The 60,948-nt window shown below is 39.8% G+C and overlaps 2 long non-coding RNA genes across 2 annotated transcripts; both read right to left on the reverse strand.

The window, feature by feature from the left end:
• Nucleotides 1-2,732: 2,732 nt before the first annotated feature.
• On the reverse strand, nt 2,733-3,666 carry LOC129735480 (uncharacterized). Its single transcript, XR_008731161.1, has 2 exons — nt 3,584-3,666; nt 2,733-3,030 (listed from the first exon to the last, which is right to left on the reverse strand). It is a non-coding gene; the product is annotated as an uncharacterized LOC129735480 (long non-coding RNA).
• Nucleotides 3,667-39,842: 36,176 nt separating this feature from the next.
• LOC129735748 (uncharacterized) lies at nt 39,843-59,679 on the reverse strand. The gene is made up of 3 exons (XR_008731592.1): nt 59,544-59,679; nt 54,720-54,882; nt 39,843-40,302 (listed from the first exon to the last, which is right to left on the reverse strand). It is a non-coding gene; the product is annotated as an uncharacterized LOC129735748 (long non-coding RNA).
• Between the last annotated feature and the right edge of the window lie 1,269 nt (nt 59,680-60,948).

Genomic DNA, 60,948 nt, shown 5'->3' on the forward strand with positions numbered 1-60,948 from the left:
TATGAAGCCCGCTGTGAATTTTACAATTGAATATATCATTGATGATTGTCTGTAATGAGGCTTGAAGCTTAGAATTTAAAAATTATTAGTATTTTCATTAGGAAAGTTCAAGAGCTCAGATATTGAAGACCAAATCCCAGAGTCCCTAGCAGGCTTGTACTGAAAATTTTTCTGCACTTGTTCAGAATTTTCTCTTTGCTATGAATTATTTAAAATAAAACCTTCCACAGACAGACACAAAATTTCAAGGCCGGAAGAGACCATTGCAATCATTCAACCTGATCTACTTTGTAATGCTGATCACAGCCACCTCTTTATCTTCTCCCTGGTCTTTCCAGTTAGGTCATTGGTATGTCCTAAACTCCTGTCCTCTGCAATGTCTTCTCTGTCCTAATGCTCAGCACATCCTAATGTCTACAGCAATGCCCTGATTTAATGTGTCATCTCAAGTGGGGTGTTTTCTGCCTACATGCTATTTTACCCTTTGTGATATTTTTTCTTGTGATTTCATACTCTTCAATCTTGCTTTGCAACTTTATTTTCCCAATTAGACAAGCTTGTCCATCAATGAAGGACTATGCAGCTGCAGTGAACTAGCAAATAATGTCCTTATTTAACCACTAATAATATTCAATAAATATTCAATGATAAAAGCCCACTAAGGCATTTTACCCAGAGGCAGCTAGTACTGGTTACTCTCAGGCAATGCCACAAACACTGCTGGTAAAGGCTGATCCATGGATTATTTACTGTCTTCCAGCAAAATCCTTGATTACACAGCAAAAAAGGAATGTAAAACTTCATCCTTAGAGAAGAATTTACCTTAATGATCAATTTAGAGAGTGTGCGGCTGCATGATGGGGAAGTGAAGCTATTTTCCAGCTTACTCAGAGTACCAAAAGTTCAGGCTAAGACTGAACCTGTGTCAAGTGTAGTGTGGGAAGTGAACCACTCATTCGTCATGATGCATAGGCACAGTCATGCTGAAATGACTTTCTGTCTTACAGTCAACCTTCTTTGCAATGGAAGTAGAGATGCCAAAATCTGTTTGAATTCTCATATAGTAATCCAGAAAGGTATCCGTTCCTGGCTGGAGCAGAAAGTCTTGCTGTCTGTAAAGTGTGCATATATGTTGTTTTATCCTTATGATATAAATCCACTGTGAACAAAATCAGATTCATTACATTTAGATCTGGAGCTTAAATAACGGTTTTATCCCAGTATATCATGATTCTGTAGAAACTTGATTCCAGACAACTTTTGCTCCTCTTGCACCACTGCTGCCTGCACAGCGAACTGCTCCTTGTGTCCCAAGATGTTTCTGAGAAAGCAATAAAAAGAGGCAATAACTTGCATGCATTTGCTGCATTCCAGCCAAACCTGCTGGTTGTAGGGAGGAGGGAGAGATAGCATCTCTGCCCTAAGAAATGCTTTAAGCTGCAAGAACTTTTCAATTCAGCAACCCCATCAAAACTTGAACTTTCCAGTGCTGGTGAGGAAAATACACCATTTGAAAAGGTTAAGGTCTATACATCTGCCTTCCTTCCATCTTTCAGGACAGTGTCCCCCATAACAGAGCTGTTTGATCCAGATGAATAGAATTTCATTTTTTCATTCATTCATTCATTCAAAATCCAATTGAATATAATTTCAAGCAAGGAATTATGCCTAATTCTCTCACAACCCCTCTCACTGATCCTATTCATAATTCAGTTTTGATATTAAAAGGAATACTTCTAACAGGCAAGACTAGCAACCACCTACAAGAGAGTAACACCATGTCATCAGATACAGTGTGAATGATGCAGGTTCAAGCCCCCTAGTTTAACACAGGCTTAGCAAGGATGCACAAGTCTTGGTCTCCACATCCTAGACATTTACTACCACTACAAAGTGTCTTTGCTGTTGAGGAAGAGTTGGATGTTTTTTCTCTTCCCTCAACCACAATGAAGTAACTCCATCATGGATCTTAAGGAGTTTTTTCCAGAAGAAAATTTTATCAAAGCCTCTATTTATTTTGTTTTGCATTTTTTTCCACCACCATCCCAAACCTCCATATTTTGATGAATCATTGTTTCCAATCAAAAAAAAAAAAAGAAAAAAATAACAAAAGATTTAATTGTTAAAAATTCTTGAGTCTTTCTAGTGATATCCCCTCAGACCTCCAAGTCTAAGGTGGTCCTGGCTAAAGCACAGAGAACAGTAATCTAAATTGAAAAAATTGTAATAACTGTTTCCAGCAGTATGACTTCCATATAGTGCTGCATGTATACTTTTGAACTTTAGAGGTTTAGTCTACCAAGCCCCATCTTTCAACAAATGCAATGAGCACCAAAACTTCTAATATACTTTACCCCTAAAAATTCCAGCAGGTAGAAGAAAAAAAGCAGAGGTTACCACAATTACCTGCCCAATCTTCAGTGAAAGCACTAAAGAATTCACATAAAGTAATATATTTTACCTCAGAAAAGCAGATTAATCATTCTCTCCCCACCCCTTTCAAAACAATGATGATTGGGATGGCCTGAGCCAACAGAATCCAATATCAGGAAGACTTACTGCATTTTCACTTCATCATTCATGTCATCGAGAGATAATTAGAGTATAAATAAGAACATAAGTAAGTTTGGAACTGACAAGTGACTATAAAAGCACCACAGCACTCTTCCTACTTTAACAGTTTGTATTTAAAAAAAAAAAGAAAGAAAGAAAGAAAGACTGAAAAGATAAAGCTGTGTTATTATTGTTTATTATTATTTCTGTAGCGACAGGTATCATAAGGCTCCAGCTGGGAACAGAAGCCTGTTTTGTTAAACAGATGGTAGGAGGTCAGCTCTGTTTTGAAAAGTGTGATGGGAAATGTAGTCTGGCAGGATATTTTGCCCACAAAGCAGAATAAGAACATGAGATCCTAGTGCAGCACAGGATTTTCCAAATGAAAATCCTTCAACTTCAGTTCCATCTCTTCTTAAACGTCACGTTCTGTATCCCCTCCTTTATCTTCACAACAAACCATCACTCCAACATGTGCTGAAAACAGTTGTGAAAGTTTTTTAGAACTTAAAAATCCTTTAAAGACAACTTCAAAGTCTAGGAGCTCTTTCAACAAAGAAAACAAATCAGTCTACAAACTATCCTCAGAAGCTGATGAAGCCAGTCTCCATAGATAGAAATTAGACATGAGTTGGTGCCATCAGCAGAGCTTCATTGAATTTTATCCCCTAGGAATGTAAACTCTTTTGTAGTTCCCTTTCAGTAAGTCTTTCCTGGTAGGTAATTAAGGCAACCCATCCCTCATTTACTGTCATTGACAGAGTTGTTTTAAAATCTGTTTATTATTGAGAGAAATTGTCATTTATATCTTTCTTCTAATTTTGCTCCATGCACAAAAATATCTCCATTTTTCCACTTAGCATGGCACCTGTCATATCCTGATCCCACAAATATTTTTGGAGCTCAGCAAACCATTATTAGAGTATGTTAGGAAACTCTGATTCAAGGACTTATGTCTGTGATTTTGGCATTCCTTTCAGTCCTGTTCTGAACATTCAAAAGATCCTCAAAGGCACAAAAAGTTACTCACTTTCCTCAGGAGACCTGTTTGTGCGTTGCCAAGATGTGTTCTTGGATTTCAGAGGTCTTACACGTGTCTAGTGCACACTTTCCTATAGCAAGCAGGAAGGAAGTTATTAAGGAAACACAATTGACACATTCCACAAAGCTTAAACTCTCCCCAAATTCAAGAGGAAGGTGTGTGTCATTCTCTACATTATTGCAAAGCACTGATACCCTCAAGGCACAACTGTATTAGTAATGAAATGTGCCCAGGACCATTCCCTGGCATTGCACAACTCATCTCCACAATGTTCAACTCTCATCATTTAAAATGAGGTACCCACATTCAAAGTCTTAATTTGGAATGATCTTAGATTTACTGGAATTAGGAATGTACAGATGCAGCCTCCCTGCCCACACTGAATATATTAATCTGCTCGTTCCAAAGAAGAAACCCATTCACAGCACACACAATAATTAGACCTAGGATCAGCTGTGTACAGCACTACAACACAGGTCGTATCAAGTATGGCCATTCTCTTCAAACAGTCCCCCAGCACTTTCCCATCAGGCTTTGTGGCCTCACATGCCCAGGGGACACAGACCTAGGGATCCTCATAGAAAAACACTACCGCTTTGGCTGCAACAATGTACAGCAACAGAAATTGTCTTTCATTGTAGCTGTGTTGCCACAGAGAGCCCAGGGAGGGCCAGGCTAGGTCCTAGGCAATAGACAGATGGGTCAGTCTTCACCAGTTGGCCCAGGAACCATCATATTCCCTCTGGGACAGCCCATACAGACTTTCTAGATATGGCTAAATAAATGGTTTGCTCAATGTGCTGTATGGATTTGCAGCTGCAGACATTTTTCTGAAGCTGGGCACCTAAGGCCATGACTCCTCACATAGCAGGGTGGCAGGGTCATAAACAGAGTGTTGCCAGTGCCTTGTCACCCATGGTTTATAAAGCAGCAGCTGAATACCTGAATAACTTTGAATGGTACCCAAGCCCATGCCACCTTAGTCACCTCTGCACCACACCAGACACTGCAAAGTGACACACTGCATTGGCCAGGTCACTAGGAAGTAAAATGCCAGAATAATAAAAAAGCTTTGTAAAGGGACCAAGAATCAATCCTATATGAGGTATTGCAATATATGAAGAGGCATCCCATTTTTCACTGGAATTTCCTATCTTGAATGAAGGGTTATGAAGTCATTAACTCCTTGGCAGGTGAAAAAGTACCTTCTATGTCACTGCATAGGTAATTATAAGGAGCACATTGGCAACTGTTTATTTCTTTTTATCTTGTGTTATGTTTGAATTCCATTAGGATGCAACTGGCTGTCCTGAAAATAACAAATAATGTCATTAAAGAGGCACTGAGATTCAATCCCTTTCCCTCAGAGAGAAATCAAGCTATTCTCACAGCAGAGGTGGTTTCCTCTGCATTCCCAGATGATTAATATGCATTGAAAAAGCCTCTGGAGATGATCCCTTCTGAGGCATACCAATTAAGGCTGGGAGGAATTAAATAAATAAAAAATGTATCCCAAATAAAGCACCGTGTATACTATCATTATTTTTATAGTCTTGGCACCCAGGTGTCTGTGTCATAGCCCCAATTTAGCTTGAAAGGATGAAAGGCTGCTTGCATAGGAAAATATTTCTTATTCCACTGATACAATGATACCAGTTTACTTGTGTAACTGCCTGACTGGCTTTTTTCACTTTTATATAAAACATTTAGAAAGTAATATAAAGTAAACCAGAGTAAGTACTGTTATTCTTAATTAGGATAAGAGTATCTGAGTGGGAAGGAGTACGAATGGGATTATTCTGCTTACTAATCGCTCCCTACATCAAAACAGCACGATAGTATAGACAGCTTTTTGGATCACTTCAGCCCACCTGCCCAACATGTCACATTTAAGTCAAATTGCAGACCTTTGTTGAATTTTGTCCATTTTACAGTGCAAACTTACCATTGCCAGCAGTTGGAAGTAGTATTTGAGTTGTCAAAGCATGGATGCACCCTTTGTTCTGTTACCTCTGATGGGACAAGCTCAGGATCGAAAGATCTAAAGGTGAGAAAGACATCCAAGGACATCAGAACTTCTAATGGGCAAGAATTTCTAATGGACTTCTAGAGACTTGCAAGACTCAATAAGAGACTGGACAGTCAAAAACAGAACCCAAGAGACTTAGCTGAACCACTGTAACTTTGGCCTGCGGCAGTCCAGGCCTGTGGAATGATTGCTTTTCTATTCTTACAAATAGTCTGGCTTAGCCAGCTGAAATAGCAAATGTAGTTGCTCAAGCACATTTTAAAGCATTTGTGTTGATATGAGTAAAGCTGTTCAGAACTAATTGACTTGCTGTGGGCAGCTATGGATTAGGAGGTAAAGTGTCTGTGGGCCTAATCTTACTCCTCAGAAGTCAATAAAAATAATTCATGTGACATGAAAGACACAGGACTGACCATTTCCTTAATACTGAGGTCTTCGGAGATTGCCCTATCCACATCAATTTCAGCTTTGCCTTTACATGCAAAACATCTTTCATTTTTCAATGGAGAAAGAACTGAAAAAAAATGTTCTTAGTACTGTAGGAATGTCCTGTGTTGCAAGAAAGTCTTGTGTTTACAGTCCTTTACAGATTGAATTATTATCATTGTGGGCAGTCATAAAAGGGTTTCGAAACTCCAGAGGTTTTTTTTTTCAAGATTTGCACACTGCATGTTAAAAAATATCTCACCCACAGCACAGGGCAGGAGGTTGAGTTTTCAGAAAAGAAAAGGTCATGACCAGATGGTGTAGGGAAAATGTTTTAATTTACAAGTTCTATTCATTTCTCTTCAATCCCACTCTTCAAGTCTTAATTTGACAGGTAGTGTAGTGTTGCTAACAGTGAAGTCACCCCGAGTGCACACAGTATAACTGAAATGTGTTAAAGAGAAAAAAGTACTGTTACCCATACCTGTTAAAAATAATGAGATAAATGTGTGAAGTGTAACAGAATCATACTCCAGATGAGAACAACCTTGACTACTGACTTTACAACCTAAATTATGGAGAGAAAGGGAATAGCAGATTCCCTTTATCCATCCCTTTATATAGATGATGAAGGAAATACAGCCATATGATATAGTTTTAATTGGATTTTCTCAGACTGTGCATTCCAGTTAATAATTTTGGTGGGAGGAGAGGAAATCATCTCCCTAATGCTTTCATCGGCATTAATCACAGCTTATTTGTTTCTGCAGAGGCCAAAGACAAAAAAAAAAAACTGTAAAGAAATTAGAAGCACTAGCACCTTCTGGGTTCAGGGAACAAACACCCTGGGGTTCTCCTTGTTCTGCTGAACCTTTCTCCCAGTAGTCTAACAGCCGCAGAAAATGAGAAAGCAGGAAGAGTACGTAACTGCCATGAAGTGGGAATATCCAAAGGAATTTCACCCGTGCTGGCACACCCCAGGACAGTGGTTTATGCTCAACATGAAGATTGGATGGAGAGACCTATCACCGAGTAATGCTATTTCCCAAACTGAAAGCATCTGAAATCCTGAAATTCTCAAAGGTATCTTAGGCTACAATATGGTTGTCAGAAGCAGCATGTTTCCTAAAAAGAGGCAAAAATGAAATGTCATTTACATACTAAGAGAAAACTGCAGCAAAATGAGATAATTCTGTTGTTATCTAATTTCATCAAAGGAATCGGTATACTTAATTTCTGGTATGAGAATTCTATTGTATCATCTGCTATTGTGTGTTAGAGAATACATAACAATTCAGAAAGGTAGGCTCTGTTCACTTCAGAAGCAAAAAAAACCATGCACAGACTTGCACTGTATTCCCTTAGCATCTTCATTCTGCCATTTATGGCTAGGCAGACCTACTCTTTCCCCTGTAGAAGGTCTGCCTGAATAAGGCTGCCCACCAGAAAGAGCTTGTCTACGCTCAGAATCAGTTACCATCTAACCCACTTTATTTCTACCGCAAATATTTCCCCAGCCCAAAGAGTCCCAGTTCTACTCTTCATTTTGAGAAATGCATCCCACACTAATTTCATTGGCAGTTGTGCCTATGTTAGATCACACCACAAACATAGGGTGGATTTTAGGAAACAAAACATAACAAGGTGGCTATTTTGGGGAGTGAATGTCTTTTTTGTGGGAGATCACAAAATGAGTTAGATAAAGATTAATTTATATGGATGAGCTATTGTTGAATAAGCTATAGGTTAAATTTAAATATAATAGCTGTTATGTAGCAGTTTTTCTAATAAATAGTCCTGCACCATGCTGGGAGTTCAGATTCACTCCATCTAGTAGTAGTAATTTACCTAAGCAATGAAATCAAGCATCCATTGACGTGTAGAGGAGAAAACAGCTAAACATCTAAGTCACCTTCTGCAGGAACCTCATTCTCTCTACTGATTTTCAAAGTATCATAGGGCAAATGGGCAACCCCTGAAGATATCTCAGTTAAATGTTATTGTGTCTTTCTCTGCATGTCCATTAGTCTAGGCAGAATAGGGCTGAATATACAAACTCTGAGTCCAGAATATTTTTTTTCCTTGAACATGAAGTTTTGGTTACCTCGAAAACACCCACAACTTCCTCATATTTACAGTAAGAACCTCATCTTCAGGGCCTTCATACAGTTAGCTAATTAACTAATTTCTGTCAATGTACTGTAATAAGTTGATACTATAGATAGGGAAAAGCTTGATTTTAAAATACAGTACAGGATTTGAAAGTATCTGGGAAAAAAGGCAGAATAAAGGGTTCTGATAGGAGGTGAACTCCTTTCTGAAACATGGACAAAGTCATCTTTAGTTTTATGAGGCCATGTGTTGTCTTTGGCCTTTTGACTAGGATGGTCTTTAATTTTGCCTTTGTTTTATCTGGTCTTCCACAAGGCAATTTGGTGTCCAAAACCCTCTTCTGCTTTATATAATCTCATTGTAGTATAGAGATCATAATGTTCCATTATTTATCCATCATTTAGTGTAGCTCAGGTGGTGGTTTGTTGGTTTGTATTTTTTTTTTCTTCTTGCTCCTCTACTTTTAATAACACCCTGAGAGTTTTCTGAGAAATGATACAACCACTTTCAAGTTCTGGGTTTCTTAAATCACTTTTTTTGTGTGCATTTTGTTTCATTTTTGTAATCTGTAGAGTGGAGGTTTTGACTTCCTACCTGATATTTCAAGTCCTCATGCCCTTTGTTGTACCTGTTGCCCAGGTGCAAGACGACAGACCAAGTGACCACTTTATTCTTTCCTGTGAGCCTGTGATAATTGTGAGGGGTCAGTTGGTAAAATAGCCCACACAGAAATGCCGTTTATTTTAAAAAGTGGGTGTCTGCCCCTTTGATAAAAGAAATTGAGCCCACTAAATGACACATTAAATTACATAAGCCAGGAGAAAGGTTTAGAGTATAATACATCTTCTGCTTTTCTGACTCTATGGGGAAAAAAGTGGTGGGCTGAAAGAAATTGTCCTTGTGAGCTACGGAGAGTTTCCCGGTATTTATGAGTCTGTGTGCATCATTAGAAGAACTTTACCTGGTGTTAGATGCATATATCTGCCTGCCAAGAGGCAAAAGGGAGAGCACAAATGAACAGCACAACATGCATCTGCAATGTGTATTGGCTTTGTCTCCTTAATGTATCCATGGGTGCTTCACTTGCAGCATTTTTCATGGAGATTCATAGGTATTTGTGTTTAGGGGTCCTTCTGTCTTTCAGTACCTATGCTGTCTTGCTCCCTCCTTTTGTCCCACCAGCTCTGCAGTAGCAAACGCTAAGACCAGTTTAAACAAAATCTGATAGAGATGCAAATGTTTCAAAGTGACAATGATCCTCTAAGTTTTGTGGAATGATACCGCTGGCCAAAAGGATGTATTAATTACCACACACAAACACACACACACTTTTGGAACCTGATTCATCTGATCTGTTTTATACATCTACCGAGATATTTAAAATCCATGAGATAGGTCTGGCCCTAGAGCATTTATTTCTTGCCAGATAGTACAAAAGGAGACTAGACAATTAGATCACACATAAACAGCTTCACAGAAGATACCTAAATGTAAGTGGCTGAATACCACCCTTTGAGCTCAAGCCATTTTCAGGGTAAAAGTAAGAAAAGGTAGCATAGGCATTCCGGATTTCATAAGGCTTATACCTGCTCTCTCTTCTTCTTTGGCCTACTGGGCTTTGCTGCTTCCAGTTCCAGAATCTACTGGTACTTCATGGTGAGACGAATCATTCCAGATATCCACCGACTGCATTGACTAGATCCCCATTAACTGTAGTGGGAACCAAGATAGCTATATTTATGTGACAATCTTAGACTGAATCATGCCCCTAGGGCTCCAGTTTGTTGCCTAAAAAGAGGCTTTTTAGTGACATTCCATATGTCCTAATGTATCTGAGATACCTGCAGTTGCCGTGCCAGTCTGATGTGATTAAGAGGCTGCAAAGAGACAAGCCCTATTCAAGCAGCAGCTGGAAGGAATCACAAGAAATATTTAGATAAATGACTCTATGAAAAGCAGAAGGAAATCAAACACAAACTATGCCTTCACATGCTTTCCTTTTCCTTTTAGATCCTGTTTCTTCCCTAATGCTTGTCAGCTCACACCAAAATCATCTGGTGGTGAGCGGTTCTCCCTTACTGTTGCTTTATTCTTCTACTTGGCATCAGGAGTAGGTCTCTTGAGGAGAAGCACAAGAGTGCTTTTGGTCTTCTTTTGCTCCACCTATTACAAAATTTACCCATGATTTTGTGAAGGATCCTCAAAAAAGAAAGTACGTGTTTCCTCATCCTATCAGCCTAATTCAAAATAAAATGTTCAAATGACTCATTCACAACCTCCTCCAAACCCCTTTAATTCAGTTTCATACGTCCAGTCAGGAAATCTAAAAAACTACATTTGGCTAAGTTGAACAGTCATGCAGCTGTGCTGAATGTCCAGGAGCAGATGCATATGAAATCAGTGAGCATAAAACATTCATAGAATTCTTCTGGATATAGATATTTTTTAAAAAAATAAAAATCCAAGTGCCTTTTTGAGCATAAATAAAATAAAAAAATAATTAAAAAAATGGAAACCCCAAACAGTTTATTCCGTGTCAAGTGACAGAAACAAGAAACAGCTTTTGAAGTTGGCACAACCACCTTTCTGCATGACAGCATAGAGCAACAGGCCCAGTGAAATCTTGTGAAAAAGGCATCCCACTGATAGTTAGACCTGCATATGTCAGATCTCATTTCTCCTACAGAACAAGGTTTTTCACAGCACTAGCTTGCCAGAATAAGCTCCAGATCTAGCAGGGTAGGTGTCAAGAAGTTTCCCCTGAGACCAGCTAGAAAAGGTCTTCTGTGAAGTGGGAGCAAGGGATTGCTATTGGATTATCAACACTATCACTGGGGAACTCAGTTGTCTGAGCCAACAACTGATGCAGCCCAGTGATGTCTACTACAACTATATATCTGAATATCAGTGGGGAATTATGTTCATGGGCTGGGTCCTCTCACTTGAGTTGTTTTCAGGCAGAATGTAGGTGACAAGACAGAAGCTTCAAAAAACTGACAAAATATCATCTTTTCTGCCTTCTAAGGCATTCAGCCCTCTTTCATCAGGCTACAGAGCAGCTGAAAGGTCTTGTTCAACTACTCAAGGCTAGGGCAGTTCCCCAGTATTAGCTTCCCAAATGCCTTTTGCTTTTAGCTTTCAAATATATTGTTCCCCATCCAACCAAAAAAAAGATTTGGACCATGTGTTTGTAGGCTTCAGGCTGCAACACCCAGATTTACCATATTTGAAGTTGAATTTGAATATGATACAAAGACTCCATCTGGTACCTATTGCAACAGTGCAACGCTCCATGGCTCAGCCTATGCTTCGATCTTGCATTTGGCTTTTCACTGGCTCCTTGTGCCAGTGCAAGGCCTGTGTTCTGATTTTCAAATGATTTAATGATCCATGTCCTGGAGATATCAGAAATTGAATTCTGTGCAGAATTCAAGCAGCAGCTGTGATCCTCTGGGGCAAAATGGATCACTGAGCATAGGGTGTATTCTGAGCATACAGCATCCTTCGTTATCAGAACCAGCTTTGGAGGAATCTTTGAGATCAAGTAATCTGATATTCTTTAGGAGTGCATTTGGCACACTCTAAGAAGCACCCTTAAAACTGTGTCTTCAGAAATTACTTCCCTTCAAAACCAAGGTTTGGACTTCAAGAGTTTTTGTGCCTTATCCTAGTATTTCCTGGCCAAATGGTTATGTAAGCTTTGAAAAACTAAGACATGAGCCTTGAAATTGTCAGTGGAGTCCCCCAGGAAATTTTGTAATTCAGTTCTCTTAAGCAAAAGGATAATCAGCAGCTCAGCCTGTTCTGTTTTGTGCACAGGAGTACTATTCACTCTCCAAGTCATCCTTTCCTTCAGGTTCATCCTCACATTACCACCGCTTTTTTGTTTAAAGAAGATTGCAATGTGTGTATTAAGAAAGGAGGCAGTTTTACTCCTGATGAAGAATTTATTCTCAAGAAAAGCTGGCTATGTCTCTGGGCTTCAACCTCCAGCCAGCTCGGTACCTGCTGGTTATGCCAAAAAAAACCCCGAGAAAATGATCTTAGTAAACTGTATTTGAGCATCTCCTGTGGTAATACTCAGCTGGGGCATCTGCAGCAGCACTTTACCATGTCTCTTGCCAAGTGTCTCCTTATGATAAGGCCAAACATTTTTGTGGTATAATACAAAAGTGCCATCTGCTCCCTGCACAGAGCCTGAGGAAAAAGGAGCACAATTTGATTAAGCAGGAGATAACTGATCCTACATCAAAACAATTGCAGAGCTTCACTGTGATTGACAATTTTCAAGGGAATATGCACTAGAATAAGAAACTGGGTTTTTTTGTTAGTTGCACTAAGTCATGCACTTCAAATGTGAAACCAAAAAGAAATGCTATTCCCCATCTAATGTCCAGCTTCCACGACACAGGTGCCAAAAGTTACCCACACAAGTTTCTGTGATCCCATCAGCACTTGACTTCTGATTGATGTTCATCAGCCTCATCTAGCTCATTTAAAACACTAGTTGTTCAAAGACATTTGAGGGAGGAAAGACTTGATAGGCATTCTCCATCCAGTTGTCTAATGTTGATGGAAAGGTAGCACAGCCTAACAGGTGAAGGACCAGTCCATCAGTGAGCATTTCTGATTTTGACTCTAGATTATATTAACCAGTGAAATTAGCTGCTGACTTCCTCTTTGCTGCTCTTCCCACTGCAACTCCTAGCCTACTTTGTACAAATAAGAGATGGCCTTTGGGACATAGAGAGCTCATTTTGCCTAGTCATGTGCATCCTGCTTAATGCAGTGGTCTACAAAAGACATGACTACTTTACAGAGCTGTCCCTGTCTAGTCATTGGGCCCCACCAGATGTATTGAAACTCATTCATTCTAGATGTAATAAGCTTAAAAATCCCACAAAAACAAAAAACACCCACAGAATGAGCTAAATGTCAAATCTAGCTGGACTATTCAGGCATTCTTCTGAGCCAAATTACAACCAGAAATAGTAATTGATAGAACCAGAGCCCACTCTTTCAGTGTGGGAAAAGGACTTCCAAGCCTCAGAGATTTAGGTGATTAAATATGACATACAAAGGCACAGACCCCAAGTGAGATTCCCCATTGCATAAGTACAGCCAGCTATGTACAATCCTTTATCCACCCAAGTTCTGCCCTGGAATATACCTATGTGCACCAAAGCCCCTTTGCAGCCAGTTCACACTCCACCAGGCCATTTACTCCCTCCATACTCCTCTGAGGAACCCTCTTCTTCCCCAGTACTTAAGCTGTGGGGGGCTTTGGGCAGCCCCTCATTGCAGGCAGGTGTGGCATAATCACTCTGCAAGCTGGCACCTAGGCAATGAACAAAGCCTTTTCTCAGCAAGAGAACTTACAATTAAAACCTCTTGTTTAGGTGATTAAACTGTTTTCATGATCACAGGTAAAATATCTGTCAAATCCCCTGTTCTTCCTCCCCACAAAACCTTCTGCTCTTGATGTACATGTCTCAAACGCAGGCCACATGGATAAAAAAAGAGGGATACTTTCCTCTTCAGCCAGCTCAGGGTATTTTCACTGGGGAGGAAAGGATGCACCCATCTATCAGGTGACTGTCTTGTCCCCCCGTACATCAGGATGACAGCCACTTTGTTATAATGATAGATTCTAACACAGGGTAGGAGTAGACTTACTTACTGATACGATTCATTACACTTTAACGTATGATACTCTCTAGTTGCTGTCTAGAAACATTGACTAAGTAGAAGCCCAGCATACTGATTTATTGGAGCTGGCAACTTGAGTCCAAGGAAGGATCCAGTGCAGGGAACTTTTTGCCAATACACAGTAACTTTGTTTACTCAATAGAGGATGTATCCATCTTTCAGCTGGCATTGATTGTTTCCACATTTTTTTCTACATGCCCAGGCTGTAAAGGGAAAAAAAGAATCCCACCACAGAAAGTAATTTGTTTTGGCTGAGTAAAAAATGCTAAACCTCTACACATATAAACCAAACAGGGTGAGAAAAAAAATAACTGTCCTCTTCTGTAGCATAAAGGTTTTAATTTGAAGCACAGTTCACACAGCTGATTATTCCCCAGCGTATAATAGAAACACTCATTCAAACACAAGCAAAATATCACCATTTTTCTGCCCTGGAAGGCCTTGAGTGTTGTTAGGGAGGGAGATGCAGAGGATGCCTGCCTCCTAGTGAATCCACCTGTCGAGGGATTCACTTCCTTCAGCATGAATCTTCATGAGGGCCAGGGTCTGGGAAATGTACCCCACTGGGACACCAGAAAAGCTTATGGGGAATGAAAATAATGTTCATGTACTGGCACACAAATTGCCAAGTCAGTCATGGAAAAGGGTATAAGGAATTCATGAAAGATGTCATCTTTCAGACACCACTAGATGCAGCTAATACCTACCAGCCAGCTGGGGTAGGAGGAGGGGATCAGGCATAAGGAACATCTAGATTGGCTTTGGGCAGAGGGTTTGTGCTCTTACATGACAGCCAGGTAGATCACAGGGAATAGCCATAAACCTTTTCCTATCTATCAATGTCTAGTTCAGGTCCAGACTGTCCACATTTTATGTTTTAAAAACTTTTAATGACACACAAGAAATACTTTATTAACCAGTTCAGCTATACCTGTGCCACATACCCAAAAAGAAAGCAGGGATCTTTGGAAAGGAAACCAGAGACTGTCAGGAAATTTAAAACTTCATCAAAAAGTAGGAAAATGTTCTGTGATAGCCTCCCACAGAATTGTTTCCATTTTCCACTGAACTCTCCTGAATGACTGTAGCACTCTGTATCTGAAAAGCCTAAACTGTTACACAGACAGTAAATAATACACCCAACAACGCAGTCGGTTCTATCAAGAGATGGGTGTTATCTATTCAAGAGCTGTTTGAGGCTACACAATCAGTGACATTGGTAAGTTAAGTGGGAGGTTTAGTTTCCAGAGAAATAAAGTAAATTCATGTTGCTCAGATTTTCTGGGAATTGGGTCATTTGTTTGCTTTCATCTATAGATGGAAGGTTCGATGGAAGGCTGAAGAATCATGCAAGTAGTCATTGCCTCTGCAGAGCTGGAAAGGGAATAAGACTCGGCAGATACTTTTAAAATAATTTTTTTTTTGCCAGAAATTTCAAATATATGTTTATTAATATATCTACAATTTTTTTGTATTTAATGCAAATTTTCTAAACAAAAACAGAAACGAAAAAATGTTCCAGGGGGCAGCTTTGCTGGCATGGACCTGAAGGTCCTGGTGGACAACAGGCTGTGCACGAATCAGCTGTGTGCCACTGCAGCAACAAAGGCAAATGGGATCCATGGCTGCATCCACAGGGGCATTGCTAGCAGAGATAGGCCTTGGCTTTTCCTTTCTTTACCTAGCTATCTCTGCACCTGATTATAATTTTTGTTGCATATATGGGAATGGGCCAGAACATGCTGTACCTTTGGAGAAAGAGCTTAAAGACATCTTTTGACATTACTTTTTCAGCACAGCTTTGCCATTTACTCAGAACTGCACATCCTGAGCTGGGCTAATGTAACTGAAGCTACTGGCAGCATGTTTCTTTGTGCTTATCTGCAACCTCTGCAACTTGAAAAGTCTAAGATGAGTCCTTTTTATTTTTTTTTTGGTAGTTCACAAAACACCAAAAGGACAAATTTCTGTATCTAAAACCCAGGGAAGCTGGCTATGAACAGAGACACAAGGACCAAGGGGGATTCTCAGCCTCACTCACATGTTCTAGAAGTACTTCTCAGCAGTTTTGAGCATTCCAGCTTTCCCAATAACCAAGAGAAAATGCAGAAAGACCTAATGCAGAGGTGATAATGGAAGGGTCATAGAAGTCTGGGATATAAAAATTTATAGCAACAACACCCCATTTGTACCATGAGGCATAGTGTCACAGTAAGCAGGCTACGCATCTGCTGGGTCAAGCTGGCTCGTAATCACACCATGCCATGAAACACTAAGAGTCCAAAGGCTTAACTTTCTCTCCTCCATTTGTTCCAAAGATCAGGTTGGGAACATGGAGATGGATCACAAAAAAAACCAAACCTGAAGCTGACATTCTGCTGACTATTCATGTGGAGCAGCAAAGTTCTGTATAAGACTTAATTCTTGGTGGCAGATTAGCAGACAACAGAATAGCCTTGTGTATAGATAACTGTCAAACAGGGAAGTTTTCAGTTCAAAATACATCAACAAAAAACATCAGACTCCAACAGAGTTCATGTGCTTTCTGGTAAACTAGATTAGAACTGCATCATAATTCTAGGTAAAGGATTCTCCAGCTCCCCATTTCATACTATATACATTTAGCTAATTTTTCCTCTCTGCAAGTGAAAACCCCTCTCCAGGAACAAAACTGAAAGAATCTCTTGGCATTCAACAAACCTTTAGAAACAGTAAATACTTGCTGCAAATTACACTTTCCACACACTACCCCTCCTACACAGACAGCAATGAACACTTAATGCCCCAGGAGTGCAAGGAGGCAATTCCTCGTAAATGTTAAGTGTTGCCTGTTGCTACCTTCCAAATGTCATTTCAAACAGTTGTGATTGAATGAGCAAGGTCTGTTGTGTCCTTCCCCCACCAGCTTTCCTACATCATTACACATCGCACTGAATTCATATCTATGCATAAATGTGCTTCATTTCTGACAGCATTGTGAGGGTACTGAAGGGACTCCACTCTAGGCATACAAGTACAGGAGAGAGTTCATGTGTTTGGCCAAACTGCATTGCAATTTCATCTTATTTTGTCATGTAGGACACAGACACCCTAAGGTTGTTTTCTAAAACACATATTCTAAATGTGTTATTCTAAATGTTCTAAATGTATATTCTAAAACACTGTGCCTAGAAGCACCCATTTTACCCCATTGCATGTAAAGACAGTATGTTAGACATGTGCACTGTAAAAATGCGAAACCTATCTTTAAAAAGTAAAACCTATCTTTAAAATTCTAAAACTTTGGGTTTCATTAATATCTATCATTAATTATGTATTGACAATACTGCCTTTTAATTAAAAAAAATACATTAAAAGACATCTATGCTGTAAGCAGACATTTAGGGGAATGAAAATGTGTGAGGCAACAGCAAGGAGGTTTATGTCTCTAACAAAGCGTGGAACAGCTCAGTAACATCAAATCATCAAACACCAGGAGCATGGCCCTGCTTGATCTTCAGCAAGAACCTTTTGCCTTTCCACAAACACAGCTCTCATGCTCTGAACACTATTAGAATTAGAAATGTTGCTTTTATGTAAACTTAATATAATCCAGCCTAGCTTCTTCAGTACATTCAGACCAATAAAAGTGTATCCTTAATAAATGTGGTAGATCTTTTAGTTATAGTAATTCTGAGAACTCCAGGTGAAAGGCTCTATATAAGCAGTAAAACTACTGCAGAATAATATAACAAAGTGGGGTTTTATTTTTATAAAAACACTTTTTGTGGCTTTTTAACCAACAAAAGGGAAGATTCTGATCAATTATGGATATTTCTGGACAACTTAAGTCTCTAGAAATTTCTAGTGAATTATGATTTTTTTAAACTACGCTTCCTAAAGTACTCAGTACTTTTAAGCAGCTGCTTCACTCAGCTGAAGAGATTTCTGCATGTTAGTGATGGATGAGACTCACACAGTTTGAAACTGTTTGGGGAACTTCCCTATATAAGCAGAAACTGCTGTTCTGGGCAGTCCAATGACCCATGCAGTCTGGTACTTGTCTCGCAAACTACCAACAGCACAGAAAGGAATTTCTTGTAAGTCATTGGATGTTTATTATTAAATCATGCCTAGCAGAAATTTTTATTGCATGTTAAAATCCATAAAAGTTTATTCACTACATTCATTGGTTAAAAGATTGTTGGTCTTCTTCTGAGAAATTAATCATAAAGATAAAAATAAGAATGGAATAGCAGAACCCATTAAAATAGATTTAAAGGACTTTAATTTGCCAGGTCTTCAAACATTTTTAATTGGCATGGTTCCACTATAGTCAATTGAACTACTGTGATTTTTAACAGCTGAGGATCTAGGCAACATCTAAAAGAAAAGGAAGCATACAGTGTGCTACCGGTGCCTAAATCCTACCATAACAATAGAACCAGAGGGACTTTTTAGGATGGGTAAGAAGACCTACATCAGGGAGCAATCACTAGAACAAGAGAGGCTGGGATGTGAATTGGATTTTGCTGTCAATGTACAATTCAGCATTAGACTCAAAGCAATTAGATTTATAGCTAATATGCATAGGATCCCACAACATGCTACCTGACAGGACATTGTGTTAATATTCCAGTGGTATGTAAACCTCCAAGCATAGTGGTTGCACCAAGTATGTGGTGCAACAAGTCTGGGGGAAGATACAATGAATGTGGGTTTTTTATCAGTATTAATAATTACCGCCTGCACCCTAAGCTCTTCTCTGAGAAGTGATCCTGGCCTTACAAGTTCCTCAAGAACTCACCTAGGAGCCTCCTCCACATCCCAAAGATAGGTTTAAATAAAAGATCAAACTTTAAAGTAACAGCAACGCTCAAATGAAGTTTATACACAGTGAAGGCAATAAAAAATCTTAAACACTAAACCAAGAAACACTGTACCAAGAAACCCCAAACTCCTGTTGTGAAATGAACCCCTCTTTTTTACTTTAATTGCAGATCTCAGCAGGCACTGCGATATAACACCCTGCGGGATACTTGTTAATAAACTCAAATAGTCCCATTTTCATTTCTTTACCCATTAAATAGATGATCACAATTTGCAAGAAGGAGAACAATTTTCAGCATAGAATAGTTCATTATCGATTTGTCCCATCCTGGGTAGATTCCTTCTGGGGTGGGGGCTAAGCTGATATCAAATTAACTGATTGTCATTTTGACCAGTGTTTGTTGTTCTCAGAAAGCTAATTCAAGTCAGGAGTGGCATGAATTAGCATTTTAATTCCTCACGGGTTACTGCAAGATCCCGGTCAGGAAGCATACAGTTGTGTTTAGTGAAAACCTCATTAAAGATTAATCCAGCAAAGACCAGCCGTAAACATTTACCACTGTAATACTGTAAAAGTTAATGTTATCAGTAAACAGGACACTGGAACAAGCCAGGCTCCATGAGTCATGGTGGTGGGGGAACAAATCCCAGACTGGAGTAGCAGCTTGCAAACAGTTGGCAGGACTTGCTTTGCATGTGGCATTTGGAAAGTGGGAATTGATCCCAGCGGGAAAGGTTGAAGTGGATTCTTTCTCTTGATTTGCTCAGGCAAATGATTGCTTACCCCATCTGTTGTTAGGGAACAGTTCCTCACAGAGAGAGGATCTAGTGCAAGCGTCAAGCTGGCCCTTGGGAGGAGCACCAGACACAACCAAGTCAGCAGAGCAGCTTTGCTATGAATTTATGGTGGTTGATAGCTTTCTCCAAGCAGCCATACCTGAAGAGGGAAAATTAATCCATCAGCTACATTCAGAGGGCAGATTGGAAAAGGCACATAACAAAAATAGACTAGAAAGCTGCCCAGTAATGATATTTGATGGCAGGGAATTTCTTACTGAACAGCATCCCTTGCTGAATTTCAATTGAAAATGTTACAGTCCCATTCGTAAATAACGTGTAGCTTTCCTTTCTCTTGCCACTGCTGCTGATAATTCATCACATACTATTTATTACATGGTAACATTATACACACAATAGGACAAAAAGTCATGTTTTCCCTTAGAAAACTAGCCTGAAGCACAGACAATGTCATATTCAGACATATTCATACCTGTGAGATGAATGCTAGTGCATTTATAATGCTTTATTAATCCAGAAAGAACTTTATAATCTTTTAATACAACAGTTATATTCTATTCAACTGTCCTATAAAACAATCAAAGTTGGGAATGGTAAATAATAATCTAATCCATCAAGACTCTGAATATAATGAGTATTGACTTTTTTTTTTTTTGAATGCTTCAAAGCAATTCCCAACTCTTTCTCCTCCTACCCCATGACATCAAATATAGAGTTAATAATGGAAAAATGCCTTCAATTAACCTACTAACATGTTAAAAGCAACCCAAAAAGCCTAAAATACAAAGGAAAGGTTAGAAAGGACGGGAATTATTTTAGAGTGATGCCATTAAAAAAATGTTACTGCTTCATATTAGAAAAAACAAAGCGGCATGAATTATATACTTAAGTAAATAAAGCTAATAGGCGATAACATTAATTAGTGGCATAAAACTTCTGCTCATCATTCTGCAGATAGCAGGTATTAGTTTGTGAGGATTAATTTATATTTTAATTAGAAATTTACATATTTAGCAGTCTTGCCATGAACAATTAGCAACCCCAGTGCATTTAAGGATTTTCAATTTAGACTAAGCATGCTGACTTTCAAAGGGTTATTCTGGAGCAATCTGTCTCATTTCACAGTAATGGGGAGCTACACATTTCCTTCATAGCTATGTGTTACCTTTGGATAAAAACTTCTAGAAAGTAGTTTACAATGCTTAAAACATTATTTGCCATTCTTCTCCTATTTAGTTCTCACAAAACATTTATCTAAAGTATTAATTGGTAGGGAAGGTCTCTGTGGAGGTTGAGGAACATAAAATTATTTGCAACATAATGAGTTTGGAGTGACAATGAGTCAGCTTTATGTGTTGGGTGAGTGGGAAAGTGACAGGAGTGGTTGGTTCCATGTATAATTAAGTTTTAGGTAAGATTAGTGAATCAGAGGTTAAATAAATTTCAAATAATTCTATAATATGCTGGCAGTATATATAGCATGAGGGTTTGATCTATATAGAAGCAATGAGAAGAGAAATCTGGGTTGGATGGCTTGCATGATTTATTACAGGTGAACAGATGGATAATGAGGGCTCTACTCTCCATAACATCAATGTGAAGGCATAAGAACTGCACTACAGGCACAGCGTAAGATGCCTCTTAACCCACTAGATGGTTTCACATGATCACATCCATTAGAACTTGTCCCAAACAACTGTGCTATCTTAGATGGTGGGAGGATTTCAGTTCAGAGGTATTCCCCTGTAAAAAGTAGAATAATTTTTCATTTCTGAGCAACCATATTAAACTCAGTTCAGAACAGTGGTGGCCTGGGTACATTCCCAGCTGGCTTGTGTTCATTCCTTGTCCTGCAACAAAAGCTTTTGCTTGAGGATAATACCTGGGACACCCAGAGCAGAACACCAGCAAAAGGTCTGTGCTGCACCTGAAATTTCATCCAAAGCTGGTGAGGTGAGGAAACCAAGTCCTTTAACTACATCCTTCAATCTCTATCATGCAACTAACATTGCAAACAAGATAAGGAAGTGGGCTGACTGATATCCTATGATGACTGGACACCAAGTTTGGCTAGGATTATTGTTTCTGATGAAGTATTTTTTGAAACAAGTAAAAAATTCCAAGAGGGATGTGGTCCCTGAGTTCCCCTCTTAGACTGCTGGCGTAGGAACTATCATGTGCCAGGAGGAGGGAACAGTGGTTCAGTCCCACCAGCATCCCAGCTTCTGCATGGGGACATGCAGCCTGATACAAGGACATGTTCTTCACCCCAACTCACACAGTGTCTCATGTGATCCAAGGCAGGGTAAGCCTGGATCATTGGAACTCTCTTTGATTCAGCTTCTCTAACTGGTTAAGCAAATTGAAATCTCATTAAAATTACTGAAATCTATTCATTTGAAAATTATTAGTGTAAATTAATACTAATTTACCCTACAAGACTTCCCTGAGGCATAAGTAATATATAACCAGAAGCGTGCTTAGATGGGAGGCTATCTAGTCCTGCCATTAGCTATAATGCTAGGGTTTTTGGTTTTTTTCTCACCCCCAGTTCTGCTTATTTGCTCAGTACAGTCATGCCATACTAAGCAGGGCTTTGCAGATCTGTGTGCAAAACTCTCTGATACAGCTTAAAGAAATTAAGGATAGAGGGGAACTCCAGAAGTATTCTACTCGACGAACTGCTGATACCTTCCCATCCCTCAATGTTTTCTTTCCCACATCAACAGCATCTTTGCATCTTAAAGTGAGGGCTGAGACATGTCTGTAACTAAAAGCTATAGCTGAAAACATCCCTTCTTTGAGAAAGTGAGGTTTCACCAGCAATTAGGTAGCCAGCACTTTGCTGGCTCACTGCCTTGCTGTGAAAGATGGAACAGCTTCCACCTAATATTACCTTTCTCAACATTTCACAAATACCTCTGAATCTTTGCAATACCTCCTATGCCCTTCTCTGCTAATTTAAGGAGCACTGGCCATCCTCTTGCACTTAAGCAGGTTTGTCTAAGAGATCAGTATTTCACTGGCCAGCAGGAAGGTATTAAAATAGAAGCTGTTAACTCTTGGCAGTTGGTGCACAGCCCTAATCCACTCTCAAGCCACTACCAACACCTGTACCATTTCTCAAGTATTTGATAACCTGTGACTAAAAATGGGAAATGATGGATAGTTGAAGTGTCGCATCCACAGGTACTCAATTTTTTTGCTCTTCTTCCCAATAGATGTGGGTTTTTTTCCTGAAGACTGAATGAAATGTTTTTGTTCTAGTCAGAGCATAGAGCACTCTCTGTTTTTTTCAGTCCTCTTTTTCATAATTGAACCAGTCCCATTATTCCAACCAGTTCTCCTCAGTCATGATTTTCTTTATCTCCATTCATTTGGCTGTTTAGCCAGACATTTGTCTCTTTCCCTCTTTTTCTGTGCTACAGTAACAGCTTGAGGCCCCAGCCAAGACCTGGGATGTATTGTGCTGGATGCTCTGTGTTTGCAATTACATACATACAAGCACATGTAATGTGGGAAAAGCCCCTTCCCCCAAGACTTGCATTTAATGCAGGAGGGATAAAAGGCCAGTGAATGCTCAGGGGGAGATTAATATCACCCAGAATCTGTGTCATAGATGGGAGTATGAATTCAGTTTTTAGGTAGCATGGAAGCCACACAGAGCTATGTTTCCATTCCCAGTCATTAAGGGATTTAAATAAAAGTGTCTGGTAGTCAGTGACAAACAACTGAAGCAGAAAGGCAGCAAAGGGGAGAGCCCCTTTGCATGCATTCATCATGCAGATTAATTTTGCTTATATCAAATACTTGATTTTCAAAAAAGTTACAGAGGAAAAGATGCCATTAATATCCTTTGACTCCGTGCAGGTTCTTCGCAATAGCTGTCCTAGCTAGGACTGACTTGAAGCCTTGCAATTATTGATCACAATTGTGTCATATTTTTGCCTTGGAAGGTACCAAACTTAGGTCCATACAAATGATGCTTTGCATTTTTTCCCACAGTTATAATACAATCATTTCCCTGCCCTGAAAAGTACCATTACCAGCCTAGCTGCATTTCTCATTCAAGCAAACTGAAAATGTCCCAGACTGCCCCCTGTGCCACTGGCTCTTTTCAAAAGATGATGGTTTCCAGAAGGAAATAAAGATAAAAATTCCCAGAAGGAAAGCATTGCTATTAGGAAAAACAAAAACAAAAACAAAAACAAAGAGAGACACAGACCCAAAAGGTACCTTTTGGCCTGCATTTATTAACTATCTTTTTTCATATTGGGTATGTTAATAGAGTATTTTCATACTTTTCAGCCAAAGCAGCAAAACGTGCTTCATTTAAACCATCTTTCTATGAAAGGAAATGATTACTCCATTCATTTGGTACATCTGTCAGGTATGGTAATTCTCTGGTAAGTATTGCATGGGGTGGGGAGTTCTGGATGCTTAAGCAACAAGCTGCACTTTGGTATGTGATTAACTCTCACACCTATCATGGTAATTCTTCATCAATGTCAGTAATGGCATCAGACTGGATTAGCACCGCATGCCAATGACAGTGAGATACCAACCGCCTGTGAGTGTTTGGGTTTCAATATCTGCCTCTCGTTTGCTGAAATGCTGTGATCTCAAGCAAAGGATTGCAATGAGGACATGTTGTCAGCCCAGGAGAAGCATCTGTAGACTTGTTTGTTCTGGGGTGCTTCCCTGATTATAGGCAGCAGATTCTGATGGGACAGGGTGGTATTCACTTCCTTAGCTTCACTGTAAGTCAGTCTTACAGCTTCCTGTAAGTCAGGAAAAGCAGAGGTTTTGGTCATCAAATCTTTTAGAATAAAAACTACCCTATAAGCTAGGAGGGAGTCAAGTCACTACTGTCCTAGGGTGAAAGATAATGTCTGGAGTGGTTCTTGCTTCCAGTAAGGTGTTGAAAGAATTCTCATTCATTTCAGTGGCTGAGGCATCAGCTGTCCAAAACCAAAATGAAACAGAAGTGAGCCAAGCCACAGACAACCACCCATCATCACTGACCAACGCTTGGCAGCAGAAAACTCTTCAAGAAAGATGGGCACTGAGTCCCAATAGCAGTCAGTCCTGAATTCTTCTACCTCACAGGAGATGGTCTGAGCAACCCAGTTCAACCCTGGCCCTACTTTCTGCAGGGACGGGAAAGAAGCAAACTGGGAATGTCAGGACAGGGAAGTTGTAGACTTGTGTTTTGCTGCTGTAATCACCATTAAGGCGTATAAGAAAACTGGCATCTATGCTCAGAATTACATTGTGGACATATCTTAAACTAGGCAGATTAAGATACAATTTCTTTAGGCACTGTAGACAAATACAAATTAAGTGTCCTTATTCTATATGGCTAGAACGTACAAAATACTAAAAAGGTAGGAGTGAAAATCTGCACTTTATTGAACAGAGAAATGTGTGTATGCTGAAGGAAGGAACCTGTCAAGAATTAACATTAAAACAGAAATCCACACAGCAAATCAAAGAGTCTTGAAGTTATGTTTTCACTGACAACCTTTAACAAAATTAAAATAGAAAACGTCTGTTCTTCATCCCTTCCTTCTAATCTCTTTTTTATAAAATAAAAGGAACAAAAAAACATTCTTTATGAAAGGTTAGCTTCTTTTCAGCAGTTCTACAGAATCAGATTCTTCATCAGAAATGCTGTGTTTGCTTTTCTTTTCTTAATTCAACCAGAACATTACATGTTTGTTATAGTTTTACTGAAAAAGATTTCTTTCTGTGTATCACGTACGACAGAAAAGCTTTTGTTTTTTCATTATTTTGTAGGTCCTTGAACAACAAAGAAATAAAAACATTCTACATATTAGTTATTCTTGTCAGGAATTTATTCAGAAATATAATCATCTGTGAAGCATCATGCATCCCTGGTTGTAAATATACATAACTGACCAGTCAAACAAACAAAACAATGACATTGGAGGTTTTTCAACTGCTATTCAGAACAGCCTGAATTGCAATATGTTTGCTTCCAAAATGCTAGAGTGATCTTCTGCTGCAGGGAGAAATTAACAGAGCAAATTACTGAGATACGGAGCATAATGCTGTCTGCACTGATGTCGTTCAAACTGATTTGAAAGGTCCTGATTTGAAGTTGGTTTGAAATCACCCCTAGAGTCAAAGCAGGTTTTATATCTTCAGTATTCAGAAGTATTTTCAGGCCAGAAATTACTCCTGTGACCTTCTTGCCTTGGTAGGTGGGGGACACATCACATAAATTTTTCCAACCAGACTTAAGATGTCTAGTCCTAAATAATCAGAATGACTCCTGCTACAGTGAGGAGCACATTAGAGCATAATAACTTTAACCTTTCTTGGGATGGGATAAATCACTCTTTTTATTTTCTCATAGCTTGGACTCTGAGCTTGGAAAAGAAACGTGGCATTTAGATTATCGTGGTTAGGTGGCATGAATCCCTACTCAGGTCTATTCTGCTGCCTAAGGCAACGTAGGGGCTTTCGTTTCCACCCTTATCCTATAGCCTATGCTCTATCTGAAGTGGGGCTTTCAGAAAGCTCTCTCTTCTGGGCTTCGTTTCACTAACTGCAAGTGTCTGCAGAGTGTCAGTCCCAAGCGCACCAACAGGCTCTGCAACCTACTCTCCTCCACGCAAAGTTTCGCTGCCCGCGTTCAAGGGCAGCCCTGACAGGCATCACTCTGTATCCTTGGATCACAATGCTCTGAGGAAGGACTGAGAGATACTTCCACAGGAGCAGCACCACTTTGTTTGGGAGATGCATTGAAGCTCAGTTGCTTGTTCTTGGTCCTTGCCTGAGCTGTGCCATAAGCCTGCCCTGCCTGGCTATGTACCATGGTAAACCTGACCCAGCTCACTGGCTTGAATTTTTGGCTTGACCTTGGACCTGCCTTAATTCTATGGACTTGTCTGGAGGTCACACCACACTTGACTGACCCTGGTTACTCTTACCAAGCCTGCTCTTGCTCCCATGCTGTGGGACTGAGTCCTTGTTGGTGAAGGACTGTCCCAGCTCACCTTGCTGCCAGCCTTGCTCCCAGCTTGTCCACTCTTGCTCCTCCACAGCAGCCCTCTGTATCTAAGCTAGCTGTGATGTCTCCAACTGCAGTCCTTGGAGAGCTACATCCAAGACCTTCACTACATTTAAACAAATTCAGGCTAAATAAAGATCTCGAGCAATGGAGAGTTTTCAACCTGGTGTTAGAATCTGGGGTTTTGTTTCCAGATTACTATGTGACATTTTTCATTATAGTGATCTTTATTATTTCTATACACATGAAACATACTGTACTGTGGGGAACTATCATATATTTATTAATAATAAATATTAACAATGCTTTGAAGTTCCTTTGGGAAACTTCATATTTAGCTCACAAAACATGACATAAAAGTAAATTAATTAAATTGCACAAATTATATATCCAAATCAGAAGAGCAATGTGCGTTGAATTTAAAGCTTGATACAGGGTTCAGCTTTGAGTTTGGTGGTGCAGACACTCTACGAGTTGTTATTGATGGATTTTGGATTCAGTTAGATAGATGGTTCTTTACATGAAGCTTTTGCTAATACTAGTTACTTCAAATGTTATACATCTCCATTTAAGCAACCTTCTTCATCTAAATGATAAATGATGTCAAGACTCTCTGTGGGAATTTCCAAATGGAGCAATTGAACAAAGATCTGACAAACAGGATAGAGGAGTAGAAACTAGAAGAGATACCAAGGAAAAATTTTTGTTCCACTGAAGCCTGGAAAACTACAAACTTTTTTTCATTGGGACAGCACTTTCACTTCTAGACACTCTCAGTTCAGCTACTGACTCACTGTGTGACTTTGGACTAACCCGAGCCTCTCTGACTTTCACATCCTGTGTTTTTAAAAGGCAATAACCCTTTCAGTTCAGCATTTATATTGGATTTTATAAGATTTAGATTAACACAAAGCACCATTCTGCAGTTGTTTCTCTCGTGTTCTCCTATTTTTTGACATATATTTCCATCCAACTTTCCACAAAACTGTTGCCTTTTCCCTGCATTTTGTATGCAGCTGTGTGGTGACTCACAGTGTTCACCTAACACAATTAAATACTTTGTGTTTACTTCCAGATGTTATCTCCACTGTCCATTCACTTTACTGCATATCCTATAATTTGTAGTATTATCCAATTCACAACATTTCCCTCCACAGTGCGTGGCTGGGAGGTTTACTTAAATTGGACAATAAAGAAAATCAATCAGTAAGGAAGCCAGGTTGCAAGACAGTAGCGTGTGAACAGCATCTGGAGGAGACCCTTGAATTTGTGTACTGCTGAGATGAAATTGTTGGGGTTGACAGTGGAAAAAGAACTTCACAGTGAAAAAAGCATTCAGCTATCCCATTCTCAACAGAACTTGGTTTTGTCATTATGAGTAACTGGTTTTGTCATTGTCGTGGTTTAACCCCAGCCAGCAACTAATCCAGCCATTTGTTTACTCTCCCCTGTTGGGATAGGGGAGAGAATCGGAAGGGTACAAGTGAGAAGACTCATGGGCTGAGATAAAGACCGTTTAATAGGTGAAGCAAAAGCCACAAGCAAAGGAAAATAAGGAATCTTTTCACCACTTCCCCTTGGCAGGCAGGGGTTCAGCCATCCCTAGGAAAGCAGGGCTTCATCACGCATAACGGTCACTTAGGAAGACAAACACCATCACTCTGAATGTCCTCCCATCCACTTTCTTCTTCCTCCAACTGTATATGTTGAGCACACTGGTGTATGGTCTGGAATACCCCTGGGGTCAGCTGGGGTCACCTGTCCCAGCTGTGTCCCCTCCCAACTCCTTGTGCATCCCCAGCCTACTTGCTGGTGGGGTGGGGTGAGGAGCAGAAAAGGCCTTGGCTCTGGGTCAGCACTGCTCAGCAATAATGAAAACATCTCTGTATTACCAACACTGTTTTCAGTACAAATCCAAAAGATAGTCCCATACTAGCTACTATGAAGAAAATTAAATTTATCATAGTCAGAGCCAGCAGAGTCATCTACAATTAGTGCTTTGAAAGGAACAGTTTGGGCAAGATCACAGACCACTTCTGGCATCTAACTTTGCTGGATGCCAGGGTGCACTTAATTCATTTACTTCCACTTTTGGAGAAGGTCTTCCTTTCTTTTGTGCTGTACTGCCTGGCAACAGAGTGTGCTTACTGTCATCATGGTAAGACATACACATTCATATAAACATTTCCAGCTCACTAAGGTGAGGTGATTTGTGATTGTAAGAAGTGTAGAAGGACCATGCTCCTACAATTCTTCTAGAATGCTACTGCAAACTGGAAAACCAATCAAGGGTACCACTTCCTAACCCTTAGTCCAAAGTAAACTCAAGTTAAGAGCAAAATCTGTTTTCCAATGAGGTCATATTCTGAGTGTCAACATTTTGTATGGGATTCCAGCTGAGACTAAGATATGTAAAGGTGCATAACTCCATGTGGAACTTGGCGCCTAGCCCCCCACTGGTGTCAGTGGCACTGCTCAGCTACCCTTTAGCTAGTTGCCAACAGCTTGGTTTGGTTGCCCATGTGTATATAAGTAGTGATGTTTGCAATGCTCTAGAAGACATCCACTTGGCCTCCAGCTGATTCTCCAGAAGGGTATCGAAAACGGATCCCAAGTCATACCTTCCAAACCAGCTTGAATGCCTTGAAATACCCTAGATAATTCAAACCACACCATTTGCCTAAGCATGGGCATTTCAGTCAAGCCCTTCCTGCCTCATCAGTTGAATTGTTCCATAAGTTTCTATAAAAAGTCCACTGACTAGAATGAAATCTTAGATATCCAGTGCACGGGTAGGCATATATGCATAGGCGTCTGGATTTTATTTCCTTAATCTCAGACTGAAAACCACTTTTCCACATGCTTCTTTTCTGCCAGGCAGATACCAGTTATTTCTGGTGTCAAAGCACAGTCAGATAGTGCAGAAATATTAAGCAATAGGTTTAACAAGCCTCCTCTCTTGCTCAGTTTACTCCTTGCCACCCTAGAACATCTCAGCAGGAGGGAGAAGCACATGTAGATATGATACCAAGTGCTGTTTTATCTTCCTGATGTCTACCTCTGCCACTTTCAGCAGTGTAAAGAGATGACATAAAACAAACACAGGAAATGATACTTTAGTTTCCTTTCTCTGAACAGCCAAAAAATCTGCAATATATTTGAGAATGAAGGAAGTAGGAAAGGAAGAAGTTGTCTGTAGTTTGAAGGCAAAGGTTTTTTTTTATTGGACCTATCTTTACAGGCAGCATGGCTACTTCTATAGTGATAAATTAAACATACAACAGAACATTCTCTGTCACCATGTCAATAAAAAAACCTGTTCTAATCTCTGAAACAGTGGGCCCATATCCACCTGCCTGTTACAGATGATCATTGGTCATGCTAACACCTAAACTGTCCCAGAAACTCTTTGAGAAGTGACTCTATAGCTCAGGCCAAAGCAGGTGCCAATGTCTGAGAATATTTACTTGCACTGGTTCATTTACTGGTATGGAAGATGTTTATATACTGCAGTGTCTTTTATAATATATAAACTATTTTGTTATACAGCTTGCTCGCACACTGCAAATAGACATCTGCACACACATAAGCCATTAGTCCTCTCACAACCAAAATCATTGGGCCTGTGAATATGTTTATGCTTATTTTGTGCTATTACAGAACAGGATCACTCTTCAAATTATGTCCCATGACTAAAGCTGGAACTTGAGTGAGGGAAATGTCTGAGCATTTTATCCCTTGTTTTTCTTTCCTTGGCCCATTACCATTCTTAGGGTTGGCTTGGATACAGCCAGATGCCTCCTCTTACCCATTTTTATGCAATCCCACTAAACTCCTCAGTCATCAAGGTGGTATACATGAAGTTAGAGATGTCTGTGTGTGAGCTTGTTGTCTGGGCTGCTTTGTAGTCAATGCAGAGTAACAGCTCTCTCTAGAGTGCCAGCCATCTCATCCTGAAGTTGATATCTGACCTAATCCAGGTGAATTTCCATCTAGACACACTTGTTTGACCTCACAAAGTCAAAAGAGATGAGCTGGTTGAAGTGTACATTGTAAACATCTGAAAACAGGCAGGAGTCACACCTAAACCTACATCACTTACTATGATGTAGTAATACCTGTATCATCTACAAACTTGCTGTGGGTCCACTCTGTCCCACCATCTATGTTATTAATGAAGATGTTAAAGTGTATTTTCCCCAATACTGATCCCTGGCATACAATGCTGTTGATTGGGTGCCAGCTGGATTTCATGCCACTGACCACAACCCTTTGTACCCAACAGTTCAGTTGGTTTTCAGTCCACTTCAGTGTCCACTTATCTAGTCCATACTTCATAACTTTGTCTATGAGGATTCTTATGGGAGACTGTAAAAAGCCTTGATAGTCTATTTACATTGAGTAACTTTTCCTGTCCTATCATCCCTTGGAGGGCATCCAAGGTTATACAGCAAGAAGACAAAACCTGTGCTAGCAGAGGTACTATTCTTTTGCTGGAAGTGAACACCATGTAGGGTGGCCTATCAGAAAATGGCACATGTTCCCATCTCACCCACCAGGGTTCCTGGTCCAACATCACAGCAATGCAGATGGACTGGCAATGACATTCCTGACAGAGACCAAGGAAGGTGTGGACACATTTTTGATGAAGCTTGCCCTAGGCAGCTACAGAGCCTGTCTTGCTGTTCATGTCAGACCTACACAGTTTCTTTGTGCAAGCCCAATGGGCAGCAATGAGACCACGCTCTTTTCTGTCTTATTTTTTCATTGTTCTTTTGCACAGTGTTGCCCAGACATTTTTTTTTCAGAGCAGGTCTACTTCCATGTATGATAACTGTCTCAACCGCAGTCTTTCACACCAGTTATGCAGCTTCATCATGTGAATGTTTTCTTCCATCCTCCATTTGTCCTACTCAATGACAATCTTTCAAAGTAGGTCCAAGGGCTGAATTCCAGTGTTTGAGTTTTGGAAAGGTGTCTATTGCAGATGCTGCTTATTAAGTAGTTTACCAAGTCATTACCCCTTAGGATGCATCTTCTTGCTTACACTGGAACAGCTAGGGAGTAGGAGGGATCTCTGGGAATTTGGTTAATTAATCCAACTGCAAACAGTAATTAGACTTTATCATAATCAACTAATTAATTCTTCCAACTCAGTAGCTAATGTAATAAGCAAAAAGAAACACAACCAGCTCTTGCAAGACATGAACTTCAGCTTAAAAAATAAAGGAGCAAAAAGCCATTTAAACCAATTAAGGAAGAGTATATAGACAGAGTTACTTACAGGGGAGGTGGTTGTGGCATATATGACACAGTTAAGCTGGTATTTTTCCTCTGCAGAATCTTTTTGGAACTTATTTCTGTTCAACCTCAAATGCCTTCCACGTTTTCCCAATATGTGCTAAGCCTGTCTTGTCCCCTCTTCCTCAGCTTCTCTTGAATAACTATCTTGGAAACTGTATTTGTTTTATTCTCAAAATAGTTTTATTAAGCCAGCCCTGAGGAGGAGGAAGATGTTATACTGTGAATATATCAGTGCCTTCCCCTTGCATAAGGGCTTTACTGGAATGTCAACAGGAGCACAGTGTTTTGCTGATGCATTTACCAACATGCTGTCATGCTGGCCAACTCCAGTGCTGGTGGAAGCAGAAAAGTAAATCAGCATCATGCTCCATCAGGGTTCACTGAGATCAGGCTGGGTAGTGCCATGCAAAGACTTATTCAAGAACTTAAACTTGCTTCTTTAGGGCTAATTCAGGCATTTTCCAGCATGAACATGTCTAAAAAGAGTGGACACATTTAATCATATCAACACAGAAGATCATTTATTCTAAGCAAAAGTACCATGGCAGTGTGTGTATTAGCATTTGTAGATGGATACAACCAGTCCCATGACTCCCAGTGGTTGTGGCATCTACCTAAATGTGATTATACTGGCACTGTGTAAGCAAGGGAAGTTCCTCCTCTCTGCAGATGCAACATTTGGGAACTATCAGAGTCTTTCTTTTCTTTTTTTTTTTCCCCAGTGTATGATAGGACAGGAAAAGTTACTCAATGTAAATAGACTAGCAAAGCTTTTTACAGTCTCCCATAAGAATCCTCATAGACAAAGTTATGAAGTATGGACTAGATAAGTGGACACTGAAGTGGACTGAGAACCAACTGAACTGTTGGGTACAAAGGGTTGTGGTCAGTGGCATGAAATCCAGCTGGCACCCAATCAACAACATTGTATGCCAGGGATCGGTATTGGGGAAAATACACTTTAACATCTTCATTAATAACATAGATGGTGGGACAGAGTGGACCCACAGCAAGTTTGCAGATGATACAGAACTGAGAGGACTGGTTGTTATACCGGATGGGTGTACTACCGTTCTAAGGGACCTCAGCAGTCTGGAGGAATTGATGAACAGAAGCCCAAGGAATTTTTTGCACCTGAGGAAGAATAGCCCTATGCATCAGTACAGGCTAAGGATCAACCTCTGGAAAGCAGATCTGCAGAGAAGGACCTGGGATCCTGGTAAACAAGATGACCACGATCATGACAGCTGTGTGCCCTTGCAGCAAAGGTCAACAGCAACCTGCGCTACATTAAGAAGAACACTGACAGCAGTTGAAGGGAAGGATCCTGCCCCTCTACAGATCCTTCAACCTAAGCAGAGAGGAAGAAGTTAATAGGACTACAAAACTTACCCTCCCCATTTCCATTATCCAGTTATCCCATTATCCAGTGTGCCATATATCCTCCAGTTCATGTCATATGCTTTGTAACTGCCACAGTCCTGGTCAAGATTGCAGGATCCAGTGAACATTGCTGATGCAGCTGCCATGAGAACTATTTAAGAGTAAGTCAATCCCAAAGCTTTCTTAATAAAAGTGATAGTCTAGGCCTATACCATCAAATGAAAAGATACTTCTGTCCAACTCTGTAAGTTCCAAGGGAAACATCTGATAACTGACTCAAAACTTCATTCAGCACTCGCAGCAGGTGAGGCTCATGCATTCAGTTATTAACACTGTTCAGCTAACGAGAAATAACTTGTTAAGCTCAGGGAACTCAATTCCTTACACATGTCCACACTTTGCCCAGCTACCTCCATGCTAATAAGGTTTTACCTTGGGTAGTGACACAACTGTTATTAAAAAGCATTATATCTTTGTCAGACAGAAAACCTATTAAAGTGTTTCTACACAGCACTCATTTACCCACCGTGTATGCATGCCCTTTAATTAACTCAGTGAATTTCTGAGTAACATCAAACCCTACCCACTCAACTCTCTCCTTTAGCAAGTTCTTGTCCTCCCTGAGATCCGTCCCAGCCTCCTGGTCACCTCTTGGCATCCCTGAGGTCTGCGTGTCCGTAGTTATTCAACTCTATGCTGAAATTTCTTAACCTGTTGCACCATGTGTTCAACTGCTTTTTGCCAAGAGTGGGTTCTGTAGCAGTCCAAAGGAAAGAGCAAGCTGCTCTTGCTCCAGACGGCCCACCTGACAGCCTCTTTTCAAGAACATAACAAACTCAGACATATAAAACTGACATTTTCCATCACAATACACTAAAAAAAGTCCTTCCTGCTATCTCTGTCTCCCCAAACAATTATCTCAAATCTCCCTGTCTCCAAGATCTCTGATATATTTTTGCTGAAGTCATTTATGGCGTTACTACCTTCAAGGTCATCATCATGTGAAAAACTCAAAGGGTCATTAGCTGTTGGTGAAGCCAGCAGCCTGACCTTGTCAGGCTACAGGCATAGATGACACCCACATATACTCCCTCAATACCAGAAGCTACTGCTTCCCAGCTGAGCAGCACCATCAGGCCACAGATACATCATCCAAGCCAGGTTTATTGTGCCACCTTTGTGGGCACTTCAGTCAAATAAGTCAGGCTGTGAGCTTAGTGACCAAAGTCGAGATATCTGCATCCCTCTGTTTCCTCCTGTCCTGAAAGTGTGATAGTCCCTGGCAGCATGTAGCTGCATCTCACATCACTTCAACAAAATTTATCTCATCTGTCACAGACTTACATCATCTGGCAGCTGTGTAGGTGGCTAAAGGGACAGAAGCACAAAAACAATAAACAGCTTCTTATATTACTTAACTATTTTACATTTGAGAATGAGATGAGAGAATTGCTTAATTTTGCTTTCCCTCTGCGAAAGGGCTGCAAGTCCGCTAGTGATGCTGTGCAGGAGAAAATAAAAGTGTTACCTCAAACAGCAACACTGCTGTGAACATGCAGTCACTAATGGCACTATTCAGTAGGCACTGTGTGAGTCTGTGCAGGGCGGGGAGCAGACGGAGGAGGTTATAAGGGAAATGTAATCATGCATGATGTTTCTAGATGAGGGACACAGATACAGTGGTGATGGATGAATTATAAAGGAAGAGAGAGAGGGAGAAAGAGTAACATGCCTTAGAGAACAGCAAATAGAAGAACTTAAAATTATGAAAGTTTGGTGCCAGGAAATCATAAGAGAGTAGAAAGAGAGGCAGGAAGAAAAAGGTCACTTGTAGCCTTCTCTATCTGTCTGTCTAGGCATGGGTAGTGATAATTTAGCACTGAATTATGAAAATATAGGGCTGAAAGGACATCAAGAAGTCATGTAGTAGCCTAATTCCCTGTCCCTAGGTCATTCTTTCCAGATGTTTACCTATCCTTTTTACAAAGCTTTCTGGGACAGAGTCCACATTTAACTCAGGTAGTTCATTCCAAAATTTCTCTACACTTACTGTCAGAATTTTCTTTCCTAGTGTCTAATGCAAAACTCCCTTGTTTCAGTAACAATTTTTATTTCATGAGCTGCTTATGAGGAACAGGGAGACAGATTATTCCTTCCCTTCTTTCAATTTTTGCACTGTAGTACTGTTATCATGCATTTTCTATGCTAGACAATATCTCTTTTCTCATTTTTTCATCCTAAACCATGGCAATGAATCCTCTTGCTTCCCATAGCTTTTCTTTTAATATTGCCATTCTCTCCTTCATGAGGACTATACTAACTGCCACCATGGCAAAAAAGTCTTTGCCATTTTTACTAGCTGGGTGTCGTACTGAATTTTAGACCTTCCTGTGCATCAGTTTCTATCTGCAGAACACAGGCAATGATTATTCATTTTCCACAGAGCATCCTTTACCCATGCAACATGTTTTCCTTATACCAAATCAGAGTCAAGACTATAACAGAGCAAAATCACAGTAGACCCATAAGGTCTGGTCTGACTGCCCACACACAAGCACCTAGTGCTTTTTGAGATGACGCTAACATAACCCTCCTAGCTGCAAGCTCCTGCGCCGAAAGACCATGATGCTCCTGTGCATTGTGTGTTGTATCTGTTGACCCTGAGCAAAAGTCTCAGATAAACTGCGGTTTCTAAAAAGCCACTCAATTCCTCTAAGTAACTGGATTGCACCCACAATTTGAGATTATAACACCTAAGGTGTTACAGGTGTTGATATATTGGCGTTGCAACTCGCACTAGGCACCATCACACCCCTTATACCTCCTGAAGGTCATGTCAATACTCTCAGCAGAGACTGGAGATGGATTCAGCTGCCTACATGGAGGCCTTGAGATGTCCTGGGATATCTTGTTCAGCCTCTAGCTGCCACTCAGAAGGTACAAATCTTCATCAATCCAGTGTAATTTCTACCAGTCCCATACAGCACTGTGGAATAACTTAGGGCACCACAAATGGTGCTAGATATCCACATGTAGACACACAAATACAGCTAAAATAAAATACACGCTGACCTTTATAATACAGACATGAGTGAAACCATGAATTTTCTACCCAAGAATGTTATCCTTAGTCATCTGCTACACATCTTTATGTTCTCCCTTTGAAACACATGAGCTGTATGCCACAGTTTGCAAGCAGGGAAATGACATGACTTTTCTAAGGCCAGGCAAGAAATTTCTACAGATCAGAGAATTGAATGGGGCTCCTTGTTGGACAACCCATAAGCATTAGGCCAGCTTCCTCCACAGCTCTCTGTACATAGAAAATGCTTTCTCCCTGTAATGCTCACATTGCATAATTCTTTTGCACTGGGATGTCATGGGGCAATGGTTTATCCTTTACCATATGTGTGAGGCACCTGACATAATGCAGTTAAATTTAGTAGATGCCACATCCAGAGAGCAAATGGCTGTTAGAAAAAAATCTTACTTCTACATAAGCCCATTTGTTGCTCTGCATTGAAACATATTCTTCAGTTCGTGTTTTGACTCCTAATTCCCCTTCCTCTTGAATTTCTCCTTCATTTTAGTATTTTATTCTTTCCTTGATAAATCAGAAAACTTTCCCATTGCACTGCACTGAGCACTTATCAAGGGGCTATATAAATAATAATAATGACCATGCACAAGATGCAATTCAGTTAACAGTATAATGACTACAGGGATTAGAACTGCTGTATATTTTATATGGGCATAATATGTCGTTTTCATTCTGTTGCCGTAATGAAAATAACAAATTAACAGAAGCATTATGCAAATTATATATTAAAAATGTCATGTTTATTAGTCTATCTTGGCAAAAGAGAAGCTACAGCAACAGCACTGTTAACTGCTTAATAACCATGTTTTTAGAACAGAAGAAACTCAGTTCAGCATGGTTTGACTTAGCTTTAGGGTCATTTTCAGCAACTTCAGTGGCAATGTTTGCATTCTCAGAGCAAAATGTATGCTTAAATACATTTCTGGAGAACAAGATGTTAGAATCAGTTTCAGTTCAAGGATATTTCTTTATCTCAATAGCCTATCTCTGGAACAAATTCCTCACAAAACATCCTACTCTTTGCTCCTGCAAACTAGTTGTGTACAGCTTTTACCAGGAGTTCCTTTAAGTCTCACTGCTAATGCAGAAAGAGCTACAAATATTTAGCTGAGCATCCCCTTTATTGCGTTTTCTGCAAAAGACAGTTCTTCCCTGCTTTTTTTGATATTAAGGGACATGGGGAATTTCTTTTCTAGCATACTCTGAACTTAATTTTGCTCCTAACCAGGAGGCAGTTTATTGAAAATCCAGCAGTGATTGTTTTCTAACAGCCTTCAGTGATTAATAGTCATAAGAATTTCTTTGTTCTTGTATGAATAACTCGTTATTCACAGGAGAAGAAAAGGATTAACAATAATCAGGAGATTCACACTTTGCTTTTGTTTATTAAATGCCAACTCAGTAGTATGACATAGTCACAAGATTTCCATACTATACTGTATTATTGAAATTCATCAACCTTAATCTAAAGGCAAAAGGAAATTAATTTTCTGTATCAGATTCAGATTAAAAAAAATGATCGTGCTAGGAGCTCTGTATTTTTTGCCAAAGAAACGGTCTCTTCATTTTGGATTTACAATCAAAGAGCTGCGAGATGCTAGGAAACCACATGCCTAGAGTGATTCAAGGGACAGTGTCTTGTCTGTGTCTTGTCCCAAATGGGTCAGATGGACAAGTCAGGATGAGTACCCACATTTCAAGGCTTTCACACCCCTACCTCACTGCCTGATTCACATCACCTTTCTATGCGCTTGGCTGTATAAATGCCCTATCTGCTTGAGTCTCCATTTGGTGTCAGTGTGGACCTACAAGATGTCTGTACGTACCAAAGGAGAGCAGATGCTCTGAGCTCAAAGACTAATTTAAAAAACAATAATAAATATAATTAAAAGAAAGGGGGGAAAGGGAAACAGCCATCAGACAAGTTCAAACACAAGCCAAACTAATCACAAGTTGAAAGAAATATGTTTATTTCACAGTTACTGTATTAAAATAAATATGTGAAGTCATTTTCACAGGAGTTTAAAACCCAATAACAATAAATGTGAAGCTCATAGAAACTTGAGATTTCCATTCTGTGGAAATTATGACATCTTCAGAATAGATTTGTTATACTGAAATGAAACAAAGCCAATTTTTGACAATTCTCACAAAATTTAATTGCCTGAAACATTCCTTAATTGTTCCAGCTCAATCAAGGCATTCCATTTTGCTTTGATGCATTGGAATATTTCTAGCTCATTTCATTACTGAAATTCAACATATATATATATAGAAAAACACTCTTTTTAAAATTAGGATTTGGTTATGCTTCTTAAATTAAAATGTAAAATCAAATGAACATACATTGGTATTCTGAATAGGCAATTGGCATTCTAACTGTACTGTTAATTAGAAGTTAGGCTGGTTATCGCTGGCAATCTGAACATTAAGTGACCATTCGTCCCCAGCTTCCTAACTGGTCATTGTAGAACTGAGCAGCATCTATTTATCAGAAATCTATGCAGCCATTCTATCTTGATAATTAATTCCAGTTCATCTAGCACAGTCAGAAGACCACATTCAGGTCAGGAACCCAAGCCCCATGTAGGGCTCAGGCTGCTCAGAAAACAGTTGCGTGTAACAGAACTCCATTAAAGCCACCAGGTAACAAGAGGAGTCATACAGGACTGGTTAAGACAATTAAAGTCAAGAATAGTAATGTCCAAGGTTTTCTGAAATAAGAATAAGAATCAGAGCTGTTGTATTATTTCTAGGATGTTTGTTTTTTCATGCTTTAATAACATTTTTTCAAAATCATCAGTTTTCAAAAAACTTTGACATTTTACAGCAAAAGATGCATCTAGAAGAACATTCTATAAGTGAATTTTAAAGACTTTTGCTGTCCAAAGGTGGTATTCAGCTCCACAATTCAGCACCTAAATGATACTATCTACACAGTGGTGCCTACTACATATGCACCAGCAGCAAACATCAAAGGAGCCATGTAAGCAATTCAGTTCTTTCTGAAATGGATGTATATGATGAGAGTCAACAACCTAAACATAAGTGCTTATTGCCATCCAAGACACCCCAAGCAGCCAAAGTATCCTCTTTCTCACTGGGAAGCCTCTCCAGATTTGGTCTTTTGGCCGCCCTACCTCTGCTGCCTTCACATCAGTGCTAACGACACAGGATTGAACATTGCAAACCCTTGTCTTCTCCATCAGGAACTGAGGTGGAAAGGATGGGGTACACTACACTCAATATACTTGGCAGGCAACTAGGGCTCACCCTGTCTTCAGTACCTTTCAAAATATACAAACAGAAGAAGTATACATTGAGTTCCCAGTCAAAGCCCCCCAGTCCCTTTTGGACATTAGCTTTGAAACTCCCACCTCGGACACATCTCCAAAGACAATCCTCCTAATGAGTGTTTCTGTAAGCTAGGACCAAGAAATGGGGTAGAAGCTTTACCAAACTCTCTTACCACTTATTGTTAGTCATAAGCTCAAGACAATTTAACAGCATCAGACTACTGGGGAAAAAAAAAAAGAGACAGGGAAGAGAAAAAAAGACATATTTCTGCTCTACCGATACTGACCAGTACTTGGGGAAAATTTTGGGGGAAGGAGTGTGTGCGGAACGGTGGGTGGGATCAGGAACTGACTTTCTTTGCCAGAGAAGAAGAGACAAAGAAGAGAGAGAATATATCACTCTGCACTCTGACTGAGGTGAAAAACATGGTTGGGAATAGAAACAGGGAAATATAGACTTGGCACTGGCAAAAAAATAAACAAACCCAAACCAAACAAAAACCCACACCTCCCAAAAAGCCACCTTTCTAATAGGAGCATAAAGGAAGTCTGGGATAGATAGCACAGGGATGGAACATTCTCCATGCATGTCCAAAAACTGTGCATGCTCTCAAAAAGAGTCCAAACATCCATCATGGAATAATACAGCATACTTGATCCTGCGCATTTTCTGTCTTTTCCAGCTCTGTTTTCTCTGGTTGTCTGGAAGACATAGGAAGGGAAAGGCATGAATAAGTATTCAGAACATGCTAATTTTACAGTGGCTAGTTTTGATTAAGAAGCAAACAGGTAAAGGTCTTCCTTAGAAGGGTTCCCATCCAGGGAACCATGTTTTCCTGGATACCCCAGTTCCCTGAGTGGCTTATTATGTCCCTGGGATTTTTTACAGTGCATACTGGGGGTGATGTGTGAAGAACAAATAATTTCTGCCCACCATTTCTGCTATCAATATCTCCCACAAAGCTTCGTTTGATGCTTCTGATCTCCAGGAAGGGGAGAAGAAAGAAATCCAATCTGATAAGTCTCAGCTTGCCAACTTCATTGTCTGAACCAATGCATTATTCATGCGTTTGTGACAGAGAGCCGTGAGCTTAATGTGCAGAAATGAGCTTGGAGAACTGTCAGGTTATTGCTAGGGACTGGGACACGTTATGCTGTGTCTGTGCTGCTCTTTGTGCTGGTTGCTGCTGCTGTGCTAATACTCCTCTGCAAAATGCAATCCCACCTTGTAAAGACTATTAGTGCTTTTGTTTGCATTGCTTTTTGGTTTGCAGGTCCTGTCATCACGTTTGTGGTATTTACCAGTTGCTATAGGAAAATCTTAATGAACCAAAAAAATGTTAGCCAGTCTCACTCCAAAAACACCTGGTAAAGCAAATATTTCACATTGCCCCTTAAGTTGTTAGAATCAGGAAGACTCAATCGTATTTTATTTTAACTGGCAGTGAAAATAAAGAGATGTATTTGGTACCATGTATAAGACTACCAAGGAATTGTGGATACCACAAGAACAAATCACAGAATCATCATACCATAGACACTGAACAGACTGAAAGACTCATCTCACCTTGGTATTGCCAATGTACAGGAAAAAGAAAGAATGCTTTTAGCAAAACATATTAAAAAAATAACAAAACCCTGCCATTAGGCACCAGAAACATGTAGCAGGATGCACCCTCTTCAAATTGTTGGGGAAGGTTATCATGAGGAGGTCATTCTGCAGCTTTAACCAGCCAAGGCTGGGCAGGGTGTTAGCCATTTAGTCTTTCACCTTTAAAAAAAAAAAAATGCCATTAAAAAGCCAAAATAAGCAGAACAAGGGTTTGTTTTTTTGGTTTTTTTTAATGAAAAAAAAAACCAAAAACAACCAAAACAACCAAAACTTGGCTTCTCCTGAAATTGAACTTTTTAAAAATATTGATGCTTATCAGTGTAATTAAAAAAACCCCAAAGTTTCACACTCTTTTGTTTACCTAAAGCATTTATCCTAAATAGCAGCTATTTGGGGGAATTTACTATTTGACTCAAAGTGAGTTATCAAAACCTCATTTACACCCTCCTGTGCTGTTGCAAAGTATCTGGGAGACATGCTGCTATGCTGAGTGAAGATGATATTCTAGAATGAATTTTCCTTCTGCACTTAGATTCACAGATACATATACTCCTATACAGACACACATCAACAAAACTGGGCAAATTGAGCATTTTAACAGAGCCAGTCATGGTATTTGCATTATAACAATGAGCAAAGAACTCTCCTGTCCTGCATGAAGTTGACTGAGGCTGTTCATTTCAGCTAGGTAGCTATCAAATCAGCAAGTGGTGCAACATTGGCATCACCAAAAGTCTATACAGGCAAAAAATGAAGATGGGGTAAGCAGTGAAAATGAGCTGGCCAGATGGTCTTCATCTCATCCTTAGCATCAGGATGCATGCCATTACCCAGTACCCTGCTTTGTGTGTAGTGCCCAGACAATCTTCAAGCATCTACTACTCTTCCCTCTATCACTGAAACATCAGGTATTTCCAGTCTCTGAATGACCTCTTTTTCCTCTTCAAGAAGTCAGCTGGACACTTAGGAAGGACTTTGTATGAGATGTCCTCCCCATCTCGCAGTCTCCAGGCATACAAGGGTTGAAGTGGACCCCTCAAGGAAAGCCTGAGGTTTGTTCACAGGAGCATATATCTGAAATCACTCTGACCTTGTGATGACCTTATAGACTAGGAAACTGGTTTGAATGGTTTGTGTTTACCACATCCAATTAGCTGGTTGTTCATACGTACTAAATTGAGACTTGGGGAATTTATGAAGACATTATCAAGTATAGCCAGCCTGTGCTTTTCCAATAATGACATAATGTATCAGACCAAACCCACTTGCTTCCCAAAGGCACATGCACAGTATTAATGCTCCAGTCTAGTAAAAAGAATTGCGGGTTTTCCAGTAAATGTACCATAGCAGACTGGAGCATGTAAAACAATTCTGCACTGGTACAACTTGGAGCTTTATGAGCAAGGAGTCAGAAATAAACCTTACTGCTATCTATGCCAGTTGTCTGGCAGTTTTGGAAAAGAGTCATCTGCAATATGAAAGTAATTATAGCAGCAACCTCATGAGCCCACCCATGATTTCACTGCAGTCTGTGTTGACTGAGAAGCTTTAATATTTTCGAGACAGATCTCATGTCCTAAATGAGATTGAAATTTATTAAAGGGCCTCCAAAAGCTACCCTGAGCTCTGTCCAAGCACCATAAATCTGTAACAAAGAATTAACTATGTGGTGAAAATTCATGTTAAAAGCATCTCTTTCCATTGCAGTTTCCGTACTGTCTTTCATCATACCTGCTGTGGTACAAAACAAAAATGATCAGAAGCATATTTATACTACCTTTGCCTATAAAAACATACAACAAAGGTAATATTTCTTCAGCCAGCATAATTCTGACCTACTGCATTGACTTCCACTAAGACAGTTTGAAGACCTTCCCCATAATTTGTAAATCCTGATCCAGAAGATGCTGCCATTGTTTTACAGGATGTTTTCTTCTGCTACATACAGTGCTACTGAAGTCATTAATTCCCTGTGTAGCAAAGCGATGTTTCTAACCTGCAATACTCTGCAATATATTTCTCCATGTTGTAGCTGTAAAGGTTAATAAGTTTGATTGTGCAAATCAGAATATGTTAGGATGATATGTTAAGATTATTTTCCCTTTGTTTAGTTCCAGTGTCCCTAGCACGAGGAGCCATGCAGATCATGCAAAGTTCACAATATGATATAATGATACAAAATGAACCATTTCATGAAAAACAGAAAGAGCTTGATCTCTTTAGTTCAACAAAAAGAAAGTTAAAGGATTTATGATGAGACTGTATAATTTCTGTGAAGGGAAAAGATATTGTACAACAGGGTCTTTCAGTTTAGCAGAACATTGACTGAGAATTTAAAAATGGTTGTACGAGACAGCCAAAGAATCATTTGGTTTCCTGTCTCTTTCTAGTAGTTGCACTAGTGGATGGGTAGGGAAGAATATCTTCCAAAGAGCTAGGAGGTCAATGTTGGCAAGTCTATAGGGCAAGATGGGATCCATCCAAGGGTACTGACTGCTCTGGCAGAGGAGCTCTCCAAGCAACTCTCCATCATTTATCAACAGTCCTGGCTAGTGGGGAGGTCACAGAAGACTGGAGGTTAGACAATGCAACAATCATCTACAAAAATGGCAGGAAGGACGATCTGGGAAACTACAGGCCTGTCAGCCTGAACTTGGTGCCGGAGAAGGTTGTGGAGCAGCTCATCCTGGGTGCCATCACACAACACGCGCAGGACCACTGGGTGATCAGGCCCAGCCAGCATGGGTTTATGAAAGGCAGGTCCTGCTTTCCTAACCTGATCTCCTTCTATGACAAGATGACCTGCCTAGTGGATGATGGTAAGGCTGTGGATGTTGTCTACCTGGACTTTAGTAAAACCTTTGACACCATTTCCTACAGCATTCTCATGGAGGAACTGACTGCTAGCTTGACCAGGTGTGCTCTGTGCTGGGTAAAAGCTGGCTGGATGGCTGAGCCCAACAAGTGGTGGTGAATGAAATTACATCCAGCTAGTGGCCAGTGACAAGTGGTGTTCCCTGGGGTTCAGTATTGGGGCCAATCCTATTTACTATCTTTATCAATTATCTGGATGAGGGGGTTGAGTGCACCCTCAGCAATTTTGCAGATGACACCAAGATGGGTGGGAGTGTTGATCTGCTTGAGGACAGGAAGGCTCTGCAGAGGGATCTGGATGGGATGGATCAATGAGCTGAGTCCAATTGTATGAGGTTCAACAAAGAGAAGTGTCACGTCCTGCCTGTGGGTCACAGCAACCCCACACAATGCTACAGGCTTGGAGAAGAGAGGCTGGAAAGCTGCTTGGTGGGAAAAGACCTGGGGCTGTCGGTTGACAGCAAGCTGAATATGATCCAGCAGTGTGCCCAGGTGGCCAAGAAGGCCAATGGCATCCTGGCTTGTATCCGAAATAGCGTGGCCGGCAGGACCAGGGCAGAGATTGTCCCCGTGTACTTCGCACTGGTGAGGCCGCACCTTGAATCTTGTGTTCAGTTTTGGACCCCTGGCTACAAGAAAGACATTTTGGTGCTGGAGTGTGTCCAGAGACGGGCAATGAGGCTGGTGAAGGGTCTGGAGCACAAATCTTGTGAGGAGTGACTGAGGGATCTGGGGCTGTTTAGCCTGGAGAAGAGGAGGCTCGGGGGGACCTCATTGCTCTCTACAACTACCTGAAAGGAGGTTGTAGTGAGGTGCATGTTGGTCTCTTCTCCTAGGTAAGAAGCAATAGGACAAGAGAAAATGGACTCAAGTTGCACCAGGGGAGGTTTAGATTGGGTATTAGGAAAAAGGGTGGTGAAGCATGGGAACAGGCTGCCCAGGGAAGTGGTGGAATCACCATCCCTGAGGTGTTTAAAAAACACATAGATATGGTGCTTGGAGGCATGTTTAGTGGTGGACTTGGCAGCGCTGGGTTAACAGTTGGACTGAATGATCTTAAAGGTCTTTTCCAACCTAAATTATTCCATTATTTTATTCCAAATTGAGAAGGAAATGAAGTTAAGATTTTTAATTGCAAGGATAGTGAAGCACCAAAACTTACTAAAGTTGCAGTGGGTTCTACTTTACTGGGGCAGGGAGAAAGTGGTTTCCTTAAATTCTAAGGTATTGTTCAAACAATAATGAATTCCAAGAAAACCCCTGGTTTCTCTTCTATGGGAAATCAAATTAAGTAATATCAATTATTTCTTCTGGCTGCATGCTGTGTGAATTCATCACTGATACAGATTCCAGACCGGTCGGGATCTGTTATCCTTTCCATTGCTGTGTCTTCCATCCAACTTACAAGAAGGGTGGGAGGAACAATGCCATGAGATGGACATAGCTGAAAAAAGACAGTTTGTTCTTTCTCCAAAGACGAGCAAATAAAAACAAACTAACAAAACCAGATGGCACGTTACAGCATTATGTCTAGGACTGCAAAATCTGAGAAAACAAATGCAAGTAAGCAGAGAACTCCATGTTCTCAAAACAGGGAGAACCATCTACTCCATCTCCTACCCATACAAGATCACTCTCAATAGCATAGCAGTTAACTTATTCAGAACTGGTATATTTATCTTTTATCATGTGCAGAGATTTCATTCAGCCCAAAAATGAAGATGATTATTTAAAACCACAGCAGTGTGATGCCCATTAATCTGTTCAGTATTTGTCGTAATAACATTAATCTCGATGAGCTAATGTATAGCATTAAGGTGATCACCATCTTTATGTTATTCCTGTTGCAGTTCAGTAAACTCAACCTTTGCTATCAAAGCACATTTGTAAATAAATAATTTCATGCTTATAAGGCTCCCTGAACGCCATGTCACGCATTAAATGGGGTTGTTATTAAGGTGGGTTCCAACAATTCTGGTGATGAAGCTGAGAATCTCCAGACTGCCGCAAGCTGAAAGCAGAAAGAATTTCATGTCACTGTGCATTAGCTAACAGTGGTACATATCAGGTGGCTTTGACAGAGCAAGTCCAGCTTTATTATACCCATGAAACTGAAAGCAAAAACAAGCCCAGTGAGAATTACTGATGTGCTCAGAAGTACAGGAAAGTCATGTTCATATTTAGCATCCCTACATACATCCAGCCTTCAGAGAGCCCTCTTACTTCCCCATCGTCACATCCCCCTAGGAGATAGGGGATTGGCATCCTCATTAGAAACATGAAAGAAGAAGCAGACCTGGGAAGATAAATGACTTTATAGTATGACAGAGTTGCTGAGGTTGGCATGGTCTTCTGAAGATTGTCTAGTCAAACCACTTGGTCAAAGCAGGGCCAACTAGAGGAGGGTGCTCAGGACCACATCCTGACATTGCATTTGAATGTTGTAAGCATGAAGACTCCAAAACCTCTCTGGCTAACAAGCTCCAGCGTTTGACCACTCACCCCGTGAGCAGGGTCTTTCCTTATATTTATAGCAAATTTCCTATATTTCACTTTGTGCCGATTGCCTCTTGTCCTGGTCACTGGACATAACATCTTCTTTACTCCCTCACATTGGTTATTTATACACATTGATAAGGCATTGGCCTTCTTTGTGACAGACACATTGCTGGCTAACCTGTTGTCCACCAAGACCCCCAAGTCTTTCTCTGCAAAGCTGCTTTCCAGCCAGTCAGCCCCCAGCTTATACTGGTGTATGGGGTTATTCCTCCTCCCCACTGGCAGCCCTCCTGCTACCTTTGCTTGCCTTCCTTCACATGGGGATGGACAATTCTTGACCCTGGAGGAGGTGATCCTGGAAAGTCATTCAGCCTGGTACACCCGACATTTACAATCAGTAGGTATGACCACAACAGAAAGGGCAAACAGGCCACTATGCCTGCATGGGTGGGTGACCAGAAGGAAGGCTGAACATGTCCTAAAGCTGTCCATTTGCATCAGCACCACAATACATCTGATGGGATATGTCAACACTTTTATAAACACAGACTGTTTATGTCTGGCCAGCTCAGAGCTCAGCAGAATAAGATAAGCTGTCTTGACGTGTGTCGTGTAGTTTTATGTCAGTCAAAATCACCATCTAAATGCTTTCTCCCATGTTCATACTATGTCAGACTTTGCAAGGTGATGTACCTTCTCTGTTACTCGGAAGACTAAAGGTGGTAGCTAGGATAAGAGTCCACCTCCTTGCTCCTCAGTGTCTGAGCTGCTACATTTATTCCATCTCTAGAACAGCTGGTGAGTCTGGAGAAATATTCTCCAAACCAAGAAAAGCCAGAACAAGTTCATCAGACACTGCTGTTTAACACAGATTTTACTGTCCTTCCAGCTTGAAAATTAGATCAGTAATTTTTATCCAGGACATGTCACCTACCTTTGCTCAAGTCCTAGCATTAAGACTTAAGTTGTATCCCACCAAAAAGTCTGCAGTTCCAGTCTTAGGTCCTAAAATGCAAAATAAGGGGCAGTCTTCCAAATCTCACTGCCACACTGGTCCAGGCATTGGCAGCAAACCCTCCTTTCACTGGCTCAGCACAAAGAACCTACATTGCAAATCCTATAAAGGCAGTTATCCCAAAACCTCACAGATGAGTCTGGTTAAGATGTTCCTTTTGTTGAGTGATAAAGTGAGAATGAAAACCATGGGTTTTTTCTTCATGCTCTCAGGACCTAACATTAACTAAGTTCTGTTCTTAAACCAACTGCTTCCTGCTTGACATTTATCTGTAGCTTTGGCTCTAAAAGTCTATTTACATCGTCTGTTCTGTTCTTCTGAAGGGAATTCACCATCTGTATTTGCCGTTGTTTGATGATTAGCTACTAGTATCACACACAGCTTTTTCAGGTGTTTGCTCTGGATAAAGGTTCACCTGTTTTAGTTGTCTGATTTATTATAGAGCTTCTAATCAATCCAGAGCTTTCTGTTCTAAAGATCCTGGTTTTGCCCAGTGGCATTGGTTTCCAGCCATGATGCTCTTCAGCCATAGGGTGCCACTATTGGGAATGATTGTGCAAAGCACGTTGAGGTCTACTGCACTGGCAAAAGCCAAGGCCCAGATCACAACTCCGTGTTTGCAAAAGATACAGTTCATTATTCTTGCCTTATATTTGTTAACTGCTCTTGGCACTACAAAACCAGCAAAAAATACATATGGAAAAAAAACACCAAAACCCCAAACATGGGAGATTTCCATGCTGGGGAAGCAATATACCAAAACCATATTTTACTGTTACACTCATGTGACTGGTTTTAGTATCTCTGCAGAAGAAGAGGGAAACAAGACATTCTTGATGAAAGAGTAAGGCTCTGCTCAAGAGCTATGCCTTGGAAAATTAAAAAAAAAGCACACCAAAGTAATACTGACCTTGATTTTTTTTTCCTTTTCTGGCACAATACTCCTGTTTTTAAAGATATTCCCTCTGGGTGAGGCTATTAATATCTGATCTTTTTCCACAGAAGGTACAGAAAATTATGGCCAAGTTCTCCCTTCAAATAGCGAGCAATCTGTATTGGTGGCATCGGAAAAGATTTCAGAGAAGTAAAAAAAACCACCTTCATTCAATGTACAAAAAACAGTTCAGTAAGGTCATAACAAGAGCTTCAATGCTTGTTAACACATTTTGCAAGTTCTGCCCATACTGCTCACGGCCCAAAGATCAGGGGTACCTTGTCAGCTAAGCGCATGTGCAGCAAGCCTCTCAAACCCCAACTCTCAAAACCAAGTGCAGACTTAGACTGGGCTCCAGAGGTTTTTTGCAGAGGAATCCCCAGGGCATTCAATATAACTGCATGGTTATAGATTCCTTTACACACAGCAAGCCAGACAACATGGATACTTTCATCCAACACAGAGAAAAAAACACCTTGGCCATGGAAATTGGTATGTGGGTATATCAACCTTCATCACCCATCTCTATGTATAAGCCTGGCAGTGTTAGCTGTGCAACAGTACTACAAATTGCACTTCTTACTAAGGGCAGAAATAAGGGCAGAGGTGAGTCACGTAAGGTATGTGTGCTTTGTTAGGCATGTTGCAATGGACTTAGTGACAAGAGCTATCTTCACCCAGCTGGGGTGGTAGAGTAGGCTGAGTTCTCCTCCACATCAGTGGCCTGGACTATCGGGATTTTTTCCCTATGCAGTTACTGCTGCTTCTCTCCTCCTATTAATTGCTTCTCCTCCTTTCCAGGGTCATAAAACTAGCTCAGTAATAGACTTGCCATTTGTGTACTTATTACTTAGGTGACTAGAAAGACAGTGTATTGCTGCTTAGACAGCAACAGACACTTGTGTGTCAACACCCAGCAATCCAAAGACCACAGCTCCCTTTAAACATAACTACCACCTTTATGAATCATTATTTTGCATTTGCTAGTTGATTCCTCTCTTGTCGATGTGCTACATTCACCATGCAGATATCACGTGTTTATCTGTTATACCTGGAGCTGTAGCAGTCTGCAAACTGCCTCTGCACTAAGTTAGTAAAGTAGAAGCATCCTGGATGTGCTAGGTATGACCTCAGGGAAACACCGCCTGTGTCCTCACTCTCACCATTGCACTCCAGCACAAGCCCTTTATGATTAACTTGTACAACTTTGCTTTTCTTATTTGCAGTTTTGCCATGGGGTGCAATCCGATTGCCTAAACATAAGCAGCTAGTGCCATGTGAGATGCTTTGGTGTGCAAGACATTTCCACAGGACTGACAGAAAACTTGCTTGCTGATGACGCAAACCCTTCTGCAGAAGCACTGGAGGTTAAGAGACATACTCAAAAGCATCTCAAATGGCATGAGACAGCTGTGTATGGAGCCTGTAATAATAATTTATTGTTAACCAGGCACGGTCTTAACAGAGAAATGGGACCCTACCAACCATATGTATGCATTAATAGAGAAAATACTGCTTTTGATTTTTCCTTGGTTTTGTTCCCACATACACTTCACCAGGTTTGCATGCTTCCTTACAAACTGAAAGGACATGACTCAAAATAATCAGAGGCATCAGGAACTCCCACCTTGACATCAAAAGACCTACAGCGTGTTTGAACACAGCTTGTCAAAACTGTCACTGTTATAATGCTTCTCTTCGCAGCAGAAAATCATAGCACAGCAAAACTGAATTAAAATAATAAAATAAAAATATAAGTAAGCACATAAATGAAATTAAAAAAATAAGGAAATTGCATGAGTTTTACATCACCCAATATATTCTTTTTAGTATCCATATCTTGTCTGCCTAGGAAAGAACATAAGTCACCCTCATGGTTTATAATTCTCTAAAAGAAGTTATTAATCTGTTTAAACTGCTCCAGACTATAATTATTACCCTTTACTGTGAAACTAAAGCCTGAGAATTTTTGATCTTTGGTATTATTTACTGAAGCTGTCCCTGACTCAATAGTAATCTCATAAGAAAAACTGTAATCAATATCTTATTATGGATTTTTTTTGAGGCAAATTGGCTTTTATTCCACAGAAACCTATATATTTTCTTGTTTTAGTGAGCCTTTTCTCTCTGGCTATCTACTCCCTGTTCATTTAATTTCAAATCAAAAACCAGATCCAATGATTTATTTTTAAAGGAAGCAAAATAAATAGAATTTTTAGATTAAAAGGAGCATCTATACAGTGGAAGCAACGGGGACCCAAGAGACCTAAATGTCCCTCCTGACTGTGACCTGAGCAATCTGTGACTGAAGGTAGCTTTTGTTTCAAGCCGTAGTCACCTCTTCTTTTGCAGTGATGGTTATTCTGTGCCTTTTACTAAAATAAAATTGTTAAGTTTTGTTGCAGCTCAAATATCATTCAGAAAAGTGTCAGACACAAGAAATGAACTGTGGAGCAATACTGAACTTCTGTTCAGGTTGATTCCTGTAAACTACATTGCAGACAGGGACAGCTCTTAGTTCCTGTCCTTAAATCAGGCAAATCCAAATTTCAGAGCAGACCTCTTCCTATCAACCTGGCTTTCCTGAGGCATTATCTTCAATTATTTAAAAAAAAATTAAAAAAAAATTAAAAAATATCATTTTTTCTTCCATATTCAGTTTAAGCTGGACAAAAAGAACTGTAATGTGCAACTAAAATGAATGATCACCATTTAGGATTGAACCTGTAGCAAAGGAAAAGTCATTAAGGTGTTATTATTATAACTGAAGGGCAGTAAGATTACAGTAAGGATTAAGGATACTTAAGGATACTTTAAAACCCTTGAAGAAGTCTTTATCACAACCTTCATTAAATAAAAAAATATGTGCAGCTAGAAAGAGTCCACAAATTATGTTCAGACTATTACATAATGTGTTAAAATAATAGAAATTAAATTGGGAAACTTCCAGCAACAATACAAGGCTGAATTGAAGTGTGATGGATGGGTTCTGAGATATGAAACCTATTGGAATAAAAGAAGTAAAAGAAAGAAATGACAACAAGAAACTGTTTAGAGACACGAATATGCCTAATGGGAAAAGGAAATGGGAAAAACAGTAGACTGAAACTGCAGAGCAGGAGGCACCTTTACTGTCATGTTGATGTTCTCTCAGTTTGGTGCTCAAGTTCACATGGTCTGTAAGTCACTCTGTGCTCCAGGTCTTCTCTGAGGTACATGTGTTTGGCCAGGGAAATCAAAAGCAAAGAAGTCAATGTTTATTTTGTGTACCCCATATCTTTGTTTATGGACAAGACTGAGCTACACCTGGCTTCCACACTGGCTTGCACCAGACACCTGTTTCTAACTCACAGCGCTCTTGAGCACTAATGAAGATAAATTCACCATGGCATAGCCCTCACAAGTCTTAAGGCACAAGCCTATTTTGATCTTGCATCAAAATTACCTTCCTCTGCAGATGTTTTTCCAAGATTTCCCATGCCACTAACTGGGCAGACTGATAAATTCAACACCCCGCTTTCATTTCTTATTCTGCTGCCTAGGTGAAACAGTCAGAGGCAAAGCCCTTCCCTGCTATACCCTCCACAAACTCACTATTCAATCAGTTGTTGCTGTAAGGGGTTTACAAACTGCATGAGGCTTTTACAAATCTTTTCTTTTTCACAGGGGTAGATGATATTTATGGTGTGTTTAGCAGCTGTGGGGGAAAAAAGACTGAAAAATGATGATACCCTTCCCACCCTGCAGTGTCCGAGACATTTTCAGTGTCTGCAAATGCTCAGCACTTCAGAGGAAGGCACTCTAAAGGGATCTCAGTGCAGCAGCCAACATTTGCTTAACGTTCTGTTAATATTTAAACAACAAATCTGTCAACAGATTAATTGGCACTGTCACTTTCCAGCAGTTTTATGGGTACTTCAAACCACTAGCAGTCTATTCCTAAAAGGAAGCATGTAGGCTTTAAATATGTATGCATACAAGATAATAGGAATATTAAGCATCCTGAAGAAAAGCCATAATTGCTATCATGCTGTTCTTGTGCTGAATTCCCAATGTTTCCTGCTTTCTCTAGAGAGGTGTTGACAAAAAGAGGCCATAAAAATTATTTAGAAATTACTTGGGCATTTCTTCCCATAGCAGACATGCCATTGATACCAAGGACCAAGCATGAACTGAAATGAGCAAGACAGGAGAACAGACACTAGATAATGTAAGAAGCAATTTTTTACATCCTGCCCTCTTCTGCTGCTGAAACGCAGATGCTGAGTTGCATCAAATTATAAGCAACTAATTGTAGTACTCTACCCTACTCTACCTACCATCACTTGAAGAGGGGTTCATTTCAACTTTCAACTTACCATCCCATAGTTAGGCATGCATTACAATCAGTTGATCAGGCTCATTCAGGAGCCAGTGGTGACACAAAAGCAATTCTTGGATCCCTGTTTTAGGATGCAGTGGATCGTCCTCTGAAGACTCTCCTGCCTTTTTCCTCTCACTATTGAGGGAACCTAGACAGTTAGATTTGAACTGATGATTAAAAGCTGAAGTCAGGTGGGAGGAATCTTATCTCTGGTATATGGCACCACACAAACTCCACTTAAATACTCAGTGGCTTTCCCACCTCCACTTTAACAGGCCCATCACAGTTAATTATGGAAAGAATCCAGTGCAGTGGGCATGTGTGGTCTTGCTCAGACATGTAATCAGTGCCAATAGATCTGGGAAAATTTTGTGAGAGTGATAGAGAGTACCAGTGTGTAATCCCCTTGCTCCGCTCCATTAGCCAAGCATGTGCCTTGGTCAAGAGCAGCGATGCAGCCTTATTTGCTGTGCAGAGAGATAAGATCCACAAACAAGTGGGAAAGAGAGGGAAATGGATAAAGAAAAAGAAACTGCAGCCCCTAATGGACCTTCACAAACTATTTACTTTGTTCTCATTCCCTGGTGAATTCATTAGCTTGCACATTAGCACCATTCTTTGGTCAAATGCTCCACAGTGAAACAAACTGCAGCAATTTACTCTAGAACTCAAAATACTGGGGGGTTTGCACCTTTTGACTATACAATACATGAAGGAAGTTGCACTTCCAAAGAGACATAGTTGCCTTCCCTGCCTCTGGATTTTTTTAAGAAGCAACTCCTACAAATCTATGCATGTGTGTGTGCATCTGAAGGTGCATGGCAAGAGACATAACAATTACATGGTGTCACCACTAGAAAGAGCTTAGGGACAAAATAAAACTAAGACCCTCAAAATTTTCTACCAACCTTCCAAGCTTTTCTGCTGGAGCCTTTCTTATTGGCACTGCAAATTAGATGGGGTTAATCAAGCCCTCTTGTGCTTCATCACATTTCCTTCCTCAGCCAGAGGGCGAGTAAATGAGGCATAGTTACATTTTATGTATATAAAGATTCATAGCTCTTCATTTTACTTTTAATTTTAAGCAATCAAGTAATATTTGTGTTAATTCAGCAGCTGTTCAGTGTCTCTTTGGTGAGGCAGGTATCTACCCATTTGGGAGCCAAGACCATATTTCTGCAACATATAAACAAAAAGGAATTTGATACTTACCATTGAGAAAACTTTTTAAAGTTTACCTAGTTACCCTACCAAGCCATCGCTCCCTATTTAATGAGTGTTTTCTGGCTGCATCTTATGTCTATCCTTCACTGAGGATTTCTGTAATTAACATTTAATTTAAAACTCAACACGATTATTTGGCTTTACACCTGGTGCCTTAACAGAAAACAGAATTTTAAAAAGCCAGATTTTGAGATATTTGCTGCTTCCTTTTTATTTCCCTTGTTGGGCTGTTACTGAACACACTCCTTTCTCCTGTAGTACAATGTTCCAAATGCTAGTAGCTTTCATCAAGTGTTTGAACTTCAGAAATGAGCAATATCTGAACTTCCAAAAGTCTTTGATCTTCTAGGAGCTCATTAAAGTTCCTCCTGAATACAGCACTCTCTGCAATCACTTTGTCAATTAATCCATGCTAATGTCACTTTTTAGTAAATGTGTGTACTGTCATGACCACTAGAGTTGGTTGTTTAGAATAAGAGGCTATTACTGGTTTAACAAAGGAGCTACTTAGAGCTTTGGGAGGTAACTGCTATATGGCTGCAAATAGACTGGCTCTGCATCATGTGTAAATTATTTAGGGACAAAAGAGACAAATTACCTGCTAGACTTCCACTTGGCTAGAAAGCTGGCATCATTCTCCCTTTGCCAAAGAGTCTTTCCAATGGAAAAGAGGACTATTACTTGAGGATGATTTTTTTTTTTTTTTTTTTTTTGGGGGGGTGACCATCCAAAATATGTTTTCATTACAATTTTTCTTCTCCCTGCATAAGGAATGAGAACATCATTGATTTGAGGATTTGTGTCTTCAAAGGAAAGATAGCAGTATTGTTGAAGAGATATAAATGCCAAGGATAAACCAGGCATGGTTATAATTAAGATCTCCTGTATGTCCATTCTCATTTCTTTCTGATCAGTGTTACAGTTTCAAGTATCAGCAGAACTTAGCCTCAAATTTACAGCTTCAAGGCTCAAATAGACGCAGCTTCTCCTAAATTGTATCAGAGCTTAAAATACAATTATAAATCATGTATTTAATTATATTGCAATTTCTTTGTATACACAGAATATTTGTTTGCATAATCAATAGGAAAGATAAAGTATCAGTGTGAACTTCAAAATCTCAAACATAACAGTTAATTTGCTCAATACCAGCAGCAAAGCCAAAACAGCATTCCTCAAATGTCAGCTACAGCAATGAACTTCTGGACAACCGTTTTACCCTCAGAATACATTTCACCCACATTTGGCAAGTTTCAGTCAAGAAGAAATGCACTGCTTGCAGAATTTATGAAGAAGAATGGGGTGAAACCATGCCCTTAGCTCTAAACACAGAGTGAGACCCTGTTGTTTGCTGTGCTCTGCAAGCACAGGACACAAAGACAATCTTTTCCCTGGTGATCATACAGCTTTCCCTGAGAGGCTGTGGAGTCTCCATCCATGGAGATACTTCAAACCCAACTGAGCACAGTCCTTTTCAATCTGCTCTTCCTGGACCTGCTTGAGTAGGAGGTTGTACCAGATTATCTCCAGAGGTTCATTCCTACCTCATCCATTCTGTGATTCTGTGATGTTAGGAATAGCTACCCCAATCCAACACTGAAAACAACTCTCGGTTTAAAATAATTTAATGGGTTATATTTGTAAAACCAAATTGCTGATTATTTCACCATAGCAGATCTGATAGGCATGCTTCACCCACTTTGTTGAAGGACTAGATGTGTTCCGTTAAACCACACTCTTGGAGTTGATGTGTTCATGAGTAGTTGTACAGCTATTGTACAATAAAAGCATAGCCATATGCCTGGTATTTACAGTTTCGGTGACAAACAGCAATTGATTAAAATTTAGCCAATTAGATATCTTCAGTGCCCATATCCGAGGAGAACATCTATGAGAGAGTATGAAGTGTGTGTCTTGTGCTCTAAATGCACCCGTCTTGCACTGACATGCAAGTTAAAGAACAGGAATCAGTTCTAAGAAAGTAAGACCAAGAAAGCAATCTTAAATACCCTTAAGAAGATTTTTAGGGAAGATGAAATATATGCATGGAGAGGTTTTTTAGGTTTGGGCGTTAATTTTAAAGAGATCTTCAAAGGTAAATTTAGCAGAAATGGAAGGCAATTTGCAGAATATTGCTTTACCAGGACAAGCAGTTATTCTAGTACAAACAGGTAGGATGAAGAGAGACAAAGAAATAAAAGTTAAATAACAAAAGAATTAACCTTAATTTACCCTAATTAACCTAGAGATAAATTGGTCTCTGCCACTATATTCTGCCATCACATTGTGGGGGTTTTAAGTTATTTTTATTGGCCAATCCGTCTTCCCTTCGACTTTCTTTCTTAAGTCCTCATTACTATTCCACAGCTCAATAGCTTTTTTTTTTTTTGACTGGACACGTTAAATGGTGGAAAAATAAAATGGATCAATACAGTGACTCAATTAATTCCTCATCTTAAATTCTAATAAAATCAATTTGGAGAAGTGGTGCATCGTTAAGCTTACATCATAATGCAGTAATTAGAAACAGCTTTCATCTTGCCAATTCCTTTGAAGATTTTAATGGCAATCAATTAAACATGCCTTGCTTCTGTGTTAAAGACTTTCAAAATGGAAATTGGATGAGAAGTTAAAGATAAGGTGGCTGATTACACAATCTTTCCACCCATCCTCGTTTCAAATATTTCCAAAAAAATATTTAAATTCACCATTATAAAGTTAGCATGAGCTATGTCCCCTTCCCTTAGTAACCAACAGGAAGTTTTCAGTTAATACATAATATTTTAATAGACAGAGTGGTGCAGCACTTTGTGATATGCATATTTACAGAGTTGAAATTCTGGTGTAGCTCACTGTGATCAAATCTTTTTTTAGGTTTATATCTAGCCACTTTTAGGAGTTTAGCTACTTTTATATTAAAAGTATGCAATGTAAGATTCACTGTCTACAATTTAATATAAAATGTCTCTGTAAATCTTAGAGAAAAGTGGATATTTTGTTATATGCTGTTTCATTAATAGGAATAATTGCAGCTTAGTAATGATCCCCCTATACTAGGTGCTACACAAAAAAAATTGGAAAAAGCACCAGGTTCAAGTTATCTACACTCTAGGAAGAAACCACCAGGTACCTCCATTAATTCCTCTCCTGCTGGGAGTTTATGCCCAGAAGGAATTTGCATTCAAAAAGAAAACATGCCCCCCTAGTCAATGGCTGAACATCCAATTAACTACACCAGCCCTACCCTGCAACTCTTTGAAAGCAGAGAAATCCAACATCCTTGATTGAGTTTCACCTTATTAAACTGCAGCAGCATCTTTCTGACGCTGGGATGTCAGCACTGCACACACTGTTCCTGATGTCCCAGCAGGCCCACATGGACCCATGGACGGTGCATCTACACACCATCCTCCCTGAACCAGCACTTGTTTGGGTTTTTTTTTAAGGTTTGCTAAGTTGCTCATATCTTGTATATTAACACTTAAACAACAAATCATCATAAGCAGATCAGAGATACTGCCATTAAGGTAATCGTAGCATAATATATGTTCTAGATTAATTCCACAACCTGAATACCATTTATTCTCCAGGTCTCTGCATTGTCTCTTCTTGTTATTTCTATTCATTTTTTTTTAACTATATGTCCTTTCTACAGTCAAAGAAAAGAGTAACATTTAAGTAAAAAAAAACTCTTTCAAGAATTGAACAACTTGTTCTTTGGTCCATGTCATGGAAATTTTATAGATAAAACTATTTCTGGATGTGTCAGTAAAAGTGACCTCATTGTGCCTACATTTGCAGTCAGTCTGAATATTGATGAAAATCTGAAATGTTATAATTAGAGTTCATTGTTATAATTAGAGTTCATAACTTTTTGTTTCATTAGAAGTTAGACTTTTGTTGAAAATGTAAAATCAGCTTTAAAAATTTTAAATTCTTTCTTGAACATCTTATGAAATACCAGTATGTGAAAACAATTATATGTTTAAGTTTTCATGAACTTTCTTACATTTTGAACAGAAATTGAAGAAAAAGTTATAAAACTGTTTTAAGAAAGAGGGATGTAATGCAGTGATAACAGGAGGGAAAAAAAAAAAGAAAAAAACAAAAAAAAAGAAAAAACAGAGGAACAAAAGCCAAAGAAAAAGAACAAAACCAAAAATGAAAACCAGGAAAATTTTAATTTTCAAAAAATAACACCTTCAGAGAAAGAAGGTTAAAAATTGTTGATTTACAGCATTTCCAAATCAAATTACCTTCTTCAGTCAAAAACTTGTGCGGTTTGGATTCATCTCATCAAAAGGACCAAATTGTCTATATCTGAATTAGCTATGAAGGTGTTTTTTAGAGTCAATGGAAAAAAAATAGTCCATCATGGGGTATAATCCAAATGTTATAAATCAGTTCAGATGGATACTGCCTGTTCCTCTGCAGTGCCTGTAAGGTGTGTTTGGTTCTTCTGACACTGATAGAAACAGAGGTATCATCTAAGGTAGGTGAAATTAATCCCGACTCTGGGTCTTCAACCCTATTAATGCTGCAGGAAAACTTGTTCAAAGTCAAGAGAAGTGCAGGGTCAAACACCCAAGAACCCATAGACTTCAGCAGAACTGAGGCAAGATATCCATAACAGGAGCAGGTGGAAGCCATGACTGAGGATGAGCTGGTGGATTTGAGGTGGGTTTGTGAAAACCAATGCAGAGGTTTTCATGGCTGCACTGTAGTACAGCTGGAACTACCCTCAGCTCATTTTTCAAAAACTGTTATTGGCATTAACTTAACCTGTATTTCATTTGCATTTTATCAATACCCCTAGTTTTCCTACCAAAAGATCAAAAGATGGAAAAATCTCCTGTTATATTGCTTAAGCAGTGGTCTTTGCACTCAGGAGAATATTGTCCTTTTACTGTACAAAATTACTCCGGACATCTGCAAGTTTAAAGGAAAGCATGTTGCACAAGGGTGATGCAGATATCTGCCTAATTCCACATGAGTGTCAATGCCTGGACTTGCCTTTGAACAAGTTTTTGTGTGACATCGATAAGGAGACATGGCACTCATCAGGAATGCAATGAAATGCAAATCAGAGGTGACTCTTCTGGAAACCAACTAGAAGAAGCCCAAGTAACCACTGATGGAAGACAGGGGAATACCCACTGATGGAAGAGATCAATGTCATCAGAATTGAGCCATTTGCAAAACAGAAAATGTGGGACATCCTACATGACTCCCAGACATTCACAGAAAGCCTTAGCAGCTGCATCCTCTAGGCCACTGTCTATACTACAGCTATGTTAAAATAAGATACAGTGATACCAGTATATATAGCCTATAGTCTATTACAATTATATATTATTTATATATATATATAAATATAAATTATAGTCTATTACAACAGAGGTGTAAGAGAAATCCTACATACCTCTAGAGAGAAACAACACTGCTTTAAAAATTATCACGATCACCCCCATGGCAAGTCCATTGCTGAGTTTGTATTTTAAAGACAGAGGATAGATGTTTGTTTACTCAGAAACTTGTGGGGAAAAAAATTAGACCAGGTTAGCAACAGAACTTGGTTCAATTAACCCTGGAACATGATCTGCACTCAGAGGGACAGCAATCACAGGGTGTATTTGTCAACCGTGAAGGCCTAGAGAAACTATTTGTTTACAGGAGTCAGATCAGAGTTCAGGTCTGGATGTACAGACCCCAACCTCACAAACAGCTCTCTGGTTGAGTAATAAATCCAATTTAAACTTGTTCAGAGCACTGAGCTGGGTGTAAATTCCCTCTTGAAACAACATTGTATGTCCTTTCTTAAGAGCCCTTTCCACAGCTCTGCTCTGCTCAAGCTTTTTTTGGCACAGCACAATACCTCAGCCATGTGGAAAGAGTTGAGATAGCCCAGCTTTCTCCCATCCTCCAGCATGATGAAGTTGTTTAAGAAATGACACCAACCGACTGTTTTCTCATTCCTGTGCACAGTGACTTCTCCCTGCTCAGCAGAAATATCCCTCTGAGATGCTGGGGATCAACACAGATCGGATTTGTAGTTGCTTTCCAGCACTGACATCAAGGCTTGGCATCAAGTGCAAAGCATATTAACATGCTAATGGATTATGTCTGTCAGTCCTGCTACATTTGCAATGATTTCAAAGAGGCTCAGGGAGACCAAAAGACATAGCAGAGAGGCAGCTTTTCTCATGCCAGCCACTTCACTTATGAGGTCCATTGCATTTTGTTGAATACTGTGGTTGCCCACATCCCTCTTCCAGAAGTAGCTCATGAATAGATTCACCAGATATACCCTGCAGTTGGGAGCAGAATGGGAGAGCTGGTAAACCCCATGGCTGGGGTGAAAACAAGAATAATGTGACAACAAACAAAGGGATTTGCTGGCCTCAAGGATTCACACTGAATATTGTGTTGGCAGTTTATCTGGACAGTATCTAACACTGGTGAGAAGGAAGGTCCAGGTGAAAAATACTGTTTATTTGCAAGGAAAAGTATTAGAGACATGATATATAGTGTTTCAAATGCATCCATTCAAGAAGTGCAATTTAAGTGACCTTAATGGTACCATGAGTCATTACAGATAATAGGAGAGAAGGCAAGATAAGGCTGATGCTAAACATTATGCCATAAGTATCTGAGCAATGCTTACCTTTTGAATACCCACCATGGGATATTCATCAGTCAGAATTTCATGCCAGCATCCCTTAAGAATTTTGTAACAGGGCTCCTGGGCTATTGGCTCTCCTTTTGTTGTGCTCTGGAGAGAAATCAAGCATGAAGGAAAGATTATTCAAAACTAAAAAGAAATACCA

This window comes from Falco cherrug, chromosome 3, assembly GCF_023634085.1.
Source record: "Falco cherrug isolate bFalChe1 chromosome 3, bFalChe1.pri, whole genome shotgun sequence".
Classification (NCBI taxonomy): domain Eukaryota; kingdom Metazoa; phylum Chordata; class Aves; order Falconiformes; family Falconidae; genus Falco; species Falco cherrug.